The sequence below is a fragment of the Athene cunicularia genome (assembly GCF_003259725.1).
Source record: "Athene cunicularia isolate RWA chromosome 2 unlocalized genomic scaffold, athCun1 chr2_part1, whole genome shotgun sequence".
Taxonomy (NCBI): domain Eukaryota; kingdom Metazoa; phylum Chordata; class Aves; order Strigiformes; family Strigidae; genus Athene; species Athene cunicularia.
In genome coordinates this window covers 3,926,349-3,998,437 of record NW_020799095.1, presented here as the reverse complement: position 1 = coordinate 3,998,437, position 72,089 = coordinate 3,926,349, and the positions used below count along the sequence as shown (strand labels likewise).

Genomic DNA, 72,089 nt, shown 5'->3' with positions numbered 1-72,089 from the left:
AAAAATGACCCAGCTCCAAAGGGTCTTTTATCTGACTAGTACCCAAGGCAGAGTACAAGAACAGGGCAAGTCCATAGAAATAACTTCACTGAACACCCTCCGAGGGAGCAGGGGCTGAAGTGCTATATAAAGGCGACAAGAGATGAAAGATTATCACTTTATAGAAGGTAATAATATCCTACCCTCACCGGAGTCACTGCCTCATCTATCAAGTAAGCTGAAAAATGCCACTGAGCACAGTCTATACGTTAGAGAAGAGCAAATATATTTTGGACACTACCCTGTGACTTCCCACATAATTTATTTCTCCTGTTCTCAAAGCTTTTCCTCACAGATGCAGTTAGTCGAAGTTAGGGAAACTCCTACCCTTAAATTGTGCTACTGCATGGTATATAGTCACCAAAATTCCTCTGTATTATTTCTGTAATCAAAAATATGAATAAGTGAAAACAAGTTGACCTTCTTGATAGGATACTATCAGCTTTGCCTGAACCCTGATTTTGCTATATATGCAAAGGCATGTCAGGGTTCAGACAATCCTAAATATATGGCAAATTCATATAGATATGCATTAAGATTCCACACATATATGAAATAATCAGTCCTTGGTAGCACCGGGCTCTTTTCTGTTTCCCCCTGTAAGACTGCAGTGGAGCAATCTACTGCAGACTATTCTGCAAATGCATAATTCAATTTCTGCTGATAAATGCTGCAATATGCAAATCTAAAGCATATATCTAAGAAAAATATTATTCTACCAGGTATTGACACCATATATTGGTGTTGTTCTATAATAAAGGGAATTATTCAAACTGCTGACCTCACAGGTCAACACACCTCCGAGTTCTTTGACTGTCCTGCCTGGTTCTCTCATTATCTTAGCTCCATTCCCTGCAGAAATATAGATGGGAATGTTTTTAATTTACTGCATTGTACTGACAATTTTGGTATGACTCCTCTCAGTAGCAGGGATAGTAATCATCTTGATTTAGAGGCTATAACACAGCTTTCCAGTGTGTGGACACACCAGGAATGCAGTGCGTAAGAGGAAAATCAAAGCTGATGGCCCCCAGAAACAAAGACTGCTCCAGCAACTAGCTCTTTGCCAACCATCAAGACAAAGGAGAGTGGAGATCTTCAGTAAAATAAAGTATAAGGGAAACTGCAAGTGTTTTAGAGCAAGCCAGGCCCATATTCATCATCTACACAGTAAACAGGCTCAGTAACAGGAATTTCTATGAATTTCAAGTAGGCACAAAGGTTCGGCAGCAAATGACTGGAGTAACGGAGTTCATCCATCAAAGCCTCAATTACTCCAAGTTATCCAGGAGGGGGTATGGTTTAAGTACAGACCACTGCTTGCTTCGCATCAGCTTTATGCCTTTTGTGTCAGAGGGTTTGTTTTCCTGGCAAACTTGATAGCTTCTCTAACCGCAAAAAAGATGGTCTCCAAGGAGCGTGGATGGGGGAACATGCCAGCCATGCTCCACTATGGCCCAGGCTGAGGTCAGCATATCAGAAAACCCCTGGGGAGGCTCCCAGAAAGCTGGAAAGAAGTGCATATCCATAAATGATCAAAAAAGGAAAGCTATTCTTGCTGAAAAATTAAAGAAAAAAAATCAGAAAAGGCATTTTCTTCACTCTGTCTTTCAAAATAGGGGGACGGATGAATTTTTAAACCTCTCTGTCCTGCCTCTTCTCCCTTTGGCACACAGGGAGACATCTCTGCCTGTGGTGCCAAGGAACCCCCGTACCCTGGAGGGGGTTAAGTGCAAAGAAACAGCTTAGTACACAGAGATCCTGGTCAGTTGTGAGATAGGATCAGGCCAAGTCTTGGGTTCTGCTATAATCTCTTCAGTGTGGTTTTTGGCCTTGCCCTTTCTCAGAGAAAGAGAGACCCAAAATCTCCTGGCTCCAGAAGATCCTGGGTCCAGGTGGGCATAGGGAATTGGAAGAAGATAGAGAACTGCACTTAAAGATCTCCAGCTTCTTCCAGACTGGTGGTGTTGTCTTTTTTAAAACAACAATTATCATGACTCATGATTTTCATGGCTGGTGCATCCTAATTATAAATGCCTGTCTACTTTGTGTGTGCATTACACTGAATTACATCTTGGATGGATTGATACCATTTTATTCTCCTAAAAAAAAAAAAAAAAATTAAAAAAGAAATCAATTATGCTCCCACACATTTGCAACTCTTCAACATTCACTTTCTGGAAATTTAAGCAGTCTTTGAAAAACAGCCTAAATCACTAAGAGTGCCAGCAGACATTTCAGCTGGCAGCAGTGTTAGACAAAGGGAAATAATGAATGTGGACTCCTGAATATGAAGCCAGACTTTGGTGGGTACACCAGAAGATCCCCGCCACTACCAAAAGAAACCGGGGACAGGACGTAACATGTTCATTGAGTATGACTGGAAGGACAAATTAATGGAAATACTCAAACTCTTTCTGAAATAATCCTATTAATAAATGCAGTAAGCTAAAAAAAAAAAAAAAAAAAAAAAAAAAAAAAAAAAAAAAGCAACCCCCCTGAAAAGGGTTTCTGCTTCTATTCACTTGTCTAGAAAAAGCAGATTCCTGGACTAGTTTTGCCAACACAGAATAAGAGGGATTATTTAAAGTCATTGCTGACTTTACAAGGCATTTAAAGATTCTCCTGACACAGATTAATGCTCGCTCAGGTCTCAGGCTTGTTCATGCCACGTGAAGGTTTGTCTGACAGAGTTCACCCAGGCTTCAGCACGTTGTGTAACAGATCAGGACCCAACTTTCTCTGAATCACAAGTGCATCAACTCCCAAAATTCCTTAAAACTATGACTAATTAGTCTGCTTGAAGTTAAACTCCAAGTTACAAGCTTTGCCACCTTATGAACCTAATGAACTCCCCCCAATACTGTAAAATATATGGAGAGTGGCATATTTTGATGCTATACTCAACGTCACTGTTACCTGCTCAGTCCAAGGCCATTTTTCTGACCTTAACACTTTGAAGATAGCACATTTCAAATGTACAAAACTGGCTGAGCTTAACAAATTTAAGAAGTTGAAAACAAACTCCTGATATATTCACTAGCAGCATCCTAGAATTGTAGACACCAAATAAATGGTCAAACCAAACTGCATTAAATTTGTAGGGTAAAACTAGGACTGGTATGCACTAGGATATTGAACAACAGCTCGTATCAGGTGTTTGAGTGCCCAGGCCATGCCGTGAGAAAACAACCAGTTGGAAAATGTGTGATGATCTTATTTGCTGCCATTTTCAGTGGTCTCCTTATCTTATCTCCTACGTCTGCACTGGTGCAATGATCAGATTTTGTTTACTGGCACTGGGAGTCCACGCCTTGACATCTGCCTTCCTCAAAATCCATGTGGATAAAATAATACATAAACAAGAAAATCTGTTCTGCCTTGGGGAAAAAAAAAAAAAAAAAAAAATTGCAATCTGGTGGCAAAACCTAAACCCAGTGGTATAAACAAGTTGGTTATGATGGGAAGGAAGAGAAACCAAATTCTCTTCCAAGTATTTTTCTTGTTTATTCTCAGGTTGTTGATATATTTTGTAAACTGCAGAGATTAAAAAGATCCCTGGGGCTTCCAGGTGTGAAAGATCAGCACTACTGAAAGTAGCTGAGGGAGATAATGTTCATGAACTATATCCTGTCATCATTAAGTAATTTTGCTGAATATATCAAATTGCTAAACACAAATATTTACATATAAATCAATGCATGCATCAATTCATGTTGCTACACAAATACACAAAGCATATGTAGAAATTAAATGGATTCCTTTAAGGCTTCCCCTCCCCCCCCAAATAATCAGAAAGGAAATTCATGACGAGGAAAAGCTAGCTCATAACCTCGGATGTAACTGAGCAGTCACATCAGCAGCTTGAGTTTGTAAACAAGCGAACCCAGCAGTTTGGAGTAGCATGAATCACCCCTGTTCATCTCAGTGGGGTGTTAGCTTCCTTCCCAGTAATGAGCCTCTAACACGTTAACACTGTGAATTATTTCGCTGCTGACCAAAGCGTGTAACCAGTGGAAAAAAAAAAAAAAAGAAAAATGCATGACGTACTTGAAGCAATACCTTATTTTAGTGTCACAGTGACTGAGCAATGCCAGCTCCCAAGCAGTCCCCAGGACATGGGGGAGCTGTGCCCATGGTTCCAGGGAAGTGTGCCAAGAAAGACCCTGGCTCACCAGTTCCCAGAGAGATTCTTCCATAGGGAAGGATTCAAAGCTACAGGTAGTTACTATGACCACCTGACTCATACTCAACAGCCCCTATGTTCCTCACATTGTGGCCAGATTACATAGTCTTAACTGACGACAGTGATTTCGACCAGTGGTGGTAGCACTGCTGGTATTTTGGTTACCACTCCTAAGTGCACAGCTTTGCTCCCCTAAAATAAAGGCAAGGGTTACAGGATTAGGCCTTCAGCATGGTAGGATAAAGCCTCCATCTATTTAAATTAAGGTATGGCATTAATATATCATCTTGCAGGGCCCGAGACAGGCAGGGAACAGCACAGACAAACCACAGAGATTTTGTTTTCTTGCAGAATCCATCATATCCCCTCTCACAAAATCTACATGATAAAAAGGCACCAAACTCCAAACACACAGTGAAGGTTTTAGGTAATTATTGATTTCGCTATTCAAGTAGAAAGAGTGGTTCCCATGGCAACGAGCCCATCACTCCCTACCTATGGCATCACTTGCTCTCATAACATGAGCTCTTTATTTAAAGAAATAAATATGTTCACAGGGCTGCCCTTCAGAGAATGTGATTTCCTTTCATTTCACCCTGACGTAAGCAACAACCTGTCCTGTGTCTGACTCCTTAAAAAAACACACTGAAGGCTTTCTCTGCCTCTCACAGTGTCCATGGGGAGAGCGATGGTTGCAGTGCAGGGACACACACCTGCCTGCCCTAAGGGCGGCCACCGCAGTGGTGCTGGGGCTGATGCTGCCCCAAAACGCTTCCAGATGAACTGTATAAGAGAGCACCCCGTTGTGCTGCTGGCTGGGTCCCCAGTGAAACCTCACTCCTTTTGTATCAATGTTACAAAGGCACCCCTCAATTCTTCTTAACTGTGCCATATTAAACCTGGCATCGGTGGGAGCCAAATTCACCTTTGACAATCACAGTATTTCTTCCCAAATCTCTGTAACACTAATTAGGACAAATAACACTCAAGCAACAAAATAAAATAAATAAATAAATAAATTAAAAGGGATATCACATCACTACAGAAAATTATGGCAGCTCTGAGTGGAAAAATTCAATCACTTTTGGTATTTTCATCACTTAACACGCCAGCAGGATGGGCTGGCTCCTTAGGAGGTGTAAATGAGCACAGCTCCCCATTGTTTTAATAGCAGTCAAGTTGCATGGGCTGATGAGCAGGCTCTGTGTCTCGAGAAGAGAAACACCACTCAGAAAAAGGGGAGACAGAGAGTCGTCTTGGGGCAGCTCAGAGAACTCAGGGGCGTGCCACAACCCTTGTTGCAGGCTAGCCCCTGGCTCATGATAGGGCTTTACTGCCACGGAGGGTCCTTCTCCATACCAGGAGAGAAAAGGGCTGTGACAGGCGCTGGCGAGCAACATCGCTATGATGCACCCACCGGCAAAAGTGCTCAGGCTTGGACTAGAAACGTGAGAAGCAGGAGCAACGCTGGTTTGGCTCAAAAGTTAAATCTAGTCCAGATGCAAGACTTTATTTCTAGAAATTAGCCACTGAAAAAGAAAAAGTGGGGGTCAGTGTGGCAGGGCTGAGAAAAGGTGCAGCTCACTTTGCTTCTAGCTACACAGAGGAAAGATGTATGCACATACAGACACAGAAACTCACACTCATGAGCAGGGTCTTTCAGAAGAATTTTGGTCTCCTGGTAACATTTGATGAGGTGTAAGCTATTCCCAAGCCCTTTTCTCATGCAGTTCCAGGCCCTTTGACTGCAGCCTTGTACAGTCTGGCTGGGGCTGCCTGTGCCTGTGTGAGCAGGACGCAGGATCCTGCTGTGTTTCCAGGTGGCAGTACCCAAGGGATTTGTGAACCAGATGCCTTGGTGGCTTTGGAGATTGGAGAGGAGCATGGTGTGCACAAGCCCAAGCGTCCATCTGTGCTATGGGCGGGGGGTGGCACTGCAAGAGGTGCCAGGAGCCTGGGCAGGGGACCTCAAATCGAGCACAGAGGAAGGAGGTGAAGATATGTCTTTTGGAAGATAATAGAGGAAATCATGGAGAGCATTACAGCAATAGAGATCAGACAAGCCTTGGTTTAGGAGAAGTAAAAGTATTAAAGATGAAAAAACAGTAGCTAGGCTGAGTGGAAGAATAAATATTAAAAGCAACAGCAGGAGAAAAACAGATCAATTGTAATATCTGGAAGTGAAAAGATGTGAGGACATCAGAGATGTCACAGTGCAGAGCCTGGAAAGATGCAAAAAAGATTGAGGAGACATTAATGGATTTTTTAAAAATCGCTGAGATATGCTGGATATGGAAAAGGAAGATGTGAGGAGTCAAATCTGGTTATGGGGCTGGGAGGCAAAGGGAGGACAGCCAGGGGGTTGGGAGAGATAAGGCAAAGCATACTGGCACGGAGAGGGAGGGAGCTATGACAGGAGCAGACTGCTTTGCTGGGTCCAAAAGGCTGACAGCACACATGGTAAGGGCTCTCTATCAGCCTTAGCTTGTTCTGTCCCACACTGCAGGGAGAGGAGAATTAGGTGCTGGGGAGCCAGTGAAGCTTGACCTGGAAACTGTATAGTTTTAGGGAACACAGTGCCCCAAAGCAAAGCTGATCCCAACAGTTTGTCTAGAGGTTTCTACACAGGTTTGAATCAGTTATTGTGGAAATGCAGTTTATTCAGGAACTAGTCAGATGGCAAGCCTGTTTGTACGTACAGAGAGGTGAGGCAGAAAACAACATATACAGAAAAATGAGAAGAAAGGCAAATGAAAGCTTCACCCTATTTGCTTAACATGCATCTGCCAAAGCATCATGGATCAGGTGTAAGCTGGAGGGGCCAGTTTTTAACACTTAATGTTTTCTGAGTACATTCAAAATTGAACCTAGATGCTCTCACATAAGACTTTTCTTCAGTTCATATCTTTCTGCCCATTCTTAGCTTTCAGGCTGGAAAATGAGTATTTAGGTATATCTTCCTGTCTCCAGAATTTGCTTGGGTGAAACTAATTTCTGAAAAATCCTTTCTTCAGCTTATTTTTGTTCTTGTATGGGTTTGTCTTGACTGCTTTTAAAAACAAGGGGAAAAAAAATAAAAGGAAGAAAGAAAGGTTGACTTGCAAAAAACTTTAACCTACAGGAGGTTTTGGGCTTTTTTGCTTTCCCGTGCTAGTGCCCAGGTCTGTAAATTCCCACTCAGTATAAGGAAACATCTATTTCGCAGAGACAACTGGTACAAAAGTGTTATCAAGTGTGACCAGGAGGTGACAGAGCGTAGGACCTGTAGCATACCAGTGAGCCCACTAATTTAGCAAATGAAGACAAAACCAGTTTGCCAATGTTAACTTGCATTTCAGTCATACAGAATAAGCAGTGCTTCTAGGACATAACAGAATGATTGAAAATAAGACAGGAAAGGTCACTTGTATCATGCACTGCTTATCTAACACCAATGATTACTAGCAAAAGTGCTTATTTGCCCCCAAGGCATTGAAACTTCAGGTTCTTGCTATTTTGCTTCCTTTCTTCTTTACAATTTTCCATTGATTTTCATGGTATTGAAGGCATTAAAGAGGGATGAGAAAATTATTTTCTAGTTCCTTCTTACAGCAGGATGCTTTTATAGGAATAATCAAATTTTTTCAGTATTCATTTCTGGATCTGCACAGAAGGGCTAATAATTAGGAATCTGAAAGAAGTTCTCTGGGAATAACTGTGGGCATCAAGGTGCTCCATATGGAAAGGCTACCTTATTATCCCCATCACAGCACAGTCATCTGTTGGCTACTGTCATGGAAACAGAGCTGTGCAAGATAGATATCCATTTACAAGAGTGTGGTCATCAGTTTGATGCAGCCAATGTATGAATTGCAGAAACCTTCTCCCTGCAAATACAATTGCTGCACAGAGGAAAAAACTGTGGCATGATTTTTATTTTTTTTTTACTTCATTGCAGAACAAGGCTGAGATGCAATAGAAATTATGTCCTTGGCATCTCATACAAGGCCACATAAACAACAGTCAGCCTCTTCATGATGTCCATTGCCTTATTCATGCCTTTATAGTGCAGAACCAAGAAAGACCCTTTTATATAAAAAAAAAATCTCCAAGTTTTGTGATCACATCCATTAGGATAGAAAGGAGGGGGTGGGGGGGAAGTAGAATTTCATTTTTATGCTATTTAATCTAAGGATAGAAGGTGGGGATGGATGGCTCTTTTCCTGTCGACATTTTATCATTCTATGAATTAGTCATGATGGTCCAATTATCTTCAAATATGTAAAGCACAACCTTTTAAGTAGACTAATTTGCAAGCTTGCTTCATGGCCCTCTGCATCAATTTACCACTTAGTCCTAAATTAAAGGACTGAATGTGCCTTGGTGATGTGGCACTGAGGACGTGACAGCAGAGGGGTGTGAAAACAACGTTTGTCTCTTTCCTCCTGCAAGAGCAGGTTGCTCCTTTCGCATGTCACGAGAAGAGAAAACTTGACATTTTTCCATAGCACAGGCTCAAAAAGAACTTGATTACCTCCTGTATTAAGTCAGAGAATAAGAAAGAAGGATGAAAGAGGATGTAAGGAGGGCAGGGGGGTAAAATATTAAAGTTTCTTCCTCCCCAAAAGCTGTTCTGGGTTGAATCCACTGTTTAACAGCAGAATTTGGCCCAAAGCATCACTGTACTGTGGGGGAGTTACATGATTTATACCGTGGGTAGCAGTACCCACTTAAGCCAGGTTGTCATTAGCAAAACCACAGAGATTAAGTTAAAAAGTCAACACTGGGCTCCATGTGTTGCAAAGACCAGGGAGCTGTGCAGTCATGCAGTGTACTCATGCTGTACCTTCCCCAGGCTGTTTCACTGCCTCAAAAGTACACAGATTGGGCTGACAATGCCATGGGTAACCTTCCTGTTCCCTCACGCTGTGCTTTGTACAGGGGAAGAGAGCCACACTCTTTGCCATCACAGAACACCCAACTTGGAGGGGCCAGCAAAGCTGCGAAGACTGTGGGAATCAATGCACCAGTAAAGACAGCAAAGGTGGGGCTGGGACAAGAACACCCCAAGTCGAAATAAGCTGCAAACTTTTCTATTACAGAGAAGACTGTGAAGAAGACTGTGAAATGGGATGTCTGCCCCTTCTGTCCACATTTCAAAGAATTTTTAATAATTGGCACAAGTTCAGAAAACAATAATTTGTGATCTAGCAAATCTACCTTATAGCTTTAGATGGTTACAGTTCAACCTACAAACTGAATCCAGAACCTAATCTGTTGGGATTCTAGAGGACTTTCTGCGAGAGAATGGCCATGTGAGCAATCCTGCATGAGAACAAGACTGATAAGAGCCTCAGCTTGAGCAAGAACGCCATAAGGATGTGACCCTGAATGAGGGGGGAGAAACGACGAGACAAACAACCCCCGGAAGGGTTTGGGATGGAAGAGGAAGTTACACAAGGCAGGAAGCCTGGCAAGGCTGATGTGGCACTTTTTATCCAACCATAAGAAGGTTTAAAGCACGGGCTAAGTTAACTGTCCAATCCTGAGGACTTGTACTGCATGTTACTCACGTGTGCGGGAGAACAGTATAAAAGGGCTTTCTTAGTTGTAATAAATGGGCATTGCTTGATCACACTGGTCGTGTGCGTGCTCAGCTCTCCCGCACTTATCTAGACCTGATCTGGTAAGAATCATTCTAGGCTTACAAAGGAAAACATATATATATGTACAGGTGAGCCCAGTCTATCAGATAAAAGGATTTTTTTTTAAAAATTCAGTGACAGCAAGATTAATCTAGCCAAATTCAGGCTAAAAGCAAGGAGAAAATTTCTTTCTACATTGATCGATGGAACAAGGCAGCTCACAATGGATCTTAACTGTGCAAACTCCTTAGTTTTTCAGACAGACATACTTGAGTTCAGTCAAAAAAATTAGGCATTAATTAATAAGCAAACCAAAATTACATAGCCTACATGACAGGGAAAGTCAGATTCAAGGATCATAATATTTTGTCCAGCATTTGACTGGACTGATCCCTGCCTCTCTGAGGGTCAGGATTAGAACCTCTGACGGGAGAAGTTCTTCAGGGGTGGGAGGTCCTCAGCCTCTGGCTGCAGTGGGAAACCCTCTGTGAAAGGCTCCGATATGATTTTTGCTTATGTAGCACCTCTGCATTCATAGATATTAATTTACAGCACGCCAGTTGTGAAAACTTGTTGTCCTTTAACGATCTGGGAACTACACAAAATCAGGATTTCTGCTATTCCCACAGATACTATTTCTAAAATTTATCCTATGCTACATTTATACAGGTTTCTACAAAAATATTAGTCTTTTTTCAGGGGTCCATAAGTAAGTCTGAGTTCTGGAGGATGCAACCGGCTGCTTAAGTATTAACTATTTCAAAGAGAAACAATGTGAAACTGAAGCCAGGTGTCTGTACTAGTGAACACACCAAGAAATAAACTTTCAACCACTGATCAGAGAAAAATAATCTTTTGATGATTTCTCTGGAAGCGGAGGTCAGATTACAAGAAGCAACATTCAAAATCCAAGACTGAAGAGGGGTTCCTGACATGAACTACAAAAGGAAGAGGACAAGGGGGACAGACACACCTCTCTGGGCTCCATGGTCCCTACACTATGTGCAACAATATTTGATATCGCTTTTCATAATTAAGAAACAGATTGCCATAAAGGTGCAGCAATACAGCACAAGACAAATTAACAGATGTTCTCTCTGCTTTTTCCAAGTCTCCTGGGGCAGGCAACTTTGAATTTAACTGCTGAAAAAGCAGTTAACCATAATCTGATGCCAGATGTTTAAGAATTGAGTCAGATTCTCAGGAAAGGGTTCCCAAGGAGGAGGATCAGCGTGCAGCTTTGGGGGTGACGTGCCAGAGTCAGCAGGGTAGTAGCCTCCTCCAGGGACACAGAGATTGAAAGTGGTGGGGCAGAAAGGTGGAGGCTCCTGCTAACTGCAGTCAAAAACACTGATTAAAAAAACAAAACAAAACAATACACAAACATCAATAAAACCCACTATAGGTAAAAGCATAGCTTCCTTCATACTATAAAACACAAGGAGGCAGCACAGAGTGCTGGTAAGGGGGACAAAACCAATTCTGTGTAACTGGAAGTTGGGAGACCAGCCAAAAACGTGCTTTGCGATTGCAGAATTTGTTTAAATTCATGAGTCTTCTTGGAATTTAAATCCATGGGGACTCCCCAGGAAGCTAATTAAACTATACAGCATGTTCTGTTAGCTAACAAGAAGTCTATATCCTTTATGGGCCTATGATAAGCCCCATGAAAGTTAGACTACCACAACAAAGTGCTGTACACGCAGTGTTGATGTGGCCAGTACATACTACTGCATAATATCAAACACACCAGTGCTTCTCAAATGTGTTTCTAGGCTTTCATAGACTTTTTTTTTTTTTGCTAATTTTAAGTTTCTACCCATTTCCACCTGCTGCAGATGTTTCTTATTTTCCATTTAGCTGACCAGTTGCAGGCACAACTGATACTGCTTCATACACAGGGACCATGCCATTCCATGAGTATTTATGCAATAACCAAGAGAGTAATTCTGGATCTCGTCTGCTTGAATGCAGGCAAAACTGGGGGAGGTGGGTCTGTAGCCACGTGAGTTTCAGGAGGGAAAAAAATGCAGAGGGAGTGACTTCCATTCTGCTCCATTCCCTCCAGGAAAAGCCCCCAGTCCTGTGCTGGCAGCATCATGCGCACAGCGCCTTGAACTGGGCGAGCCCCCCACAGGCCATCACTCTCTCCAACATCAGGAGATAACACTTAATTCACTCTATTGTTTTCTTTGATGAATTTGTTCCCACACATGATCAACGTTGTGTTTCAAAATATGCACTGCTTGCTTTTGCTGTGCATGACCTTGGACGTTTAATCACAAGCAGTCCATAGCTTAGCCCTGAGTTCAGCATCCGGACAAATCCCACAGTTAGTGCTCGTGGGAAATCTGCATATTGCAGAAGAGCAGCCTGCAATCTTCCTCCTATGCCCCTGAAGATATGGGGCAGATCCTGCCCTAGCGCAGCTCAGTCTCAATCACTGTAGTGAGATACACCTTTTTGTCCTGGCTTCACAGACCAGTTTAGATCAGATATACCGTCTGTATGGCTGGGATAAGAAGGATGAAGTGGGATTTTAAAGAAATCTAGTCTTTCCAAGGAGTAGTAATGGACTAAGACGCATTGTACAGGAAAACAGCTGGTGGCTGAAAGAAGAATTGACTTAGGTTAGTTTGTGTTTCAGGAAATCTTGCCTCTCATTTTGACCAGTTTCTCTATTTTAGATTAGTGGGCCTGACCACTAATCACAATGTTAATTTTTACATGCCTTGGATACTGTGAGATTGTCATCACCTTCCCTGCAGGTCCCAAACCATCTCCTCCTCTTCCAGTGCATCACATATAATAACCCCATTCTGCCTTTTGTGTCAAAAGCAGCCGCCTAGACTGAGCCCACCCTCCCCTCTGCCAGCTGCTCTCCAGCCCTCCCTCCTGCCAGCAGGAACGGCTCCCAGGCAAACCCACAAAAACCCTAGCTGGGTTTTTCAAGCAAGGAGGACACGCTAGAAGAATTTAATAAGTTTGAGGCAAAGACTTTTGGGACAGCACACTTCCAGTTGGCTTGGTTTCTTAGTACTATAACAATAGAAATATACTGATAATACTAGTAGTATTATAAAGTATAAAAAAATCTGTGCATTAAGGTCCATACCTCACCGTGCAATTTTGGCCTTTTCTTTGTTTTTGAAGCATCATGCACAGATATGAACATAGGTACGTATATGCAATGTGTTAGCTTTCTGTGGCCTAATATGGAAGAACCTACAGAAATACAAAATAATTTGTGCATCTTTTCACCTCATAAATCATTTTCAAACATTTGGGGAGGGAAAGAAAGAAAGAAAACCAGCATGTAGCAGAAGTCTTTCCAATAATTTCCTCTTTTCTCTCTCTAATATGCAAGTGCCACGTGGAAACTTCTCCTGAGAAAGAGATACACCTGCATTAAACACACTCAACTATGATCAGCGGTTCAGTTTTTCTCTACTGAGAATAAAGAACCACCTCACAGGGCATGCTAGACAGCATATATTTTGAAATACAGGATACTGTAATTATTTCTATTCCATTTTAAGTGTACAGCGTCAGTAGTCAAGCAGCAAATACTTCCTCCACAGTAAACTGGAGGAAGAGACAGATAGCTTGTTTAAAATTCAACACATCAGCCAGAAAAAGTGCAGCCAGAGAGAAAAGGCTGTGCATGACTGCTAACTGTCTCGAAAGAAGACAGAAGTCAGACACAGGCCACGTCAGAGGTGAGGCAGTGATCCGGAGTGAATCCTGCCCAGTCAGCTCACAGAAACCACATCCCCACTGCTGGGGCCAAGACAGCCTGAGCCTTGCCCTGTACCCAAGTGCCATTAAGACAGCAAACCTGTCTTCTGATTTCCTTCCTTCTGGGGAATAAAGTGACTTCTCTGTTTTGGGTGGTGCTGGGAAGTGAATTTATTAATACTTATAAATGCGCAAGTATTGCAGAGGTATTACAGTGCCTGGGGAGAGAACTGATACCCTCAGCTTTCCAGACCATATACAAAACTTACTCTTTTTTACTCTTTTACTCTTTCTTACCCCCATATTTAAATTCAGGCTGGGAAGTTTGACCATAGTTTTCTGTAATATTAGCAAGAGTCTAGCTGAACTACAGACTTGCATATTATTCGAGTGATTTATTAGTGCTATCTCTTAAAAACACTGATGTTATTCTGCACACAAACCAACATAACTCCAACCTAGATCTGGCCAGCATTTCTAAAGTACAGTTGTCTGGGGAAACACACAACTAACAAAGTGAGGCAGCAAGCATATCTGTGGATACAGTTATGACCAGGTTTCCAGCACTGAATAGAAACGATAAATGGTCTTCTGCTGTTCAGGCCAGCAAGCTCTCTTATACTCTTTGAACCTTTAGGTCCTCACACTTATAATTCACAACATTATTTTCACATGCATAAGACAGAGGTATACACACACACACACACACACGTGTATATATACACACACAGCAAGGAATTTTCAGGAACTCAGAAGAATAACTTTTGTGTTATGCATTTCTGCAAGTCTTGAGAAGAATGTCCAAATATTTCACATCACAGTGAGTTGGTTGTACATGTACCAGAACTTGTGATAAACTGCTTAGAAAGAAATAAATGCAGATAAAAGGACAGTATGTCCCACAGCTATGAAAACCTAAAATGTCAAGAGCTTTCTGGCCAGCTCACAAGACATCCTTACATCTGTACTACTGTACATGTCCCTATTAATGTTCATGCTTTAGATTCTGAATTACCGAGTGCTTCGTGCTCAAAGCACTCCTTGTGATGGTCTAATGTGCCATGGCTGCTTTGTACTGAGTACTTTCACTCTAGCATAATACCTATTTGAGAACAAATTAAAAAAAAAACAAACAAAAAAACCTCATAAAATGCTTATTTCCTTCAAATGATACTGAAAAGCCAATAGGTGCCCCAGTGTACTCTTGCTTGCACTGTAGTACAATGATATGATACATGGTCTTTTGTGGCACACATTACGTTTGAAAACTTGTAATTTAATACTGATGGAGTTGTTTGTGATGGAAAAGTGTCACTGACTCCTTGGGGGGGGTGTGTGTGTGTGTCTTAAACTCATTTTTCTCATGGCTTAGCATATAATTGCCTTGTTTTGCTTCAGTCTTACATATATTGAAACTCTGTTAGTCAATATAAATATATATTTTTATATATATATATATATATATATATATGCCAGTTACCTTTTTATTAAAAGGTGATGGTTTACAAATTTTGAAAGTCAAGCCTTCAGTTTCCTCAAGACAATCTTCTTTTCATCATGCCCTGTACCTTTTACAAATCTCACATTTATAAACAGATTATTTTCAAAATTTCTTTTTACAGATCATCCAGGAGAGTTTTCTGATTTCATACAGGATTATCATTGTGCTTTCAACTTCTGCTACCAGTTTTTACTCTTGCATTTTTTGTTTGTGAAATGATTCTGTTAAAACCATGCACATATAAAAATATCAAAAAGAAGGGTTTTTTTTAAATGTTCTTTGAAATAAATATCTTTGCTTGTGTTCCTCAAAATTGCAAGAAGTAGTCATAAAAATGGATCCAGCTGAGTCAGGCTAGTAAGAAACTCAAGGGAATGAAGAAGAGCAGCCTGAATTCCCTTCTGGTAGCTGATACTGGTGACACACCCAGCAGTAAAGTTTTCTATGTGAAAAAGATGGACTTTACTTGAAGGGACCAGGGAGGGCCCCTCAGACAGACAAACAGAGATGCTTTAAAAAGGTGTAAATCTGTACAAGCAACTTTGGAGGGACCTGAAATTTTGAACACAAGCATCCTCCTTCTAGCTGGTAAATTTTGTCTGAAAAATTACTCTCCTGTTAATATTATCTTGATTTTCCTTTAAAAATGCCTTGGCCATTTCATTTTTATAGATTGATAACTATGCAAATCTATTGCTGTAATCATTTCCTCTCCTCTGCATTTATAGCCTTGCATCCGTTAGGCCTGCACATATATATTCAAATAGGCACTTTAATCTCTAAATTTACTGACAGAACAATTTAATTTTTATATATGTATTTTTTATAGTAGCAACATTTCATTCCCAGTAAATTACCAATTTGTTGTTATCAGAGTGGATAATACAGCCCTACACTATAGTCACTGAGAAGCAGCAAAAATCCTCCTTTTACTTGATGATGTGACAAAACCCACTTGATGTCAAGAAGTCATATATAAATACTTGAGACAGCACCAATTTGCAGCATCTGTACGAGTCAGGGATCAAAAGTGAAAGCCCACTGAGACATCAGTGTCAAATATTAAAGGATCTATGGTAAGTATTTCTCAGATCCATAGATCATAGTCTATATTATGTTCATTATAGCTGAATAATTTGGCTCAAATAAGCACATAGAATTAGTTTTTATTGTGTGATAAGTGTAATAATCTTTGTGTAATAATTATTACATTCCTTAAAACTGTAAGGAGATTTAATACTAAAACCTAGAAGCATGTTTCCCTGCATTACTGCCTAAAATTCTGAAAAAAAGAGCTAAATTTAACTGAAGAAAAATAAGGTGAACATAACCAGTTTAAATTGAACTGAAACAAAATTTTTTGCTATTTTGTCCAGAGACAAAAAAGAGGCAGAAATTTCTCATGAAAAAAAAAAAAGAAAAAAAAAGGTTTTAAAAAATTGAAATAAATGCCTGTGGTTTTGTTGGGGTTTTTTAATGATACCCTTCTTCCTGCATGATTTCTTTCTATCTAAAGCTACTTGCCAAATTCATATGTTGATAAATTCCCAAAGTGACTTTTCACAAAGCTGCTTCGCCTCAGTTAAATGCAGCCCTCCATTTCCCTGAGCATTGAGGTGCTGCCAGATGGGACTGGAGGGACCCAGCTCCAGGGGTGTCCTCTTCCTGGTGGACCACCAAGATCTCTGGGTTTGTGTGGATGGTTTTGTAGTCGAACACTCGACCATGCCCAACAATGTGCAAATTGTGCACTCACCCATAGGCGATGCATGTCAGCTCTAACTGCATCCTTAGGGCCAGGCGCCTCACAGCTGAGAGGTGAAGGGTTTCTGCATCCCAGTGTGACCCAAGCGATGATGCACACCCATAGGTGGTGAGCACAGGTAAAGTTAACCTGGTTGACTCTACTCTTAAGGGCATTCAAAATGTGCACAACATCTGCTGCCACAAAGAGGTGGTCAAGGAGCTGGCCACATCTTGGGTGTTTGCTATGGTATCCAAGAGGGGGAATGAATGATGAAAACAACAGTTTTGGACTCTGCCCTCATGCAGTTAACAGCCATCACATGGTAATAGCTCTCAGAAAGGCAGCAAGGGTTTCTTGCTGAAAGTAAGCAAGGGGCAGCTCCCTCAGCCATCTCTCAGTCATACTTTCTGAATGGCAGCCTGGTCCACTCCATTTGTATCAGGAGACATTCGCTTCTCATGGGCTCTTTCCATACACCAAGAGCCGGTGCCCTTCTCAAATGCTGACACTGCAAGCAGATGCTAATCAATGCAGTTTAATCAGCCCTAGATTCATATTTGATATTATATTTGATAAAGGTTTTGCTATGAGAAGGTAAACATACCTTTAGGATATCTCTTTTTAGTAGTTTTCATGTCATGATTCCATTTGCAGAAAAGTATCACCTGTATAGCTCCTCTTATAGCTTTGCTAGCCTCTCATCCTGAGGAAAACAGAATTAAAAAACCCCAAACAAACAATCAAAACCAAACCTTAAAATGCTCCAGTTAATCTGCTGTGATTGCCATAACAGATCGCCCATTGCTGTAAGATTTCATAATGTTTGCATTTAAGTTCTAACATAGGTTAAATCAAAATTTTCACATCTTGAATTCTCTCAGAAAACCTAATTTCCCTTTTCCATGTAGCTTCCTAAGCAAAATTAGGTCCAAAGGTCTAAAATCAAGAGCTCTGTGTCTCACGACCAACATCCCGAGTTATCTGGTGCATCAGCTGGCCCCACTGTTCTAACACTCTCCAAAAGCCCTCACACTGAATATTATTTTCCTCCATGATTTCACACAGTTTCACATATCTCAGTTGTATTCCTTGTCTTTAAAGGACATACTACAAAAACGCACTCATTTTCATTCTCTTATGCTTTGCAGCTCCAGCTTCCCCTGCAACGTGAACTGGAGCCCAATGGATGGTAAGAGTGTCACCTCTGATCTCCTGGGACCACAGAGTAGCACAAGCACAAAGCAGCTTTGCACAGGCTTGGCAAAATGATGGACCACATCTTTAGGCAGTGTAAATCAGCATGGCTACATTTATTTCAGAGGTATTTTCCCGAGACTAACTACTGGTATATAAGTCAGCATGTATTTCTAAACAAAGAACAAAATAAAAACAACCCACATCACCTTGCTGTCTGCTGAAACATTAGGTGTAGCTATTCTTTAAGCAAGTGAACTTTATACTCAATGGAGAAATTTTCAAGGACACTTTGAATTCGTTGTAGAAACAGAGGCAACAGAGGAGTAAATGATTAATATAACATAGCTAAGTCATTAAATCCCTATGCTCAACTCAGCAGATCCTTGATTTTGCCAGCATCCAGGTCTCCTCCTCATCCTCAAGCCCAGTCTTTGAGACACAGACTTTTAGAACAGATAGGAAATTATTCCAACAAAAAAATCTCATCTCACAGAGGAACTAGAAATTGCAAATAGAACCGGTGTTGTACAAGTTTCTTAGCTCTTGCTGACTGCAGAGGCAGGTGATGCACTCCAGTCACCTGGGCTTATGACTGTCTACATTGGGCAACTTCCCCCACGCAGCTGTAAGGATCTGTGCCTAATTCAATTCACGTTCACTCAGCAGAAGCAGAGCAGTCACAACGGAATACTGAGGGACCAAAACTCTCAGTCAAGAGGTTAGGGCATGTGCCACAGGGAGGTGGAAGTGTCTATAAATTTCAGATCTACACAATTCAGAACAGGTCTTTCAGCCTGGATTTCCCAAAACCCAGACAAGCGTCCCAGACACTGAAATACTGACTACCTTAGAAAGGAAAAAAATCTTCAGAACAAAAATATTTGAAAGTATTTGTTGTCATTGCAATGTATTTAAAAACAAGTTCACAATGTCAACTTTAAAAAAAAAAAAAAAAAAAAAAGGTGGGTTTCTTCTTTACCCGCCCTCTTTGCTCTGGTGGGATCAGCACTGCAAGCATCAGCACAGGCTTTGCATCGGTGAGCCCCCACCTGATGTCTCCTCATCCATGCCCCTGCCTACTTCCACAGCTGCTTGTGGAGGAGCTTCAGACCCTCTGTGTGGTTTTGCTGCTGGCTGGGGCTGTCAGGTGCACACTCAGACCACAGGGGCACAAGAGCTTGCAAAGTCCCTGGGCAGGTCCCATAACAGGAACAGGCTCAGGTCTGTGCTTAAACTGCCAAGTACATCCATCCTCAGGGGTCCCTGTGTAAGAGCCGATGTTGGTTGAGGCAGTAGCTTGCCCTCCTGGATCACAGTTAGAGCTGCAGCGTTCTTCAGATACCTCATGTGCCCAAAGCCAGTGAGGGATCCATTGGCTATTATTCATGTCCCCATGCACTCGATCCACCCAGGGTGCAGCCAATAGCTACAACATGTCTGAGGCACTTGCATTTTTTTTTGTCACTGAAGATGTCAGCCCCCCAAAAAGGCACTGGGACTAGAGGTATGAACAGACAGTGTTGCTCCTGTCCCTGGCATGAGATGATGCTCCCATTTGCTTCTCCAGGTACCTCTCTGGCCGTGGTCAGAGACTGCTGATATTGCTGTTTCCAAAAGAAGTTTTTGTGTTACCCAATTTACATTCTCATCTTGGCTTACTCAGCAGGGAAATGTCTTAATAAAGGTGTTAGGAATCTCTGGTTAAAGAGATTTCAATTTGATAAAAATAGGAATTCAGTCCTGCTTAGAAATCTCTAGCAGGAGGAACGCATTCTCATTCAACCCATGGCATCAAAAGGAATAGATAATGTAACTGGTGAAGTGCTATGCAAAGGCAATGTGTTGCTGATAGTTTCAGGCATGCCACAGCGTGCAAATCTTTACAGAAAGACAGCCTTATGCAACCAAAGGTGGGAGGTAAAAGCTGCAAACAAATACGGGTAAAGCACAAATCTAGGAATGAGAAGACCAAAGTTGAAGACCTTCACTGATGTTCTTGAGCTCATAATTTATTTAACACCCTTCAGGCTCAGGCTCCCTCTAGCAAAACAAGAATAAAGCTACATTTCTCCTGGGGCACAATTTGCTTATATTTCCCTATAGAAATTCAAGATAGGTGAGCAGCAGTGTTACGGTAACTTAAACTACCACACACTGGCAACTATTTTAGCATAACTTAACAAGATAAAATCTTGAGTCTTAGGCAAACCCCAGAGGGACTCTGAGTTTAGCAGGTCAAAAGGAAGGCCTTCCAAATCCCTTTCCTATGCATAAAGGCATGAGGTTTAGAGAAAACTCTCTAAAATTCCATAAAGCCAGAGAAAACAGTCTGGTGCTCAGGGGAGATAGGGGTAAGGTTTGGGTTGGAAATGGCAGGTGCAACCAGCATTTGTCTCTGTAATACAGAGAGAACACTAACATCCTTTTTGCAAAGAAAAGGAGGGATTCGGAACTCCAGCCCCAACTAAAGGCTTAGACCATACAGTCTAGATTAAATAGTCTAAACAGCCCTTCCTTCAGGCCCTGTGGAATAGTACCTGTTAGGCTCACAAGCACATGATATTTTTAGTAATCATAAGATCATTCAGGATGAAGGTACACCTCAGGATATCTCTAGTCCACCCCTCTACTCAAAATAGGGTCCAAGCCGAGTTCATGGTAGGTTGCTTAGGACTTTGTACATTTGGTCTTAATAAATAGCAGCAGATTGTTCTTTCTCTCTCTTCAATGGCTAAAGCAAGTTAATACTGGTTTTGCTGAGAGTCCTGGAGTCATAGCAAGCAACTACAAACTAGAAGGAACGTTATTAAACCAAAAGTGTCACTGTGTAGTGACATGATGAACAAGCACTTGCTAACAAATTGCCCCAAGAATAAGCCAATGCTGTTAGAGGAAAAAGCAACAACAAAAAATAAAATCCATCCTGCATTCCACATAGAAGGTTAATACTTTAATCAACAGCATTTTGTCTTCCTTAACCTATCTTTCTATCTTTTGCATTTGGACCTTCATGACACTGTACTTCACCTGATCTCAAACGCACTCAACAGTGATTTAACAAAGTTCCTGTAATAAAAGTCTCCGATCAAAGAAGCACTCAAAGAACTGGGCCAGTGCCTATGTAGTTGATAAAATTTAAAACATCAGGCTAATTTCACGTTGTTACACTCTCACATGAGTGAAGTTTAACAGCAGGGGCTCAGCAATAAAATTAAGCCTAATCTGTCCAGTGAACATCACAACATTTCTTCAGTATTTTCCAGAGAGTTTTGCCAGCTAACTCCAGCCTACTTCAGCTGCTGGAAGATCATGATTTCTCTCAGGTGGTAACTCAGCACAAGATGATGGAAAAGGTAAAAAAAAAAAAAAAAAAAAAAAAAAAAAAGTATTTTAAAGTTTCATAAAAATGCCAGTTTCATTGTGATACTGAAAAACTTATCCACACCAGTTTCATTTTAGTTTTAACACTGCATTTACTGCTTTCAAAAACTGAATCCTTCCGAAGATGAAGTCAACAGAAATATTTGTAAGCTCAAAAGAATACAAACTTGCTACTGTGCTGGCCATACAGTAGAAGAGGCATGTTTTACGTTATACACTTAATGCTGGACATGAAGTTTCAGAGCACTCAGCCCTACCAGAATTTACCGATTCTGTAATATTTTGAACAAAAGAAGATATATATATCTATGTGTGTATACACACACATATATGGTCATATACAGGTGCATATATGTACACACACATATTAATAATAGTAACAAATGACCCTCTTACATCTCTAAACAAACAGAGCTTTCTCACAAACCATCTAAAGGGAATAAATGGACCAGAAGATATTCAGTGACTTTAAATAAAGACTTTTTTTTCTTTAAATACAGATTATAAATATAAAAGATATAAATAAAATTGTTCTTTAAATAAAGCTCAGGAAAAAGAAATCTTTTCATAAGCCAATTATACCAGCAACACACACTGGACTGGTAAAGGATAGGCCTTTACCATTACATTTTTCTCAGTCACCATTTAATAACACAGAGTGATTTTTGATAATGAGCACAGAAACAACTAACACTTCAAAAGCACATAACTTGTTGGGGATTTTCTTCCTTTGCCACTTATTAGGTATTTAATTTGTCCAGGAGACAAAATGACAAAAGTTTCCACTGAACTAGGGGGGTGTTTTGCTATGAATGAGAATTTAACAAAATTTTCTCAACACAGGCTGGCCTGTTGCCTTGAGATTTGCTAAAAAAAGTGCATTGGTAGTACATTTAAAAAGAAACATCATGAAAACAAAACAATTTAGAGAGATGGCCCAGATTTTTTTCCTCAGACCAACAAAGGCTTCACGTACCTCTGCAGTAGACCTTTCTAGCATCAGTAGAATTACACCAGTAACCAACAAGATATCATTCTTGCTCTGGGTACCATAAAAGACCCATACTCACCAAGTTTCTGAAACTATGTGTAACATAAAGCATTTACATGGCATGGCTGAAGTCAGCTGAATTACTTAGCTGCTTGAAAATAAATCTCTACACACTTGCATAACTTGAGCTCCATACCTAAATACTTTTCTATTATTATATTGAATTACCCACTTTAGATCACAGTCTCAGCCCTCCTGTACAGACTTCCTGATCTGCTGAACTCAGCTGTAATGAATGCCTCATCATACCCTGTTGGGAAATAATGAGTTAATTTCTTTCCAGCCCCTCTCCCAGTACTTTGAGACTTTTCCTAAAGATATTTGTGATAAGTGATTGTAAAATTCCTCAGGCTAATAATCCTAAGAGATTTTTCCACTCTGCTTTTTTTATCAAGCAGGAATTCCAACCCACTCTATTCTTTTAAAGACAGGAAACACAAATTTTTAAAAACTAAAAAGAAAAACACCATACCCTTCAATAGCAAAATGTTTAGTAATAGTCCTTAAAAGAAAGGACAGATTATAGAAAGTCTTCTATTATGGCTTTACACGATATGAAACTAATATTACAAAAGGCCTGGCATGTCAGTATGCATGTAATTTAGGATGTGATGAATGTTTAAACCCACAAAACTCTCTCTTGCTTTCTCCACTTCTGTTCTGTATTTTTGAGGCTGTAGCTTCAATTCTACCTAAGAGAGCAAAGATAAAGATTTCAGGGTTTAATACAGATGAGGCTGGCATGAGAAATCCTTGTGCCATTGGGTGTGCTAGAAAATGTTTAGCATCATTCTTCCCTGCACACCTCTCTCCCATAGAGCAGTCTTAACACCCAGAGAAGCAGGGGAGGGGGGGGCTTTGGGGCGAGGTGCTGCACCATGCAGTATTTTCTAGAGGCTGAAAACCTGAAAGATTTGAATGTAGATGCAGTCACAGAAACCATAAATCTGCTCTGATTAATCCTCTCCTGTGATACTTTTGTAAAACATTTCCACTGCCATCCTCAACCAGAATTTTCTCCAGTTTTCCTAAAAGCACTCCCAGCACTTACAGAAAGTCACTGGGCTTGAAGAGAAGTTACTGACACAGGCATCCTGCAGAGTGTCGTGTGGTTGTGCATGTGAGAATTAGAGCCTTGAAGAGATTCAGGCAGAAGGCAAAATCCTACTTGACTCTTGTAAAAGAAACTCCTGACTGACATGGAGAGCTGTGCAAAGAAGAGAGTATTACCCAACAGGAGGGATGCGACTCCTCTTCATCTTCACTTCTGCCGGTTTGACCCCTTCACTCCTCAACAGGACATAATTTTAATTGAATGATACTTCATATGAAAAACAAAAACCAAACCCCCAAACCTTGGTTTGTGGTTTTGGTGTTCTGTTTGGGGGTTTTATAAAGTTTCAGTAAGAAAATCTTTCGGTTTAAAATGAAGATTGTATTTAACCAAAGTGACATTTTTTCATTTTGTTTTTCGGTTTAGCAGCCACCTTAGAGTCAGTTATCACTCAGCCCAGGTTATAGCTCCAGCCCTGTGAGACCCCTGAAGAGCATGGTGAGCACCTCCTCTTAATAAAATGGGTACGGCACCACTGGAGTCACCGGGCGGGGGGGGTTTACAAATGCAGAAACTGCTCTCTGGAAACACTCATGGAGGTTATAGCAAGCTTGAAAGAGAATTTTGTTTAATATTTTAACTCAGCACCGTGTCTGGTCTGCCACACTGGATTTCTTTCTGAATCAGATGCTCATGAAACCTCTGTTGACTTAGTAATGAGAAAGAAATCGGACACAGTGTGAAGGAAAAAAATAACTGTTTCATACAGGGCAAGCCCCCATTCCTTTACAAAGTGTGCCGCCTCTGCCAGAAGTGATGGTAAATGTGCTGAAATGGAGTGATTTGCTATGCAAAGTGGCTGCCACAAGAGGGAGGTCCCACTGCACTGCAAGTGGGCTCGCTCACCTTAGCTGCATGGAGCATCACCACCCCTTCCACCCCCCTGCCATGAAAGCCTGGTCTCCATCCACTTCTCTTTCCCTCCTCTTTCTCGAGCCCATCTTGCACATGAAGGGTGCCATCCCCCTGAAATGCTCTCCCTTCCCCTACCACCTCACCGTGTCTCCTCCTGACTGTAGAGAAACCATCCATGGGCTAAAAGACATTTTGATTGTACATCACTCCTGACCTGGGCCAGATCTCAGCTAGCTAGGGGTACACTAGGAGCGTATTACACACACACAATGCTGCTTTCTTAGGAGCAGAAGAGGGGTACAACTCTTGTGAGCAGTATCTGTTCGTCACTCAGGGAGTAAATGACACTGAGGCAAAGGAGGAAGCAAGTTACTGTGGCACGATCTAAACGTGCTAAAAGAATCCCTTAAGATGCCAAACCACTGTATTTCTTTTCCCAAAACAAATTGCTGCTCTTCTGTTTGTCTGCTGCTCCTCTTGCTTGCTCTCATGATATATGTGAGTTTTGTGGACTACCATGATGCTGGTTTTATGCTCCCTATTATTCTTTTTAAAAACCTACCTGGAAAGCCTAGATAAAAAATAATTCAAAGCATTTCATTAATCTGGCTTTACATTTCTAACAATGGCACAGGAGCATGTTGGTTTGTTGGTGTTTTGGTTTGGTTTGGTTTGGTTTTTTTTTTCCAATACAATCAACTGTGTGTAGGGCCTTGAGATAATTTTAAACAGAGATCTTAGTTCTGACTTTGAGTCACCTCTTACCTCTTCTCTCTGACACAGACAGGGACCTTCACAGGCATCTTCTGACTCTTCAAGTGCTGTATGGGGAGACCCCTTAAAGTCCTGTGCATCACTGAGCCTCTGATCTAGCAGAAGCTTTAGGGTTATTTGGCACAATCCCATGTCAGAGCCTTGTGGAAGTCACTAAAGCTTACAGAACTTGTAGCAGCAGAGGGTCTGGCTTGTGAAGATGCAGGAAGAGACCCTCTGGGAACTTTGCACATTTTAGTAAGAGGTTAAAAGCATGCAAGATCCTTCTACCATGATTGGACTGTCAGGCATCTTTCCCTCTGTCTTTCTATATTAAAAAATAATTTTCAGACAAAAAGTTTCTAGACAAAAGTGAAAAAAAAATTTCCCACTTAGACCCAGAACAAAAGAGGGGGAAATCCAGCAGCAACATCCCCTCTGTATCTGGAGGGGCTGGACAAGAGGCAAAAGTTGAGACAAAAAAGGCGTAGCTCCAGTGAAGGACGTTCTTCTCCCGATCTTCTCATACTGTGCCCTTCATTGCTGGCCCTTCAGGAACATCCTACAAAGCTGAGGGGATCATGCTGGAATATCTCCTCCAGATCGGGGCCAAGCAGGTATATGTGGTAGGAATGGAGCCCAACAAAAATGTTCCAAATAAAATGTTCCACTCCTCCTCTAGAATTTGAGGGAATAAAACCCTGCCCTCCTCTTGGTTTTCAACATATATTCTCCCCTATTTTCATTAACTCTTCAGATAGGGAGTTATGGGGTGAAAAAAATATTGTGCAGCGTCCATTCCCTACAAAGAGTGTGGGAGATGGGTAGAGGTTCTGTCTCTGGTTAGAAATCAAAATGTTTTTGCCAGTGCCACTTAGTTACTCACACAGTGCCAGGACTACAGGACTGTGACACACACCATTTTTCAGGTGAACAAGAGCCTCCTACCCACAAAGCCTGTCAAGGCCAGCGATGGGGAGGGATGATACAGAAGCAACATATGCCATCTAACCAGCACCACTGCCAAACACCTGTGTGCCATGTTTGGAGAACACTCACAGGCTCGTATGGATGGTTCTAAGCATGTGCTTAGCCTGAGACAGGGAGTTGGTGAAGGCGGCAGTGAGCTGTCAGACACAGGCTTTTGTTTTCCCCTAGGCTGGGGTCTTAATAACTGGTGTTTCCCATAAAACTGCTGTCAAAGGAGTGCTGTGATCTCACACAGCTGGGCAATTTAAACATAATTTTTAAAAAAAATAATAAATAATAATTTATTACCAGCTTCTACATGATAAGAAGTGGTGGAAGATCGAAAGGCTGTGTTCCATGATTGATCTGATGTTCAGAGATATTTGTCCAAGCTGGCACAGCTCTAGGACCTGACAGTGCACATCCTCCCCCCCGTTTTGGTTTAATTCTTCCTGACAGGCCACCTGAATTAGCAGCCCTCTGGCAGTAATTGTTCTTCAGCTAAAACACAGACTAACAGCACATACAGAGCTTGTTGCGCTCTTTCCCAGGAAACTCCCAGCTGTGCCTTGAGGCATGAGGTGAGTGAAAGCCAAAGAGAGAATGCTATGAAATATTAAAACCAAGAAAGATATAGAAAAGCAATGGGTCTGCTGCCGAGGACTTTGTGCTCCCCACCTTGGGTTGGGATTATTCCAGTAAAGGTTATTTGCATGGGCAAAGCACAAGATGGCAAGGCACTGAGTGGAGCATCCTAAACACCACAAGACTAGTCTTGTGTAATTTCTTCCAGTGGGACTTGCATTGTTCTTACAAGTGACGAATGCCCACACTGCACAAACAGCACAGGACATGTATCTGGCACCATTTTACTGCCTCCAGCCATAGTCCAGACCCACCATGCTGTATGGGACCCAGAAGCTTATTTTCAGAGACTGAAAAAAGCTAAGAAAGTTCTATTCCAGATTATGTTAAATTAATGAGACTGTCTTCCCACTTGCTTGTGGTGAACACTGCTGATGAGTCTTAGTTTCTGAGTCCTTACTTTCTGCTGCTCTGTCAGAGGTCACTCCAGACCCTTGTACCAAAGTACAGAGAAACACTACAGCATTGCAGAGATTTCATGAGGATGAGGATGACCTCTGCATACATATATGCTCAGGTTAACATGTAGCCCATGCTGGATTTCCATGATTTAGTCAGAAATTTCTTTTGCAAAGTTAGACCCAGATTTTGGTCAAAAGACAGGCTGGATCACAACTGAGCTGAATTTATTTATGAAGCATGCCTGAGAGACCCTGGAAAACACAACTATGTTGGGTTTTTTAAAAAAATTTAGTTTTCTTTAATAGTCAGTCCAACAGATCCAAGTCAGTGTTGGGAAGTGATCTCTAACTTTTAAATGTCTGTCTCAGATATATCATTAAAGTTGGCTCTGGCAATTTCCAGGTTTTAGGCCCTTACCAAAATATCCACACACAGGTCAGGTATTATTGTTATTACTGAAAAACCTTCTCAAGTAAAGATTACTTATAGATGAGATGAATATTGAATAAATGTAATCCATGGATTAATTAGCTAAAGTCCTATGTTAATAAGAAAGCAAGAAAGGGAGAAACACTAGCTCATTAAGCATTTAGAAGCATGTTGTATGTGCTTCCAGGATTCAGTTACCCTCTCTCCATAATACAACTGCTTTTTATTTAACACTTGGAGGTGTGTGAGATGTTCAACATCCTCGTATGTTAAAACTCAAAACTGTCAAATTATATAGCGTTAGTCACCAGTGTGAGGAGAGACAAATTAAATAGTATAGGACAAAAAAATTAGCACTACAACTCCATAAATTGCTCACACTCTGTGTACAAAGTCTGACATTTACATAAATAATAGTTGGATTTGTGGTTGTGCATTACTTATTCATACTTTGTGTGAAATAACTCGGAGGTAAAAGACTAATCCATTAATCCCCACGATCCATAATCCTAAGAAATCATAAACCCTGCAAGACACTTTATCCTCTCCGCAAAGCAGTCTCATGAGCTGAGGACGGCAGCATTTCCCCACCATACAGCTGTGCAAGCTCAGGTCAGCCCTACACAGAGCCGTTTTGGGATATGTCATCTGTCTGATGTGCACACACAGACATGGAAAGTGCCTCGTCTGAGACCTCTCTCACAGCACATGAGTTGTCTTGTTGCTCTCCCAGGCCTGCCACACTTGGGGCTTGTTGCAATGGTTTTGTTTGTATGTTTCCATCAATGAAGCACCTTCTTCCATCACGGAAAGATGGGTGTCAAAAGGACACGAAATGAAGTACATTTTTCTGATTTCAAATACAGCATTTTGTACAATATGCCACCTTAAGGGGTTTTTTTCCTCATAAATAATTTAGTGTTGCATATAAAAAACTATATATTTTTTTCTTTAAACTTTCTGTTTTGACCAACACTCTTCAGTGTCCATGCACTACAAATGCAGTATCACACAGGCAAAAACAGCACAGAGGTATACCAAGGTCTCCACCAGTCTGATTCCGGGGGGAAATTACACATCTCTAAGCACTTATCAAAAAATAAGAGAATCAAGGCTGGCATGTCTGTGATTTGGCCTAAACATCCTGCGTTTTTTCTTGGTCTCAGTTTGCATGACAACATCTTGTTGGACTGAACCCCACTCCTGGAGGCTCCCCAGGTTCACCTGCCCAGCCTGTCTTCTGCATCGCACCCTCTGGCACTGCCTGGTCCACCTCAAAAGTGACGGTGGCTCTGCCTCTCCCCCCGAGGACATGTGCCACTTGGGACAAAGACCCTGAGGTTTCTAATCATGCCTGTGTGAGTGCACATCAGCCACAGATGGACCATCACTTCCAGAGGAGGAAGACAGCACCAGCTGGGGTGGGCTATTTATTTTTCTTGAGGCTTTATGCATAGGGAGCAGCAGATTGTATGCAAAGGATCTGTTGTACCATAGGCTGAGTTTGAAAGGTAATGTAGGAATTCCTCCTTAAAGTTAAGCACTTGGACAGCCACTTTCATACCTGTCTTCATTAGGAAATAATTGCTAGCCGTTATGCACCTTCCTCCCCTCCATGGAGTCCAGTGAAGTTGGAAGTGTGAAAGATAATGATCCCTACCTATGCAAGGGTAAAATATTGCCATCCAGCCTGTAAGAGCACAGTTTTGTTACAGTCAATCTATGTTTGTCAGTGTATGTACAGGAGAGCAAAGCCACATCCATACAGAGCTTATTGCAAATATCGTCAGCTACTAAACAGCTGGACTGATATGTTGCCTCACGATCACTGTACAAAACAGCTATAATTCCTGCTCTGTCCCATAGACTGGGAACCCTCAGCTATCACCCCCTCCAATGGTGCAGGCTGATCTCATCTGCTGTGTGACAAGGGCTGCCCAGGGCCCCTGTGACTGCCATAAAAACATCACATCTTGCTACCACCACTGTGAACAGATCATAAAATCAAAGGACAGACATTCTGACTAGAAGCAGGAGACAGAGGTAATACCCATCCACACGTTTTGGTAGTAAAAAGAATTTGAAGTCCCCATTGTTTTTCAAAATCATGTACTCTGTACCTATGGGTATGTCAAGTGGCACAAGCAGGTCTGGTTGACCTGAGACTGCCCCAGCTCCAGTGCAGATAATGAGTGAATTGCTGACCATGTGGCAAGGTAGAAGCCAGGACACTCAGCTCTGGAAATGAGATGCCTACATCAGCATACCCTGAGCATGCAAAAAGAATCTGAGTTTGCCTTGGTGGACAAGAAGGGTGCATGAGGCAGAAGGAGTGCCAGCACTGAGCATGGCCCTTTTGCCTCTTACCTCCTGATTCTCCAGAAACGTGTCTTTCATTTAACAAAGAAAATGATGTCCCTAGATCCTCTGTTTAGGAAAGAGATGCTTAGGGCTGAGGCTTGAGACAGCTGAAGTAGCTTGCAGAAAATCCGTTCCAGTAGCCTCCAGCAACTGTGAATTGCTCTGTTTTGCCTGGAGCAGTATTAATGCAATGAACTAATGGTCACAGTTAAAACAACCTTACAACCTACCACATTGACACATAGGGTTATAGGTGAAACTTGTTGACTAGGAAGACCTTCAAAAACTGCTACCACTGTCTTCAGCCCCAGTCAAACCCACTGGTGTTGGGAACACACAGAGAAAATGCCTTGTGTAATGAAATTGTAGGGTTAGAGCTCTTAATAATGTATGGACATATAACATACATTATGTATTTAGCTCAGGCAAGCTAAGGTAAAGTCAAAGGCATGTCAAACAATCCATGGGAATGGACTTAAAATATTTGAAAGGTGCCTTTGGACCAAAATCCAGTGAGCAAAATGCAGCAGAGAGTTTCCTGTTCAGGATGGCACCACCTTGGGTGCTGCACCTGACCCAGATCAGGAGTCATCTGCAAGAGTCGCTGGTGGCAGCAGCCTCAGGCCGGTCTCCACAACATTCCTCTCTTTTGGGAGGGAAAGGGAGAAGTAACATTCTCCCTGCCAAGACCTCGAAAAAAGTCTTTGTGTACTGTCACCACACCGGATCCCCCAAGGAACACCTGCACGAGCCAGGGGTCTGCAGCAGATTTCAGAGAAGACGCGTGAGGGTAAGCTTTCCTCTTGGGAAACCGTTCCTGCGCGCTCAGCGTACCTGCAGGAGAAACCCTGCGCTGGGGACAAACGAGTTCGCTGAGGAAGCTACAGCTGGGGCAAATGCTGCAGGTTCTACACAGGAAATAGCTCAGACAAACCTATTCTTGGCTCATCGAAAGACTGCAAGCTGCAGAGTGCAATACAATACTTTGCGGTACTAAAGGACCTTCCGAATGAGGGTCTCGCATTAATTAATTAAGCCTTAGAGCACCTAGAAGGAAAATCTATCCTATTTTACCAGCAAGTGCAATGAGTATGCAAAGGTCATACAGAATAGAGGAGCAAAGGAAAGAGAGATCCTGGTGTCTTGACTCCTGACTCCTTGCTGCATCTATTAGCTCATGAGTCCCCTACAAAGGACATGCATGGAAGACAAAAGGTGACCCACAGCCATGCCCCAAGGGGCACCGATAGAGAGTTTTAATAAGGTGCAGGAGAATGACTAACAGGGTTACACAGATTGACGCAGGTCAGTAAAGAATATGGCATTAAGAAAATTGATCCTTTCAAAGCCTCCAGCCACATGCTTATGTCAGAACCAGACGTGACTTGTGTCTGTGTTTCATATGATACCACCAAGTATCCACCAAAGGGCTTTCCTTCATGTTTAAATAATGAAATGCAATGTAATGCCGACAGGTGCTTTTTTCACAGGGAGAAGGGAGCAGAAGGGAAAGCATTTGGGTGGGCTGAGGCAGAGCCTAGGTCTTCCTTGCCTCTCCCACCCCTCCCTGCCCTCCCCTGCACACATGGCTCACGAGCAAGAGGTCACCAATGGCTGGACATGCCCACCTGTCTGCAATGCCAAGGAGACAAGCACATGGGCACTGGAAGAGAGAGTAATCCGTATATGAGTGGGGTGTTCTGCGCAGAATAGCAGCTGCAGTGTCTGTGCAAAAGACGGGAGGCTGTCATGGGGAAGAAAAAGAAATGTGCCTTACAGGTCATCATGGAAGATGGTTGGTATCACTATGAGATCATTTCAGTTTGGATGTTGCCAAATACTTGACAAAATGTCTCGGGACTTTCCAGTCACACCATTTTGCATCTCTCAAATATCATGCAATTTCGATGTGCTCCTGTAGGAAACTTTTGCCGATACGCCAAACTAAACTAAATATTACGAGCATCACTGTAGGAAAAGAATATAATGTATAATCAATAAGGGATATTCTGCCAAGTTCAGCTGGTCCTGAAGAGCTAGCTGTGTAAAGCATCATGTGTATAAATCCCAGCAACAAACGCAATTAATCTTTGTTCTTTGTTTTGCAGTCGGAATAGAGATTGATGGACAAGTCGAAAGTGATGCAGAGAGTGAAGGTAATGTAGAGATTAACAAATTTGGTCTTGTTTGAAATACAAGAAGTGATACCTTTTCTTTTTCTCTCCTGCTTGTTGCTTGCTCAACAACACAAACTGTTTCATGAGCTATTTGTAAGCTCGGGCTTGATTTATAATAGTGATATGTAAACCACCGTTCTGAAGCAGTCTGTCCCCTTTCATCCATGCTTCTAGAGTGGGAGGCAGTTGGAGCCCATGTCCTTTGGCAGTTTTCCCTAGTAAACCAGGCATTCAGGTAAAGCACAACTGTCTGCAGGGCTAAGACTGCTTTGCACCACACCACGGTCCTGCTTGCCCTCCCTGCAATGCTTGTTTAGACCATAACACACTGGTATCTTAATTAATCATGGCCATGAGAAGATAAAAATGAAAATGGATTGAAGACAGACTGATGGTTGTAAGGAGAATTGGGAAGAGCCAGTAACAGGATTAAAAACATCTTTAATCTTTTATGTATAATAAATAAAGAGAAATAGTTCAGTGGTAGGATTATAACACTAAATAAAAAAGATAGTTAAGAGGTAAAATCATAACTGCACTGGATAGGTGATACAAATGTAGACACTCCTGCAAAACTCGTTCACAACCGTGTCTGTGCAATCCATAAAATATGAGAAAGTAATTAACAAATGACTAGGATTTTTTTTATTATTATTATTTTTTTTTTTTACATCATAGCCACCTTTTCCATAAAGGCAACCAAGGCAATAAAAGTAACAAATGAATGCTCCACATTTAACCTAATATTTGATAGGTTGAAAAGTAAAACCATGAGAGTTGGATGCCCCAGATGAACATTTTCCCAAAGAGGGTAGGTGGTCCTTTGACCTAGATCACTAACTGAAATTCAGCTGAGATAGACCATTACATAGTAACTGAAACCGATCTAATGGATCCTGCGAAATTAGTTGAAAGCTCCTTCTCATTCCCAGTGACAAATGTCACAACCACCACCTACTAATTTTTAACCACTAGCAAGCAAATACTATTTTCATCAAAAATGCAAATACTCAAATTCTCTTTCCTTCTATTTTCCTCACCTTTTAGACAGCTCATTTTTCACTCTGGATCCTATTCCAGCACAATCTCATTCTTCCATTACAATTTCTCCAACTCTGGGGAAAAAAAAAAAAAAAAAAATCAATGCCAAAATGATAAATCTTTTGTTTGTTGTTTGAACACTTTATTTTCATCAGCCAGAAATTTTGGAATCCTTAAACTGGAAGTATTTCTGACTTCTGGACAAAAAAGGTTTTTAGCTTGCAATGCCAATAAGAATGAAATTTTCATCAGAGACTATCTGGGTTTTTTTCTTCTCTAGATAGAGACCTTCCTATATAAAAGAAAACTCAGAGAAACAAAACTATGTACTGCCTAAGCTGTACCTTTTCTCTCTATAAACAGAAGACCTCCATCTCCAGCCTTAAAAAAGTAAACATCTTTCAAGGACATTGCATCAACAAGGAAACTACATACCTTATAACCAGCTACAATTTCTGTTTCCATTGCTCTGATGTATTTACAGATTGGGAAGATATCTGTCTGTGCTCTCTGATGGATGGATTTTTTCATTTGTAACTAATTCCCTGTTTTCTTATGGTCACATATAAGTCACTGATGTGCTAAAATGAGCCATACTATCTTAAATGGGAGTTGAGTAACCGAAGAGATGAATGTGGCTCTTGGATGGGGCATAATGCAAAACCCACCAAGGTCAATGGGTATCTGCTCATTGACTTGGCTAGGGTTTCCATCAGGCATCCTGGCTGCCCACACTTTTCTGATGAATCTTTATTTTGTCCGCATGGATTTCCCACGGTACTTGTTTTTTATCCCTTGCAGAAGAAGTAAAGGACAAGACACCTAAGAAACATCCCCGCAGGAAAACTGACAGAGCAAGCAGACTTGAAAGGAAAAAGCAAGAGAAAGACAAAGAAGAAGATGAGAGCAAAGAGGAAGACAGTTGTAGCCAACAAAACAGAGCTTCTAGGAAAAAAAACCACCAACAAAAAAACAGTGATGGAAAAAAAGCAGGAGAGGAAGGAAGCCGACAGAGAGAGAGAGGCAAAAAGGCTCCTACCAAAGATCAAAAGGAGTCAGAAAACAAAGAAAAGAAAACAAACAAGAAAGAAAAAGAGGGGGATGACAAACAGAAGACAGACAGGAAAAACAGGTAATTAAACAATCCCTGAGTAAGGTGCGTCGTGTCAAACCAGCAGCGGTATCCACATGCCAGTGGCATAGGGGTCAGAACTGCAAAACTAATAGACTGCAAGCAGGTTACTGCTCTCCCAAAAGAGATACAGCAGTGGAAAACAGTAGTGTAAAACTGCTTCCAAAGTCTTCTACCGTTATCATTGCTCAGCCAGGATCAGATCTATGCATGTAGTGGAGTCCTAGTGCCTACAGTTGGAGGTAGAACAGCACTCTTAAACTAGATACCTAGAGCAACTTAGATCTGGGCACATTTTTTGGTTAGTCTATGGAAACATTCAGGTTAAAATAGATCTCTCATGTTCTCAAGTCTGTTTTAAATCTTGTTTGTCCCAACCCTCTGCTTCTCTCGCTATCTTCCATTTCCTTCTGAAGATGTGAAAAACATTTCTCCAGAGCCAGCTGTAGCCCTCAGCAATGCTTCTGTAGCTGAAGTGTGGTTCAAAGCACAACGTCAGGCGAGTTATGGGGAGGTGCAATTGCCTCTCTGTTATCCTGACTGGAAGCAGCCTTGCCCCGAGTGCGTCACACTGAGCCAGGGAACGCTGAGGCACTGTGCCCACATCAGAGTGGGATCCTGGGGGGCCAGCAGCACTGTGCCCACACCAAGCAGGACCTTCCCTCTAAGTCCTGCAAGTTTTTCTGTTTTGTACGCTTTAATTTGTGTCTCTCCTAGTACTACTTCTTCTTCCAACTCATCTGACGAGGAGTCGTTATCAGAGGAAGAGCTCGCGATGCTGATGGAACAGGTGGAGCAAAAGAAAAAACTGATTGCCACGATGAGAAACAAGCCCTGGAGGATGATGAAGAAGCTCTCAGTGCTCAGGTACCTATCACACCGGGAACCCCCACCCCTGGGATCCTTGCTGACTGTCCAATGCACTTTGCCTTTCTTAGAAATTACATATTTGCTGCTGCTACTGTAACACCCCAGTCTCAGAAAAAGCAACCAGCAGAGCCTGGCCAGCCTGTCTGAGTTTAAATGATCAGAGTTAAAATGTGGAATTTGATTTTCAGCCTCTGTAACCAAAGAACGGACAAGGTGCAAATCTGTTCAACTGATACCCATGGCCAGGTCATTCTACCCTTGTATTTAAAACCAAATGACACACTACTGTCAGACTACTTGTTAAAGCAAACTCAGTGCCATGTCCATTGTCAGACAGAAATCAGAGCAGCGAAGTGCCATGTTACTTCACACTCCTGAGATGGGACTGGTCAGGAAAGATGCTGTATTCTTTGAAGAGGTTTATGAAATGAAGAGAATATTGCCACCCAGCCTACACTGAATGTGGGAACAACTCAGGAAGCTGCAGAGACCCCTTGGTGCAAGAGGCAGTGGGGCAGGGCAAACGAGGGAAACTAAAACCCACAGGTCAACAGGCAGTGGCTCATAACAAACCATTCCTGCATCGAGGCAATGATTCAAATCAAGGCTCTATTGGTTAAAAATCCCCTGAAACCCATTTCTACCAGAAGAGCTTTCAAAATAGTGTTGCAAGGCATGCACAGCCCCATGGGGAATGGTGATGCTCCTGCTCCATGTTTACCAAGAGGCTACTCAGAGCTTCAGTGACCAGGCTGTGAAGGCTGGCAGTCACCATGTGTGTCTGATTCTCTCTTTTACACCCTGAAGGCCAAGACCTGCTCTATCTTCCATTAAAATGAGGAGCCTTCAACAGTGCCAATTATTTCTAAAAATCTGGGTAAAGATCTATACAGGGAAATTGTATTAAAGCAGCTTTTCTATCTCACAGGCATGCTACAAGGCTGAGCTCATTACATATATAATCTTATGACCCTAAAAGTCCAAAGTTCTGCAAGGAAAAAAAAAAAAAGCAAAGCAGTATTATTTCTGACATATTTTCCCTTTGGTGTAGGATCCTGGCTAAAATTCTGCCTAGCATCATGTTTGATAATGTACCTCCATCCTTGCACCTTATCCCTGAACCATGGCAACCATTACCACCTGCTAATGAACCTAAACAGAATTGTTGCATTGCTTGTGCCGGGGTCTCCAGAGTCATACATTCATTAGTTATTCCAGCTGCACAAACTCAACCCTGACACAAGAAGTGATTAGCCCCATTACACAGATGAGGAATGTGAAACACAAAGAGAGCAAAAAAAAAGTGTTCAAGACTTAGAAATCTCACTTTAGGTTTGCAAATAAAGTCGCAGGTGATTATCCCAAGGTGATGTGCTGAACTAGCCAACTATTTCTACCAAGTATAAATCTGTCTTTCCCATAGGTTTAGGATTACAAAGGACGTCCCAACTCCTGAAATTTAACCTCTTCTCATGAGGTATTAGCAACACCAATATATGATACAATTTCATTCACAAACTCAGCATATTCTGAAAGCATCTACCTAGGTTCTGTTCTCTGTATTTCCCTTAGAAATCCTATTCTAAAACTAATTTCAATTTGCAGCTTGATTTTATTCCTAACTAGCATACACTGATTTCTCTGATGCTGAAATTATCCTGTTGGGCCAACTGCACATCTTTGATAGTTTATCCAGGGAGGTGTTCATGGAGGGAAATTCTGTGTCCTCTTGCTTGGAGTTTGTTTCACTGAATGATGTTATTTTCTTCTTGACCAATGCACAAGGAGAGAGAAGTTACAGCAGGCATGCCAGGGTGGTAGCGAGAGGAACAGGTGGGGTTTTGGTCTACACTTAGGGAGAAGTGTTGAACAAGATTTGGGACACATCTCTGCATGAACATGAGTGCTTTGGGGACCTGTCAGCTAGCTGTGGGTGTGTGCGAGCTCTACATGGCACAGCAACACCACCAGCAGACAGCATCCAGAAACCCACAGGCAGTGCATGGTGTGGAGAGAGACCATACCCCCACCTTTGCACGAGTGTGGCTGCTTTCCCACTGTGCAGGCAGAGGTGAAAAGCTAAAGACCCCTTTGCTGTTTCAATAACCTGCTTATTTATTTTCCAATTAGGGAGGCACAAGCTTTTGTAGAAAAGTTTGAAGGAGCTCTGGGAAAAGGGAAGGGCAAAAAGTTGTACGCGTATAAGATGATGATGGCAAAGGTAAGTGCTGCAATGATGTCAGGGAAAAGCTTGGATACCTGGTTTTGCATTCAGCACATTTTTGGTAGAGCTTATTAACTTGTATTTGGCAAAAGAGACACCAGGAAATCAGAATAAAACTTGCTGTGCACATTAAAAGAAATACTAGCCAGCTTCAAATCTATGGCTATTACAGAAAGAACAGGAGAAAATTTCCCCCCACCTGAATCTCATTGCTACCTTCCCTGAAGCAAGGGAGTCTTTGCAGGAGCAGGGAAAACCACAGCTTTCTGGCTGCAATCTCCAAAACCTTGATCTGTGAGACAAGGTACCCTAAAGGGGAGAGAGGCCATGACAAACTCTTGCACTGCCCTGTAGACTCCTGTAAAATTTCATCCTCCCTGGTAGTGAGAAGATAACAGGGAGAATGATGACACTGTTTTAAAACTGAAGTTGGTAGCCAAATTGCGTGTTGTCATGGAGATTATACTGAGAAGTCAAAAACGGAGCCAGACCTGAGATGATGAAACCAACAGAAGTTTAGCCACTGGTCTGATGAGAAAATATTCAAAAGCTCAGTATTCTATCAAATTAAATTTTGTTTTAAATAGTGTTGGTTCTGCATCAATTCTTTCAATCCAGACCTAGGTCTGAATTTGCCACCCCTATGTTATATGGTAAACTCATAGCACAACTTCAGCTTTCCAAAAGAATGTTAACTGAATGTTAACACTTGGCGGTGGGGGGCTTTTGGATTGAAGGTAGTGTCTGAAATAGTCTGAAAGATCAGACTCAGATCAGAGTTTCTGCTTTGGACTTCACACCCACTTCTAGTAATTTTACCAAATCCTGACATCAGAAAGCCCTGCAGACAAACCAGCTTCCCGCTTCTCACCTCTCTGCTCACTGAAATGTTGTCTTGTTTCAGAAATGGGTGAAATTTAAGAGAGACTTTGACAATTTTAAAACCCAGTGCATACCCTGGGAGATGAAGATAAAAGAAGTGGAGAGTAAGTGAAAGTTGCTGTTCGGTGGCAGTGACACATTTTGTAAGACAGCTTTGCCTTCATCCAAACAATCCTCCAGCTCCCTGGTCCCCAGTCTCCTCTCGCCCTGGGCACTGATGCCAAAGGAGGAGCACATGCCCCAGGCAGATCTGGACTTTGCTGTCTCCACCGGTGGTGGGGACTGTCAGGAGGGTCTTGGGCAACGTGCTGGGGAGACATGAGGGTAAAGGGGTCCAGGTCATGCTGAGGACAGTTTAACCCTCCTACACTCCTAACCATGAAGTGTCTTCTGGTTTAAGGTCACTTTGGCTCCTCAGTCGCTTCCTACTTCATATTTCTGCGGTGGATGTACGGAGTAAATCTTGTCCTTTTTGGATTAATATTTGGACTGGTTATAATTCCAGAGGTAAGTGATTAATTCTTCTTTCAGTACTGTCTTGCCCGTTGCTTTACGTGAGTATGAGATTGATAGCACAAGCAAGTGTCTTGCAACAGGAAGTGCTTTAGAAAAATTAAATATATAAGGATGATTATTTACAAAGACCAACTTACGAGGCCGTTACTGGCACAGGATTAAAAGTCAGACTGAAATCAGGAGTCCTAAAATGCTGTTAAAGATCCTGCCTATTCAGCAGCTAAACCAGGAGCTCAAAAACCTAATCTAAGGCTAGTTTTACATTTTGACTAAAGTGAAAAACATGACCGATGACTCCTAGGTACGAGCTCAGGTCTGTCAGAGCCATAAGAAATGGGCTGTGCTCTGAAAGTGATTAAGAACATCCCCCCTTTGGGCCCTCCAAGGGACATGGCTCTGGGTGGCAGGCACAAAATTGCTCTGCAGGAGGAGCCCTCAAGGGAAGGAACAATTTCCCAGCACTCTGCCAACTAACATTTGTTTGGGAAATATCCCTTTTCTGTACTCTTAATTCAGATGATTCACAAGGAAGAGTTTTATTTTTAGTTTTTCTATTTCTCGCTGTTCTTGGGGAAGGAAAAAGATCTCATAGCCAACTATATATGATTGTTTATTGAAGAAATTAATGTAGCCATCACAGCTCCAGCTAAATTAGTCAGTGCAGTCTTTAAAGGCTGTGCAATCTGCAGACAGTGGCATCTGTTCTGTTTAATGCAGATTTTTATGGAGCAAAAATGCAGCACAGAGTCTCTCCTGAGGATGGTGCTTTTGTTCTCCTTAATGTGGTTGCTCACTCTATTGAAAGTAAAAGCTGTTTCCTCCCAAGATGAAGAGACATAACCATTAGCACTGAACACTATAAATGTATTTTGTAAGGAGCTATACGTATGGTAGAAGACTAAACAGCTTTCGTCTTTAAAGTATGCATACTGTTACTCATTGACTACTGAGCTGTTACGATATAGAGAGTAGCTGGGCAATAAACATTTAATCGTAAACTATTTTGAAATTAATTAGATAGCCCTTAAAAATAAGTGATATGCTAGGACCTTTCTAGGCTATTAATGCTAATGAGATATTTTCATATATGCACCAGTCAGAGTCTGGCTGTAAATACATTATTAACTCTCCATAGCCCTTGACATTCTCAGGACTTTTATAGCTACCGGACTTGCTGCAAGACCTGCTTTCCATGGTGCCATGAGGAGAGGCTGTGCCATGAAAACTGTTCTTTACCTGATTTTGTCATATGTTTTTTGCCCAAACCTAACTGCCCTTCACCTCACCTTGAGATCTTTTTTCAATTCAAGACTATATAATTCAAAATACACTGAAAGCTCAGCCCAGTGCTTCTGACGTCTCTCAGAGGAGGAATCCTGCATAAATAGATAAAGCTAATCCCCTTATTGCATTAGACCCATGAAGTTCAAGCAAAGAACTTCTTGCTAAACTAAAGGCATTTAAACTAGAGCTGTGCATTGAGAGATACAATTCCTTGGCAAATTATTTCCTGTACAATGGATGTTACCAGTGAAAGGGATGTTATTTGGGTGAAATTAATTCTAAATATTTTAAACTGCTGCTCTGGTATCAAGAAATAAAATATATATGAAAATCAAAAAAATGGAAAACCAACCAAACTGTTCAGTGTGTTATGCCATACATGCATCACTGTTATTAATGTTCACCAGATCCTGATGGGAATGCCATACGGGAGCATGCCGAGGAAAACTGTACCCCGGGCTGAACAAGCAACAGCTATGGATTTTTCAGTTCTTTGGGATTTTGAGGTAAGCACAGGAGTGTTAATCATAAGAGATCAGTTGAATACCTCCTAAAACCCTTCAGAAGTTAGCAGCACTACAGGGATGAATTTATTCCAAGATAAACCAGCAATGCATCTGTTTCTTCCGGGAGATGAAGACACCTGCTGCCACAAAATCTCTGTGGATCTCCAGAGATTTCTGGCCAGAACAGCATGTGCACGTGCAGGCACCTGCATACGAATATGAACCACTTCCATTTACAAATGTGCTGGCTGGCGTATGTCACACGTGTGTGTGTGTGTGTGTATACACACAAAAACACACAGACATATATTTCTTGGGTTTGCAGGAACAAAGCAGATGCATTTTTATTCTAAAGGGAACATATCACATCCCAACACATTTGGCTGACGCCACACGGAATGTGTCTGTCTGAGGTCAAAATAAGATCCACGAAGGCCAGTGAATTTTTCAGTTCCCCACTGAAAGAAGTTAAAGCAGATTTAGGAATCCCACATCCTTTAATCTACACAGTATTTTTATTCATGAAGCACAAGAAGCCAAAATTAGGGTTTTCAATGAGCATTAGTAGAAGCAGGTGACTACATACACTGCCAGTGATGAGGTTGGCACAGCTCACTTAAACCACATTTATAGAGCTGCCTCGTGAATTCAGGGGAAAAAAAAAATAAAAATAATCATCCTTTTTTGAAGGTACATAAAACAATCCGTAGAAATTTGTATTATCATCTCACATTCACAATGTAGAATTTCATTCTGACAAAACAAAAAAATATGGTGTGCACAAGAGCCATTTTACTTCCAAATAGAAAGGCAACCAGCATGCAGGTGAAATATGAGAGTGGCTCCAAGGCAGCCAGAAGGAGAGAAGCCATGGACCCCCTTTGTGGGCAGGGAGCACCTTGCCATACCACTCAGTTTGCTTGTAGCCTTGGGAAGGGAATAGTTCCTCATGTCCCTGCATCCCTATTCCCCTGAAATATTTATATGAGACTGAAGCTGGGAACAAAGTTTAGGAGTTGCACCCAAAGGGAAAGCCCAAGTTTCCAGCCACCCACAAGCACTTGGCTGAAAGCCCAACTCTCCCACACACACGCACACAGTTACTCTTTGCCTTTGCAGATTCAGGCCAAAGGGATTAAGTCTTTTTAGGGGATAGCCCAAAAGAGGAAAGGTATGTGCAGAGGGTGAAGAGATTCTGCTGTGGCAAATACCTTGGCATCTGACTTTCAAAGCTGCTACTTCTGCAAATATTTTTTAAATGCTTGTTCACGCTGGCCTGTATATTTCAAGCATGGGACCCAGTCCTTCTGTAATAAACCCCATCACAATTTCCTTAGCTAAAAAATCACAACTACTGTCATGTAAACCAGATTATTTAAATTAACTTATTAATATATCCAAATACTGGTGTGTCCAGGAATCTGGGAGGCCCAAACCTTCATTAGGCCACTCACTACAAAAAGGACATTGAATGACTCGAGCGTGTCCAGAGAAGGGCAACGGAGCTGGTGCAGGGTCTGGAGCACAGGTCGTACAGGGAGCGGCTGAGGGAACTGGGGGGGTTTAGTCTGGAGAAGAGGAGGCTGAGGGGAGACCTCATCGCCCTCTACAGCTACCTGAAAGGAGGGTGCAGAGAGCTGGGGATGAGTCTCTTTAACCAAGGAACAAGTGATAGGACAAGAGGTAATGGCCTCAAGTTGCACCAGGGAAGGTTTAGACTAGATGTCAGAAAGTATTTCTTTGCAGAACAGTTTGTTGGGTGTTGGAATGGGCTGCCCAGGGAGGTGGTGGAATCTCCATCCATGAAGGTGTTTAAGAGATGGGTCAACATAGCGCTTAGGGATCTGATGGAGTTGAGAACGGTCAGTGTAAGGTTAATGGTTGGACTGGATGATCTTCAAGGCCCTTTCCAACCTGGATGATTCTGCGATTCATTCACCACTCATTTTCTGCTGAAGATCAGCAGAGACTTTAGCTCATGCTCTCCCAGCACTTTCACCTACTTGCCAGAATCTGAAATTCAGAGGTGAATTAGTGACATTTTGAATAGCATTGCACTGAATGAAAAGCTCATTTGAATAGAACACTGTAAAAATACAGGAAGCTGCATTTAAACTCATTCAACCAGGAAAAAAAACAACATGCCAAACAGAAAAAAGCCCTGCAGGAGTGTTGCTGAGCTGCAACTGCCGATTTTGTCTGGGAGACCATAAACTATACACATATGAGTAAGGAAGTTGCTCTTGGATGAGGCTGTACCGTTGCGTGAAAAGCTGGCTAACATGACCTGCCAGTCTCCTGTCTGTGGCTTGGTACATACCTCTACATTCCCATCAAGCCCTTGATCCTCTGAATCCCTCTGCCATAAAGGTCCCCACCTGGAACCTACTCCCTTGCTACTTAACACCAGAGAGCAATCAAGCAGGCTTGAGAAACAATCTCCAGCTGTGGGGCAACAATGTACACCTATACCCTCTGCAACCAGGTGTCAAATTAAGCCACTCACAGAGGCTTGCCCTTTGAAAATTAATAGGTGCTTGTTTAAAGGAGAGGTGCAATGGGGAAACCTATTTCAGAGCAGGAATAAAATGAAGAGACAATAACGTGATCCTGAAAAATACATTTCAAGAGAGAGGAGCCAGGGAAATGTATGCTTTGGCAGCAAGGAGGTCACATCATGGATTTCTAGAGAAGTAGAAAGGAATAAATCTCACTTGGATACCCGACACCATGTCTCACAAATGGAGTTTAAAGAACGTACTGGATGATGTGAGCAGAGAAACTCCTTTTTCAGTCCCCGTTATTTGATCAATCAAAAAGGTAAAGGTTTGGGATTACAACCTGAGAAAAAAACATCACTAGCACCTTCTGGAACATTATACTTTATGAGGCTTTTTTCATTGCATCTTCCCCAGCACGTGTTATACACAACACACTACAAGCCCCAAGCAGCCATGCTGTGCCAGCTGTAGGCTTGCTGCATTTCCCCAAGTGGCTCAGCAGTACTGGCAGAAACATGTGCAGAGTTGTCCTGTACCTATGACATGGCTCTTAGTGCAGGGCAAACACGCAGCTAGGGATACCAAAGGCACCCAGGGAAACCAAAGCTTTAGATCCGGAATGAAACACCTAGCACTCTGGGGGAGCTTCATCTAATTGATTAAATGAAGGTGGTCAAATACTGGAAGAGACACCCAGAAAGGCTGTGGGATCTCCATCCTTGGAGATTTTCAAAACTCAGCTGGATGTGGCCCTGTGCCACAGCACTTAATTTTGAAATTTGCTCTGCTTTGAGCAGAGGGCTGTAGTAGATGACCTCCAGAGATCCCCTCCCATGTAAATTATTCAATGTCTCTAAACAAGACCCGTTAAATAGCCTCTGATAGGAGCTTCAAATTATGTCTCAATTTTGGTCTTTCTGAAGGCTTGATCAGAGTGAAGCTCAGCTATCATGGCCAGACTGGATAACTTTAACTTATGAGCTAAAAGATAATAGGCAAAAAATGGAGTACAAAATGCAATAAGACATATCAACTTGGATGAGAAATGACAGAAAAATAGGAAGAGATTACTAACGCAGGTTGAGATCTTCACACTCATTGAATGCCCAACAGTTTGTACAGCAAAAAATTGATGTACTTGAGGAAACATGGTTGATATTGTGTCTGAGCTCTGCTTTCCACAGGAAAGTAATGCTTTGATTTTAGTCTTTAGTTATATTTGCTCTGCAGGTGGTAGCCAGTAAAAGGAACTAAATCTGCAGGGTACTGAGAATCATCTGCCTCCTAGCTGCAAAGAAAAGTTTCATATCATGGTGGGAAAACCCTTTTCTACAGCATTTCTGCACAATCTGAGTGCTTGATACTGCCTTAGAAAAGCAGGTGGGCTACAGTCACGAGGAGCAATAAGGAGGTTTTGCTAGGAGGGATGAAACAGCGATGGATAAAAACTACATTTTGGTTTTGAGCCAGTATCCTCTGACATTCTCCCTCTCTTCTTCCCTCTTTTAGGAGGCTAAGCTCTTAGGACAACGGCTCTCAAAGGTGATAGGACAACAAACAGCTGAGACTGAGATGCTAAAAATATTTCCAAGTTGATTTTCTTTGTTTTATATCTTCAGTTTTCACCAGAAACCTCTTTTCTGCAGAAGAAAAGCCACAACTTACACAAATGTTTGCTTTTGCTTTTCCTCCAGGGCTACATCAAATACTCAGCCCTCTTTTACGGCTACTACAACAACCAGCGGACAATTGGCTGGTTAAAATACAGGCTACCAATGGCATATTTCATGGTTGGGATCAGCGTGTTTGGCTACAGCCTGATGGTTGTTATAAGATCGTAAGTACGTCTGGAGTTGCCCTCTCTACAAACACTGTCCAGATGTGTCTCACAGCTGAGTTCCCCTCCATGGGCATGGCTCACAGCTCAGTCCAGCCTTGGCCAGACAGCTGGGAGAGCTTGGGGTGAAGGGGACTGTGTGCCTGCTGTGTCCATGCACTCAGCATCCACCACCCCTGGCTCTGGGTGTACCTGGCCAGTCCCCTGCCTCAGCCATGTGCTCACAAGCATTATTTTGAAATCTCACACCTCCTTCTCCAGTCCTCTTCTTCCTCCCCTCTGGATCACTTCAACCCTTCCTCCAACATTACTACAGGGCCATCAAACAGGTGAATTTTTTACATGAAGGAGGATTTTACTTACAGTAAATTTCAAAGGCTCTTTTTCCCATCCTTTCATAGCAAAAAAAAAAAAAAACCAAACATTCCTGAAAACCAACGTGAGTTACACAGATGGCGTGAGGGGTACAGAAAAGAGACAGAAGCTACCAGACTACCTTTGATGCATATCCAAACCTATCAGTAGAGTTTTAAAGCAGGGCCGCAATCTCCATGACCCTGGTGCACTGTCCCCAAACGCCAGTGAGGCTCCCCGCTCTGAGGACACAGCTGAGGCACTTCTTGCTGCTGAGACAGTCTCTGCAAAGTCAAAAAATGAAAAAATAAACCCCCCTGTCTCTGCCTGGAGGGCACACCATACAAAGGTTTTCCTTCCTTTGCAAGAAAGAATAAGCCCATGGATTTGTATCACTGCTGGAACAGGCCCTATTGCTGTGCAACAGAAAGAGCCTCTTGAGCCTTTGTCTGGAGTGGGACATGGGGATTTGCTGTACATTTGCCATGAAATTGCAGCTTCTGTTGTCTCGCCTTCCTTGAGGGACTGGTACTAGGAACTCTAGTGGGGGTTACAGAAGGATTTCAGGGATCAAATAATAGAGAGAAAACAGCAGAAGCCGTATCTCCTCCTATGCTGATTAACAAGAATAATCCTTTTCCTCTCCCTGCATGACTTGCTGCAAGTTCTTTGGCTCCAGCGTTGTGCAGCTAGTGAAGTCTCACTAAAACTTTGTGTTGCAGTGGTTGTATTGGACAGCACCAGTGGTTTTTGACTAAATTTAACTACCTAAAGGTAGCCATAATCATATACTGTACCCTAGGACCCAGAAGTACTGTAAATAGACTTTCTTCATGCACTAATTGGTGGAAGCAATCCTTAACCTGCTTTAATCACCTGTGCTAGGTTTTTTTTTCTACATTACTGCTTTAAATACAAAACCTGCATAGCCCTGAAGACCCCATTTAACAGCTCAGCCCTCTTTAAACCTGAAGTCCAATGGCATGCGTTACACAGTTGCACCCAAACCCCAAGAACTGTCACGCTGCTCCTTCCTTACCCACTAGCAATCCCAAGCCACCGGCGCTGCTTTATAAAGCTGAAGGAAATGTGGTGGCTCTGTCAAATGCTGCCTGACCTTGTCACTGCACGTGTCCCTACACAGGATGGCACGCAATGCTAATGAAAGTACAGCAGACGGGGACGATGACAACTTCATTTTCAGCTGGAAAATGTTCACCAGCTGGGACTACCTCATTGGCAACCCAGAGACGGCAGACAACAAGTTTGCATCCATCACCACCAGCTTCAAGGTAACCCTAACCAGCATTTCTCTGTCTGCTTCTGGGGGTGGCCCCAGCCACTACCTTGGCAGAGGTTTAAAGGGAATTCTGGGTACTTATACAACATCTCTCTGTACAACCAGGGTATGGCACTGAACCATGGCAGCTCCAGCTCCCATGCCCAGGGTCATCATAATGCCCTTTTTAGGATTTGAAAAAAAAATAAAAAATTGTTTTACTTCCGCACACAATTCCCCCACAGCATTCCTCTGGGACATGTCAGGTTGTTTGCTACTCGATGTCTTTCAGTCAAACTGGGATGCCTGTATGAAAATTAGTTTGAATTTAACACAAACAAGAACATTCTATATAGGCAGAATGGCATGGGATTGCATTTCATAAGGTGGAAAACCATCTGATGTTGCCTTAGGCTGAGTGCTGCAAGATACTTTCTCCCCTTCTGTGAGCACCCCTGTTTTTTCAGGAGTCTATCGTGGACGAGCAAGAAAGCAACAAGGATGAGAACATCCACCTGAGGAGATTCCTGAGGGTTTTGGCCAATGTCCTCATCATATGCTGCTTGTGCGGGAGTGGCTACCTCATTTATTTTGTGGTGAAACGCTCCCAGACGTTTTCCAAAATGCAAAACGTGGGGTGGTATGAAAGAAATGAGGTAAGGGAACTTTGCTTCCGGTTTTCTGCTGTGAAAATTTGCCTTGGACATCAGCATAATCATTGCCACAGCTTGAGAGCAGCACCCAGGGCAGAGGGACTCCCTACTAGGGTCCAGAACTCCCCTTCAGTACCTTTGTACTTCTTTTAGCCATGAAGCACATAAGTCTCACTGAGAGTTTCCAGGGCAAATTAACAACTCCTATAGAGAGGGGAAAATACTCTTACAATAAATCACAATAAAAGTCAATGGGTCTTCAACACTTACAACACTATTTTCTAAAGAATCTGCGTCAAGTTGCATATTAATACTTACAAATTGTGTTGTAATAGAAAGCTCTCAGTGTTAGAAACATAAAGCTAAACACAGATCTTTATCATCCATCTTGAATCAAGATTTTAGAATGGTCATCAAAATTTTTTGGTTTGGTTTTGGAATGAAAAGTTCAAATCTTGAAGCTCGACACACACAGAATCTTTCAACCTATAGAAAAGTTTAATTTCAATGTATACTACATTTATATATCAAAGCCAAATTAAATTCAAAGTCATACATTTTCATAATTCCCTCAGAAAATATTAGCAAGACTGCACTTTCTCACAAAATGCTTTGATTTATTTCAGTGAGGTTTTCCCAAAGAAAAAAATCCTATTTAAAAAAAGTTTAATGTCTGAGACCTTCCTTGTGATAACTTGAGATCTGCATATATACTTTTCTGGGTACTGTCTCCTCTTCTGGAATGAAAAGTACTAAAAGAGAGACCTGTGAATCAGTGCCCACCAGCAGCTGCACAGACACAGTCCTCCGCAGGCCAACGGGCACTGGAGGTCTGTAAAAAAAGACACAGCCTGCAAGTCATGCCAGAACTAACACTGACTGACCAATGACCTCACTGACCACAGTATAATTTAGCATCTTGCACCACACAGAGGAACAAAAATATCACTAGAACACATTTTCTTGAGCTGCAAACCGAGTCCTTAATGTGCTTCCATTCAAATCTGTAATTGCCCATTGCAAAAGCAAAGGTGCTGAACATGGAAAATAAACATTAGCATTGACTAATTATCTTTATGCACACAAGCCAAGTCTTGCACTTCCTCTGAAACTAAAATAAGAACCTCAGAGCCGATGCAAGCAGTAATATGAGGGACTTGGGGAACCTAAATATTCATGAGTTTGGACTGACAGAGAATGAATTCTTCAGAGCTCATTCCTTTGAGATAACAGCAAAAGTGCTCCTGCAAGAGCAAGCCGTGCAACCCAGCCCTGAAGTCTGACACTGTTCTGCCTGCACACCAAGCAAAGCTAGAAGCTAAGCTCACGTTGGTTCCATCCCCTTTATAAATCCTCCAGAAATCTCCAACCAGTTGCTGGCAGCCCCTGCTCTGCTGAAAGTAAGATAGTCGCTGCTGTTACTATTAGTGGTAAATCTCGTTTTCCTCATGTGGCAGGTTGAAATTGTGATGTCCTTGCTGGGCATGTTTTGCCCTCCACTGTTTGAAACCATTGCTGCGCTAGAAAATTACCATCCCCGCATTGGGCTGAAATGGCAGCTGGGGCGCATCTTTGCTCTCTTCCTTGGGAACCTCTACACGTTTTTGTTGGCCCTGATGGATGACGTCAACGAAAAAGTAAGAGCTGAGAAGCCGTGTTTACTAGCATTTTCCAAAGCCAGGAGTGAGCACAGCCCATCCCCATGGCCAGTAGGGATGATCACCCCCTTTGCAGTAGATGCTTCCCCCATCCCCAATCCGCTCGAGCATCCACTGCAGCACCCAGGGGAGGCTCATCAACCAGAGGGGTTTCCAGAGTCTCCAACTTCTCTCTACAGCCCTGAAAAGAGAGTAGTTATTGTCTCCTATAATCATGTCATGTTAAGGCAATTTGATTTTTTTTTCCCCCATCTGACACTGTTTGCAATTTCTATTAACACAGACTTCAAGGATATAGTTTATAATCCTCTTCCCCTGCACTCCCCTCTTTAACATTATCCTGGTAGCGTGTTGCAGGCAGATAACTGCAGGAAAGGATAAACGTCTAACTGATCTGCAGAAAAAATGACTGGTTTAAGCTGAGAATTGGAGGAATTGGGGTAGTTTGCTCTGCCCTGAAAAATTATGAAAAAAGTGAGGAAGGACAAGTGAGGCTCCCTCAGCACACAGGAGGAGGTCTGGCTCTTCTACATGTGGGGAGCCAGCTGCTAGCTCCCCAGAATTCACAGTACCCTTTTCTGCTTTTGATCTGGAAGAGCTGCTGCTCCCCTGCTCCTGGCAAGAGAGAAGGAGTTTTTATGCTATTGCCAGCACTGCAACTCTGTTGTAAGCAAATGCTTATATGAAGGGTGGTAACTGGTAGGGAGGAGGGGGAATGCAATGCCTTGGGTCTCTCCAAACACATCCTCCCATATTTCCTAAAGCTTTTGGCTGGTGGGGGTGGGTCTCTTCACTGCAGCTGGCTGAAGAGGATGTGGTGAAGAACATCACGCACTGGACACTGATTAGTCACCACAACTCATCTGTGGGGAATGGCAGCACCGCCACCCCACCTCCTCTTGACCCCGCAGACGTGCCCAGGGGACCCTGCTGGGAGACAACTGTTGGCATTGTAAGAGATCTGTTATGTAGTAAGTTTCTGGGCTGGTTTGGGGCGGGGTTTTGTCATTGTTGATGCTTTTAACATTTTCGGGCTTGAAGTTTTCCTCGCAAATGACATCTCCTTTCCTGACTAACATAGCAGCACCCAGACAGCAGAAGTCCTTGGCTATGGTTCTCAAGCCATGGTGGTGAAATCCCCACCCGGAACTTGCCCAAAGGCACGTACAGCACTACTGCACTTGCAGTTAAGAGCATGAAAGGTAGTTTGCAACTATGTTTTTGTTCAGATCATGACTGTGCCTGTGAAGCAAACATGTCTACTTACTGCTGCAATTCTGTTCACATTGTAGAGTAGCTTTGGAGTGCTAGTGAACCCCAACCACAGGACATGCCCCAAGGGAAGTTCTGACACATCCCAACTCTAATGCATTGTGAGGTCATGGGACAAGAGCAAAATTAGGCAAAATGACCCCCCTGAAAGGCATGCAGGGTGGCCTTCAAGTCCTCAGAGCTTCACCTTACAAACCCACCTAGCAACCTTTACCTTGCACCAAGAAGTTCTGCAGCCAGACTATGTATGCTTTAAAAAGCAGTTATTTGATGGCTGATATAGAAAGCTAGGATTTACCAAGCTACAAGGCTATGCATTACTGTGTATGCTCAATGGGTCTTCACTAGCCAAGTGGTTTTCAGTTAAGTGGGGAAAGACCAGCCACCGCCACTTCTTGGAAGATGCTGATCCTTAGTGCAGCTGAGCTGTCATCCTCCAGATGCTTGTTTTTTCCCCTCAGACTTTTAAACCTTTTCTTATGGTTTTCTTTCTGAATTCTTGGGACACCAACTATCTCCATCCTACAAGTCTGTCTTCTGCCTGCAATTTTACCCTTCTTGTGTTGCACATCTCCCTTTTCTACACTTACATCTCTTCCTTATAACCGAGCAATTTCCTCAGGAGTCCACGTGAAGGTTATGAAGCTGAGCCATAGCAGAGCTACAAACAGTCAAAATTACCCTCAGTGTAGGTGTGCTTTACACCAGCATTACTGCAGCATTACCATTCTGCTTCTGGTTTATGTGCTGCCAGCACACAATGCAGTCAGTAACACTAGCATCAACTATCAGGGCTAATGTCTGTAACAGAGCTCGTGGTTCCCAAGCACAGAGGTAAAGCTTAGGCACTGCTGAGTGTTTGAAAACAGGCAGGGAGTTTGCTCATGGCATGTTTTTCTGAAGGTTACTGTTACGTAAAGACAAATGGCTTAAACAGTATTGAATGCGCTGCTGAAATTATAGGAGCTAAGTATTTTTTCCTTGTTTTAAATTGCAGGAGATTGTAAGGCTCACTGTGTCCGATATCCTGGTGACCTACATAACCATCCTGGTGGGAGATTTCATCCGAGCTTGCTTCGTCAGATTTATGAATTACTGTTGGTGCTGGGACCTAGAGGCTGGATTTGTAAGTCAGTGTCTTATAGCTGAGAAGACAGAACTAATTTAGGGTCATTTGGTTAAATGTTACAAACAGATTGGTTTTGAATGCTTTCAGTGGTCTTCCAGACTTGTCTGATAATTTAATTGGCATAGGTAGCCTCTGCATTAATTCTCTGGATCAATCAGTTCCATCCCAGAAAGAACCCTACAAAAAAGCAGGTCTCTTCCCCACCCTCAGGACTTTAAAACATGAAGTTGAGATTAAAAAAAAAAAAAAGTTAAATCTGATGTCCATTCAGTTATTAGAAACTCAGACCTTTGGGCCATTCTACACTTCAAAGTCCCAGACCTTTCTGTTCATTGCCCACCCCACATCCAGTAGCATGTTTTACTCACAAAACCATCTTCTGATTGATGCTGGAAGCTGGTGTTACTTCTGCTGCAGCGGAGCAAAGAGCATTTCCTTCCTGTCCCATGTATGTGTAACACGTGGACTCTTTGGTATTCATAAAGGCTACATTACCAAAGCAGCCAGCACTGGAGCTACACAAATACAGAAGAAAATTATGGAGGGAAAAAAAAAAAAAGCCCATTGTCACACATAAGAAGTGACAAAAGCAGATGGATTCAGCAATGGAGCTACCTTGAAAGATTAGAATTATAGCAGTGCACCGGCTGCCTAGCTGTCATAGCAGGAGGTTTTCAGGAAAGGCTGCCGAAGAACAAAGAAGAGGGCTTTGCAGGTGTATATTGGAGCCTGGTCAAGCGTGAACTGTTGGGGCACAACAGGCATTTTGTTGCTTGTGGAGCTCTTTGTATTTCTTCTGGGGAAGACAGAGGATGTTTCCAGAGTCGCTGAGGAATTTTAGAGCTCAGAGAACCCCCTGGCAACCAAGAAGCACAAAATTGTTCCCATTGTGTGGGCTCACAGATCACGGTCTTGTTGAAGCTTCTGGTTTACTCCTCCTGGCCACGTCCTCCTCTCCATTTTGTTAACTGCCTTTGATTTTTTTTTTTTTAGACGTTTTTCTCAAAACAACCTTTAGAAACACTATACAGGGTTTTCTTCATTCTCAAGATTTCCACTGTACAAATAGCTGGAAATATCTTCTGTCTTGCAGGCAGTCCTTGATTTATAAAAAAACCCAAAAATTTCCTGGACATCCATCCTCCAGCTTTCAGTGAAATTAGAAAGAGCTGCTTTAGGCCTTATTCTGCACTTCCCTTTCTCCTTTCCCCTGGTATTCGGCATCAGCCCAGGCAGGCTACAAGGCAATTTTGCACTGAGAAACAAACGCCATTCAGCATCTGTCTGGGGATGACCAGACGGAAATGCTCCAGCAGGTCAGCTTTTGCAAAAGAGCAGTCCAACCCAGGGAGCTCAGAAGAGCAAAGTTAGTTATTAGGACTAAGTAGTGGTGTTTATTTGTAGCCCATAACATGGGCAGCACTAGAGGGTTGGCATTCTCCTATATGTCAAAGGCAAAACTCTCTTTTTTGTGCCAAGTAGCTCCTATGGTAGTTACAAAGCAGAAAGCACTGTGACCTTCCCTCCTCTTTTTCTCCAGCATCTTTGGGAGATTCATGTATTCTTCCTGGTGCTGTGTGTATTACTCCACTGGTGCTCAAGTAGAGGTTGGTTTGTTTTTTGTTTGTTTGTTTGTTTTTTCCCTGGCCCAGGAATGAACAAAAGAGTGAAAAAGGATTTGGTAACAGCCATCTAACCCAACATACCCATGGGCACCGGCACAATTGTATATGTGTTTTTCTAATGTATATAGTGAATAAGTCTCTTGTTTAACCCAGACTTCTCACACAGAAGTACTCAAGGCAGAGGACAGCAGACACTGAAAGCTGTCTATTTTCAGGGGGAAAAAAGAAGCTAATATTAACCTCTAGCTAAAGATTTGAAGTAGAAATGAACCAGAATCAAAAAAACCCAAAGAAAACAACATTTACATCCATCCTTTCCCAAAGCTGTGAGTAGTCAGCTGGGCTCCTATCTAGTTTTCATCACAAAAGACAAATATCTTAAACCTCAACTTTATGAATTGCTGACAGTGTTAAGTACATGCAAACTGCATGAAAAACAGACATACTGCACGTAACATTTCAAACATAAGGGCATCACCCATCACTTCTTAGAACTGTGCTTTCCTCATTTTGATTTAAAAAAACCCCTTTTTTCAAGAAAACTTAAAAGAAAAACTTTAGACACAGTTTAATCTGCCAAAAGTCATTTGAGTTGTGTGCATAAAGGCAGATATATGTAGAAGAAAGAGTAGCTTCATCATAGACAAATCTAGCAGAATAATAATTTATAAAACAACAAATACTGTCAATAGATTAGACCAGCCTGTTCTGAATTTACAACCATTAGCACCCACATCAGACAGGTTGCTCCATATAAAGCTGTATTTTAACTACTGGCTAGCACAGAGCAAAATGCCACCAGATATCCATCAGGTCATATATTCCTTCATATTTCTCTCCCTTTGCTTCTCTTCTTCAGCAGCCTGCTGCTGCCAGACCTGGGGATGTGGATACATCTCTGGTGTAGCATTCGCCCTCCAGCTCATCATTATCACCATTTAGACATGCAATGTTTTACCAGGGTGGAACTGTAAGCCCACAGCCAGATACACCAGCTGGAGTGTAAAAGCTTGTCTCGTGCCATGGCTTCTTTGTTCACAGATGGCTTTATATTAGCAGGGAGAAATAAACACAGAGCGCCTCTAAGCACCTCCATATATCTTTCCAATTTTCAAAAAGCCAAGAGAGAAGCAGCAGCCCACAGTGCAGTAGCTCCAATTTTGCTTTCACCACAATGCTGCTGGTCATTCAAGCAGTACCCATGCAGCAGGAGCCCTCCCAGAAACCCCTTCATGCCAACTTTAAATAAGCATCCTTATACCCAGAAGCAAACAATAGCAGGTACCTCTAGCAACAACACACTCTCCTTCCTTTCCCCATGCAGCCATCCTATGCAGAGTTTGACATTAGCGGCAACGTTTTGGGTTTGATCTTCAACCAGGGAATGATTTGGTAAGATATTTCCTCTTTTTTTTTTTTTTTTTTTTTTTTTTTTTTGGGGGGAGGGGGGTGCATTATATAGAAAACCTGTCAGTGGAGTTAGAAAGCTTCCAAGCCAGCTAGAATAATCTTTGGGCTTTGGTTTATCTGATTGTTTGGCTTTCTGTGCTTGACTATAAAAGTGGAAATTTTAAAATATCAGCTTACTCATTTAAGAGGAGTAGCAGTGGCATAACTGAAACAAAGAACAGTCATGCAAATCCTGCCCCACTCCCACTTTTATAAGGTCATTTTTTCGCAGTGTTAAAAATTTATTCAGATAGTCCATGTGCTGGGGGAAAAGATCAGAAAGGGTTTTGAGGGCACAGTGAGCTTACACATCAATGCAAGGGTGGCATGGAGCCAGCTAGAGGAGGTTGGGCAGGAGGGCCATGTCCCAAAACTGGCCCAAGGGAGGGCAAACAGGAGCTGCTTTGCTCTGCTGTGGCAGCACCAGAGGCAATAGGCAACAGCACAAAGTACCCTCACCTCCTCTGGGAGTAAGGTGGTTTTTGCCACGGATTGGTAATTTCTACCTGTTCCCCTACTGCAGTATCTCTGCAGATTTAAGGGGGTCTCCCCCTGCTGGTTACATTCACCTGACATTTTCCAAGCTATCTCCAAGCAATTTTTGTCACAAACTGAAAAATCTCTCTTTGCAACCACTGCAAGGTCTCAGACCTCTCTGGTCCTCAATGCATGGTTACCGTACCCTAACATGGATGCAGGTGACTTCTCCATGAGCGTGGAGCAGGGGCAGCACAAGCCAGCCTGCTCAGACTTTGTGGGCAACCTTGCCACCACATGAACACTTGTTTCCTTTCTTAAAATAAAAAAAAAAAACTTCCAGCCTGTCAAAATATAGCAGCTGTCCATCTCCTTTCTTTTTCAGGATGGGATCCTTTTATGCACCAGGGCTCGTGGGTATAAACGTGCTGCGCTTATTAACCTCCATGTATTTTCAGTGCTGGGCTGTTATGAGTAGCAATGTCCCTCATGCACGAGTCTTCAAAGCATCCAAGTCTAATAATTTTTACATGGGACTTCTGCTGTTGATCCTATTCCTCAGCCTCCTGCCTGTGGCTTATACCATCATGTCCTTGCCTCCCTCCTTTGACTGCGGACCGTTCAGGTATTAGTAAAACACCAAAAAGGCCATATTTCTGCTCTGATGCAAGGGATTATTCTCATGAAGTTAAATGGCCTGGACTCCAGCAAAGATGGCAAAATGCCTCCATTCTCCATCTGGTTAACTCCTCAGCAACATGAGGCAACAGGCTGTGCCCAGCTGTGAGGTGCAAACTGTCAGCTGGGAGCACTGAACCTGCTTCTCCAGCAGTCTTGGCAAAATTGGCTGCTTTGCCTCCTCTGCTACATGATTCCTGGTGTTTCCCCAACACACACTGATGAAAGCACCAGAGGACAGCAGTGGTGGGACAGCAGGGTCCAACCCCCAGTAAAAAAAGCAATGGGAGCACCCCTAAGGCTCTTCAGAACATTGTAGGAGCAAAACAGGTCTGAAGCCTCCTTCTAAGACCTTTTCCATAAAGCCAAGAACTCCTCCATCACAAGATGTATTTTACATGTTGAATTTTGTTGGAAAATAGCAAGAAATAGATAGGTCTGAGCCTGGAAAGTTGCAGGTTTGGTTTGGTTTTTGTTTTTTTTAAAGCCCTTTTTTAAAATTAGGACAGAATCAGCACTGCACAGAGCATTCAGTGGACTGGATTAACACGCCAATAAAATTTAATTTGATTGAGTAACGCCATTTCCTGGGCCTGCTGAGTCTGACTCAGCAAGGACCCGGTTTGGAACAAATTGTTCCTGTAGATGCACTGGTTTAGGTTATTCACTTGCTAATAGAGAGTGACAACAGAAAGCTAAAAGATGCAGGGAAGAAGGCAAGAGACAAAAATTCCTTCAGTTCTATAACAAGGATAGGTGTCAACAAGCAATGTCAGAAAATCTGACAAGAAACTTGTTGCAGGGACACTATCATTTGGAGAGGAGTAATCTGCGATGTGAAAGAGCTATTTCAGTTCCCAATCAACCCTCCAAAAGCCACTCATCCTGATTCAGACCCTTGGCACACCTCTCAGCTCCACTGAAAGTTCAGCTCTCCTGGGCTTAAGGCAGTTGATGAAGCAGGAATACCACTTAGCCAAGTTTGTCTTTATTGACTCTCATCATCAGGACAGAGTCCAATACCTTCCTGAGCATAATCCTGCAAGATCCCAGGAGGCAATAAACCTAAAGTGGAGAAATAGCACTCATAGGGTTGAATTCACAGACCCAGAGATGCTGGGGAGAGAAGAAGGTCAATTATGTAATCCAGCCTTTTACAGATTTGTTCTTCTTTCATACAGAATACTCTCATCTGCTTTATCAATCCAGTTTGAAATTACTCTTTCACTGAGTTTCCTATTAAGCAATAATCACAGCTTGCTATTTTTGTCATTACTTAGCAGCACTTCAAGTTGGCTCATTATTTTAGAAAGACAGAATTTGCATATGGAAAGTCATCTCTACCATGAAAAGGCCATATTTAACAAGATATTGAACAGAAATGTATGGTTACTTCAATCGGTAGGTTTCTATACATTTCAGAGGGGTAAATAGTCATAACTCGTAAAGGAGACACGTGTGGAAATGAATGCATTAAATCCAGGAGCAAGTTGGTGTAGCAAAGATTGTTCTTATAATCAGTGAGCAGTGGGGAGGAATCGAGGGACCAAAGGGTAATTTAAAATGAATGTATTTCAAAATCCTTGGAGGCCAACAGCAAGCTGATGCTCACTGAAGGAGAGAGGAAATATGCTACTCAGCATCGTTAAATTAGGAGTTATTTTGTCCCTCCAGGAAATACCACCACTCCTTAACCGGCCATTTGTCTTTCCAGTGGAAAGAAAAGGATGTATGAAGTCATTCAAGAAACCATTGAGCTTGATTTCCCTCTTTTTGTTGCCAAGATCTTCAGCTATGTGGCAAATCCAGGACTGATCATACCTGCAATTCTGCTCATGGTGTAAGTTTTCCTTGTAATATTATATGTCTGGCTGGGGGAAGGAAGTTGAAAAAAAATCTGGGATGTTAGTGAGGTCTAAATACAGCTTCTGCTAAGATAACAGACTGGATTAGGGCAGACACATGCTCCCTGCCCCCCTCGCCTTTGCCCAACCCAATTTCCCAAAATTTAATTACCTGACCTAATTAAACACAACTTTGTAGATGAACTGCATTGCTGACAGAGGCCTTCTAGATATCAAAGCTGTCACAACTTCCATATGAAAATTTTTCAGTAGTCAGAAAGAAATAAATGGACAGTCTCAGCCTATTGCCTTCTGGAGAAGCAATTTCTGTCACAGCTGGTGGTATTTCCAGCACTGCCAAGTCAGGGCGTTCAAGATTTTCATGTACCAAAAATATGAAGACCTGGTATGTTTTTTGTTTGGGTTGTTGGGGATTTTTGGTTTTGCTGGGTTTTTTTCCAAATAATATACCTGGAATTTGTTTCAGTGATGTCTGATCATTTCAGTTTTGAAACCACACTTAAATCCCTAGCATCTTCAGCACTAGGACCAGGGCAGTCTTTTTTTCCCTTTTTTAAAAAGATATTTTGGGCCTTATTCTCAAGCTTTCCATTGGTATCAAAATAAGTGGGAGAGCTGTGGATACTTTATAGGTAGCTCTGAACACTGCAGACTAAACAGTGAGAGACAGGGAGAGTGTTGGGGAGCGTATTACATATGCTTGCATCCTCTGACTCTTCCATGGGCATTTATATACATCAGCGAGGGTCCTCTGGGCTGATCCCATACAGCTACTCTTGGGCACTGTGATCCTTCATTCTAAATAATCTACACTGAAACGAATGCCATTAAGTTAAATTAAATACAAGTTCCCACGTTACAAAGTTTCCTATAGAAACAGCTCGAGAAAAAACCCAATTAAACTGAAAATGACCTGTCATCCCTCTACATGCCTTGAGCTACTTACTGATTTTAACCTAAATAAAGATGATCAGATACTATAACTCATGCAAACAGATACTACACTTAGAAGAATCAAACCAGATACACGCAGGAGACAAGAAGTCTCACACTACATCCGTAGTATGGCCAAGCATGTTATTAGCAGCTCTACTCCTGCGGTCTTCACAGTAGCACTAGCAGATGCTACTGCAAACATGAGATGAAGACTTGAAGAGCTAATCCACCCCAAATGGATGACCTTTACAAAAGGGCTACAAGTCAGATTTCTGAGGCTTTGATACAACTCCCCAAAAAGGTGGTGGGAGAGCAGTAGATCTTTGAAAATAATGTTTTGTTCAGTGACAATCTCCTGCACTTTCCTCCACTGACAGCTGGGACAGGGAAGAGCACAAATCCATTTTATCTGCTGAAGAGACACCTTTTATCACACCTTCCCAGCCTGGGCTATTCCCACACCACAGCCTTCCCATTGGTCCATCTCTCCGAGACACCATTTTGTCTTTGCCCTGATCCCCTCCGCAAACTGAGAGATACCCTACGTCCACATTACCTAAAACATCCTTGTTTCCAACCCAGATACACTGCCTGTACAGCCTTTGAGGTTATTAGATATTTGTGATTTGCAATTATTCAGCTATGGAGAGAGTCACGGCCCTTGGCTCCCATGGTGCCTGGGCAAGTCATACCTATAGCCCCTTGACAGTAGCTCTCACATGCTCAGAGAGCATTGCATGTCTCGTGGAAGTACTGCTCGCTATGTGCACACAAACCTCCTGGGATAATCCCTGATGAAAACAGAACCACCATAAAAGGATGTTTTCTAAGGCTTGGGTTCTTTTGTCCTCTCAAACTTTTCAGTCGAGGGAATCACATTTAGTGAATCCCCAGTCTCTCACCTCCCCCCTGAAAGTCTTCAGCTTCCGCTTCTATTTCTGCTGTGGTGCAGACAGGTAGACAGGATCAAGCTGAAGCTAGCCTTTACACTGATCCCCATTCAGCTGGCCAGGAGATAAAAACCAGGGAAATGTAAAAGCTTCATTTGGTCCTGTTGAGCAGAGAGCCAGCAGCTCTCAAAGCAGCAGGCAAGGCAACCTACAATGCAGCCTAAATAAAAAGAATAGCCTCTACAAAGAGTGACAGGTGGATCATAAATGGCTGGTCTGTTGATTTTGATGGCAGACGCTCCAAAAAATGTGTTTTCTGTTTCTATGGACTGAATGGAGTGATTTTCTCTAGCCATAATAACCCCTTCTCTTTTTTCCAGGTGCAATCCAAAAGTCCTATTTATTTCTGTTCTTTGTTTCTGGTCCCATGTTTCTGGTCCCAAACAATGATGGGGGTCCAGCAGATGACATGGGTGTTAAACTTACTGTTTCTAGCTGCCTAAGGACAAGGGGGAAAAAATTAAAAAGCAAGAAGCAGCAGAAAGATTGTGCAAACAGGCACATAACCTAATACCACTTGGGTCTGGAGCAGGGTTTCTAACCATGTCTTGCAGAGCTTCCTGGCAGAAGCTAGGAACACCTTACTGCATCAAGAAGATTGAAAACTACTGTGCAGGCTAGAGAAAAGCAGTGACCCACACTCTCTCCACAGTTCTGGGGGAGCAGAAAATCAGAGAAGAGGGGTGCCAGGGACACTCAGCATCCATGCTAAACAGCTCAAGCATGGGGTGTATCCTCAGGCTCATTTTAGAAGCAAATAAATCTAAAGCACCCCACTGAAAATGGGTAAACTCCATTTGCTAATGCTTACTTGATTTCCCAGCAATGTTTACAGCTTTTCATGCTGCTGTTCACAGTCAGACCAGGACCTGGCTTTGTTCTGCCTTTTCTGGGAGCCAGACCTAGCAGTATAAATCAGGAATTCAACAGCAAATCAAGCACACCTGTAGGACCTGCCCAGGACACTGGCATACACCTTGGAGGATGATGCAGGTTGCTTCAGCATTGCTAACTACCTGCAGATTTAGACTGCAGCAAAGGCACCCCCCACATCCTTTCTGTGGCACTGACCCTTTCCCCTTCCCCTCCCAAGGCCCCTTAAGGGCAGTTCAATTCTGGACAAACTCAACCTCCCTTGAGCAATACATCTGGAACAGAGGAAACTCAGGCATAACCCCCGGACAGAGAGGGCTTATATCTCACAGCGTTTGGTAGAGGGACCTGGTGAATTCATATCCTTCCCATCAATGTCCCACAGTAGACAGCAGGGGAGGAAGGTGTGCTGGCTGGAGATGATGCTGGCAGCTAATGCAGAGGATGAGAAAGGACTGAAAAAGGAATTGAAATAGATTTATTTATTTACTCAATGAAGTTGAGAAGGCAGCTCAGAAACAGAGTGCATGGCATCCCAGATGGCTTTGAATAGGCAGATCTAGTTATCTTTATGAAAACAGTTCTCCAGGAACTTATAATACATCCTGGCTGGTCACAACAAAAACTGCAAAGCAGCCCCAAAACCCTGATTACAAAGTAATATTTCCTAGGCAATGAGTTTGATGACATAGGAGGAATAAAACTATCACATCCTTACAGAAGAACAAAAATAACATTTTCCGAGAGGTTTTTGAAGGACAGAGAGCTCAGATCACCAAGACTGAGTTTTGGGTTAATACTAGGCAAAAAGAAGCAAATGTCTTTCCTCTAGATAGACCCCTGTAAAAAGCCTCAAGAAAGGTTATCCTAAGCACCTCTTCCTGATCTCCCACCTGGAAACCAATACACCAGTACACAGTGCCTTGTTGGCATTAGTCAGGCACTTGCTGACAAAATCCTTGAGGCTGGTCTGAGGCTGTTAAACCTAGGCCAGACTCACACAAGATAGTTATGAACTCTGGAAACTTTTTTTTTTTTTTTAAGTCTGCCTTTTTTTTCTTTTACAAGAGAATTTTTTACTTTATTTTTTTAAAAAAAAACCTGAAACTATAGTGGTGAACTGAAGAGCTGGTGCTTTTCCTGGGAATGACTTGGAGTCACTGAGCAGATGATGTTTATAGTTGAGAAGAATAAAAGCACTCTACAAAAGCAGGAGGAGACATTTTTGACAACCAACATATTACTGGCTGGCAAGTAGCAGCAGTGGCGAGACAGCCCCAGACGCTTGGGAATCTTTTAAAACACAAAGGCTGACTGCCAGCACACCCTCTCCCATCCCACTCACCTTTCAGTTCCCTCCAGCTTGGCTCAGTTTTCCCCTGGTTTTGGTGTGCCCTTTTTGCACAAGAATAGGTTGGGGAAAAAACAAACAAACAACACCATGGCTGTGTTCTGACATGGCTTCTGCTTGTCCTTGGTTCCCATCTCTGATCACTCCTGACAGCCTGGGATGCAAGAGGCAGCCAGTCCTGGCCAAGCAGGAAAGGAGGACCATGCCTTGAGAAACGTGATTTACAGGAGAGGCTTCAGGGCCCAGCTCTGATACCATTTGCCTGGTTTCCTTTTTTTTTTTTTTCCTAAGGTCCCTGTGTAACCTGGTGCCTGTTTTGTCTCCCAGACCAGAATTTTCCTTTAAGCCATGTATTTTATCCAACATGTTGGTTTTCAAGGCTGGTGCCTAGTTTCACCAAACAAAGGAAGCAGAGGGAGCCCATGGCCAGCCAAGGTGGATGCAGGAGGGCAGAATGGTCATTTTTATTCTGTTTGAGCAGAACTGAGCTACTGGACTGGCTCAGCCCAATTTAGCTGACCATACCATAAGGCAGCCTGAATTTTTACTAAGCCTTGAGCCTCTAAAGACAGTTTGGAAACAGCTGGTGGGAAAACAATGTGTTAGAAGGTAGGCAAAAATTAAATGTTCCCTCCTTGTGAAACTTTCTCCTCTGATCCCATCACTACAGCAACACATTTGTTTTTGTAGCCTCGCCATCTATTACCTAAATGCTGTGGCTGAAGCATACCAGCGCGCCAATGCAGAGCTGAAGAAGAAAATGCAAATGGTAAGTATTGATGTGTCAAAGCCATCTTTGAAATAACATGCACTTCAAGTTTGATGTGAAACATACGCTTTTAAATTGCTCTTCACTTCTGAACACATTAGTGACACAAAGGGAAGATGCATTTTATGCTTGTTCAGTTCTCTCTGATGACATTAAATGGCTAACTGCAAATAGTGGTCACATCCCATAATAGGCTGCTATTTCATACATCAAAACTACAGTGAGTTTTCCCATAATCTGCACTTTCCACCTACAAAAATAAGTTACCTCAAGGTTCACGTAATGTTTTGGAGCCTGAGATTTCCCAGGGACAATAACAAGCCTATCAAAACCACAGCCAGATTTTGTACAAGCCGAAGAGCAGTAGAGTGCCATAAATAACAACATGTAACATTTTCTGCCAGTAATTTTCAAAGCACTTTACAAAGGAGACTAGTGTCTGCCTCTGCCATGCAGATGGTAAAAGCAAGATACAGACAGATGCAATGACTCAAATTAGCAGGGTAGGATTTGAACCTCATGATATCCAGAACCAGGAGAGGTTGCAACATGTAGAGGACCATAATGCAGGGCACCTGACCTAATATGAATTACATCTGTCAGCAGAATACCTGCAAAAGCACAGCTCTGCTCAGGTAATGAGTCTCAATGAGAAACAGCAAAGCTGTCCTGCTACCAGAGCCTGTGCTTCCCAGTCTCTCGGTCCTCCCTGGGATGTACTTTCTTTCCCTAAAACCCATGGTCTCTGGACCAAGACTCAGCACCTTGAACTTGGTAAAGAGATTACATGCATACCAACAAGCACTTAGCCAGGCCAACCATAACACCAGGCCACCATTTCACAGATTACGTTTGCAGTTTCAAACTAAACCTGATGTTTTTTATTGATGCAGCAACGTGAAGAAGAAAAAAACAAAAGAAACAACAAAGCAAGCACCAACCCTGTGCTGCAGGATCTGGAGGATTTATTTACACCAACTACAAAGAGTGAAAGTCACCTCAAACAAGCAGAAGGTAAAAACCAAACCTCCTTTTGACCCTCCTGAAAAGGCTCTCTTTGCCACCAAATTGTCTAGAAATGATTGAGAAGCTGGAGCGGTACACATTTGCAAGGGATCAGATGCATATAACTAGAATAGATTTTGTCTGCTTATAGAAGTCCACCTGCCAGTGGACACCCAGGAAAGGCAAGTTTTCAGACTGGATCATGTCTCTCTCAGGTTTATCACAGTGCAGGAACTGTAATCCAAAGTTATAACTCCTATCCCACCTATTAACCATGCCGATCAGAAAACCAGCAACTTATTCTGGGAACAATGCTGAAACACCAGCATTGTTTCTGGGCTGAGAAATGGAGACAGGCACAGACTTTTCTCCAAACTGAGGTTTTCATTAGAAAATTCATTATGAATGAGACAGAAGCTTTTTACAGGACTGCATTGGCCTTAGGTCAAACAAACGCACGCTGTAAGCTCTGCTGAGGGGATCCGTGGCTGGGCAGAAAGATGCAGGGTCCAGGCACTCTCAAGGAAGACATCCTCCAGGCTTGATCTGAACCAGTCATTTCCTGACCACCACAGCCTCGTGCTCTCATTTGTGAGAAACAGCACAATGTGAAAAATTTTGATTTTATCTTCATGCAGATGAGAAAAGCAGACTCATGCCACTAACCCTCCCGCCGCATTAAATGGGCTGTTTCTTGGAGAGGCTGAGACAAGCTGTAAAGTTCAGACCATCACAATACAGGTTCCCCCGGAGCAGACCCAGGGCACTCATTTAAATGGAAACAGTGCTAGCAGTGTTGTGGGTGCACTGAAAATAAGGACTAAGATCAGCAATTACCCATGACCGCCACATGGCTAGAGGTGTACCAGCTAGTAGGACTATCATGACTTATAAACACATCAGTAAGAACCTGCAAAGAGGGCTCAGGCAGCAGAGACCCATACGGGCTGTTGGCCAGGGGCTAATGGTCTTATTTATGGCTTCTTCACTCAGATGCTCAAACACAAATCTCCAGGCACTTGGGTTATTGTATGTAGATGAAACAGCAGCCACTGGGGAGAGGAAGAAAGGCAGTGTTTGCTCTCAAGAAAATAACATTCATAATCTTTGTTCTAGACAAGAAAATAGACTCTCCTAATAGAACCAGCCCAGCTGCGAAGACAAGACCAGACAAAGCAGCAGCCCTAGGTGGCAGCCCCATGACTGGTGGGAGAGGGACAGCATTCACCCCGCCACCACACATGTTTGTGACACGGCCGCCGGCACCGCATGTCTGGGCACCTTACCCTGGCCAGCCCAGGCCAAGGGGGTACCCACTGGGACCAGTCCCTGGAAGGGGGAGAGGGCAGCCACGCTACTCCTATCCTGCTCAATAAGCTCAGCAACGTTTCTCCTGTTTGACATTAAAATAGAGGCACTGCATGAACTAACGTAGTTTTAGTAGGAAGTGGTTACTGTATGTTAGCTATTCAGTCGTGATGATGATCTGTATCTATCCAACACTGACTATCTAAACCAGGTTTGTTTAGAAGCATAGCAGTACTTTGGAATTGTAACCCTCTAAGGCTCCACTGATTTTGATCACAAAGGAACTGGGAGGTGGTCAAGATGAAAATCAGCCATGGCATTGCTGAACTACTACACACAGGACACCGCCCCGTGGCCACTAACAGCAGCATGGCGAGCTTGCTCTGTGACATGAGTGCTTGTCAGTCCCTTCAAAGACTTCTTCAGTTAATAAAAGTAGTGTGAGTTTACCTGTCATTTCAACAAAGGGATGGGTTTTTTGCTGTCCCTCTACCTGATAAAATAAGTATTCTTTAAAAAAAGTGAGTGCCCCTGTCCAGCTGCATGGCAGCCACTCCTAGCGGAGAATTCCTACTAGACCAGCACAGGAGGAGGTTTTGTTAGCTTCATTGTCCTTTGTGACAGTTTTCCTGCAGGCTACCTCCTCCAAACTTTCATCTTTCTGTTTCAGCCCCACTGTGTATCTCACCACTGCTTTCTCTGCTCCTCTTTTCATAGTCTGTTGACAGCAGTTTGCACCATTATTTCAATCTCTAGATACAACTCCTAATTTAGTAACACCACCCAACACAACTGAAAGACTAAAAGTGCTTTGGCCTAGTTTTTGAATATAACCAGTTAGAAATTTATGGTGCAATTTTAGGATCATATCTTCCAAATCCACAGGACTTCCCAGGACTCCAGGGCCAGACTTCTCTCAGTTGACCTGCTCTTTTACACTTTTCTTCCTGTTGTTGACACAAACCCATACCAGCCAGCTTAGATTTGGTGTTCACATATGCGATGTTCTTCATTAAAATATTTGTTAAACTCATGTTCTCCAGTAAAAACAAATCCATAAATATAGCTAGTAACAATTCCGCTATAGTTGGGATATTTGGAATTAAAGGCTTCCACCTTGAATTTTTCCACTAAATGCCACAAATATTGTCCTGTGATGTGTTCAGGACAGGAAACTCTGTAATTTATTTCTCCTCTATGGCTTGACAGAGCACAGAGCATTTGACCTAAGTCTGGGAACATTCACCTTCGAGTTGCTAGGCAAAGGGGTCACTTTAGGACAGACATGAGGCAGATTGAAAAAAGGATGCCGATTTTCAAGTCCAAACCAACAAAAGTATTTAAGCATCTGATTCCTTATAGGAATTAAGATCTTAAATATTGTGCTGTGCTTATTTGTAGATAGAGACCTAGCTCATTTTTTGATGTCTGTGCTTTATAAAAGACACCAGAGCCCTAGAGAAGTACTTCCAGGAGATAGAGATACAAGCAAGAGTCAAAATAAAAGGAGAATTCAGAATTAATTCAAAAATTAAATCATTGCATTTTGCTTTCAAATACAGAAAGTCAATGGGTTATTTGTAGAAATAGCTGTCCCTGGTGTGCAGCTCGAAGTTGGTTTGGCTGTTCCCCAGGCGTGCTGCCATGGTCAAGGCTGCTTATTCTCTTGGGGAGCCTCCATATGGGAAGGTTCTCATCAGATTTTTTTCCTGGTCTTGGAAGGACAGTTCTCTGAACTAGGTCTCTCAGATAAGGTTTTTTTTCTTGCCTATTTGCTATGAGAGTTGCTGGTGCAACCCAGCTGTGGTTGCTTCTTGTGCCACCTCCATCTGCAGATACCCAGTCACTGAACTGGAGGAAGTCAGACAAGAGAAGGTCTTTTCCAGGAGACACAAGCTGCTGTCCCCCATCCTTCTTCACAGGTGTCTGTAGAAAATATTGGATAGAAAGTGGTGTGGGAAGGTGCTGCCAGCCAGCTAATCCAGAAGGATGTTGAAGAAATGACACAGTGCCCTGATTTCAGCCCAGTCAGTCTGTCCTGCAGACCCTGGCATCTTAGTGAATGGTTGCATAACGAGGAGTAGTATTTCCTTCCTCTTAGCTACTCAACTCACATTAAAACACAGTTTGGAAAGGGGAGATATGGCTTCAGATCTCACCTCTGCTAGAAAACAGCAAGGGGCTGGAAACATGCATGTGCGCACATGTGTGCGCACACAGAAAAAAAAGTGGAGAATATTTATGAGGAATATAAAGGTATTAAGCAGCAGCCATAGAGAACTCCAGACAGGTTTTGAAAGCTTGAGAAGCAGAGGCAGGCTTAGACCAGATGAGTGAGTATTCCAGGATTCGAATGCTCTCCGAATCAGGCCCTTGAGACCTCCAATAATACTGACCATTACAAAGCACTTTGTCATCTCTGGAACACACAACTGCCCATTACTTAATTTATCTTTCAATGTTAGCTCATCTCTAAATGTAACACATTAGGTTCACCCATTGATCAATGCCTTTTGCAGCTCAGCGGCTTCAGGATACTGTATCAGCCAGACAATCATTTATGTAGACCAGTGGCAACTCTCTTCCCCAACTCTAGCTCACAACGGCGTCCTCCGTTACAGCACAAGTCGTGAAGGGTGTAAAACTGCCAATCATCAGTCCTCATACTGACTGAAATAATTATTCTGCCCTTTGAGTTTTGAAGCTATTTACCAGTTGCGCATGTGCAACTGGAGGTTAAACTCCACAAACTCATTGGAGTATTCAGTAGTGTTTGATTTCATCCCTATTTTTTTGATTGTTAGAAACAGCAGTAAATACTTCTCTGAGAATTCAGCATTGATTTTTTTTTTTTTCCCCTCCATCCTCCCCTGATATTTCTTGAAAGACTATATCTATCCCAAGCTTCCTCTGGAGCTCAGGCTAACTTCAAGGGGAAAGGAAAAAAAGTAAAAAAGCTCAGTGGTGTGTAGTGGGAGCCTGATAGTAACATCTCACACAGCACACTGTTTGCATTCATGTATCACTAGAAAAAAACCCTGCATTGCAAATTTTTTGCATCTTCCGTTGCCACTAGCTCAAATGCTGAATCCAGAAGGTTTTGGTCTGAAACAAGGAAATATCTACGCTTAATTCTTTTATTATTTTTCTCATCAAAGGCTTGTTTTTAAACAGGCAACTCTCGTGAGCATCAGGTTTTGGTTTGCATGGTCAGACAGAGCATCTGCTCAGCATTACTGATGAACAGGAATCTCAACAAAATAAAAAATAAAAAAGGGCGATTTTGCAAAGCGCATGGTTAAACATGATCTGTGAAAGGGATGCCAACATGCACACTTCTCTCAGTCAAAAATGCCATTCAACCCTATCTTTCACACTGCGCTCAGCCATGGTATGAGGAAAAACTGATTTCTGTACTCACAATGAACAGAAAATAGTAGATGCCACTAAACAGGTCTGCCCATAAAGTGGTTCGAATCTCTCAGGTACATGCAAAGAATACACAGATTTTGCATTCAGTACCATAATACTGGGAGCTTTGTCTTCTCCAAAGCAGAAAAGTCAGCTTTTCACTCCAGAAATAGAGTAAATTCCTTCCAAAAGAGAACTTTCAACCCTCAAGACTGCATTTTCAGGTAGCTTATATGAAGATTTCCGAGGACAAAAAGGGGAACAAACATTGCACACCACCACCATTGGCAGCATTTTTTGCCCCCGCTGGTAGCCTTACTTATTCCAAATAAGCAGACAAGATCATCTTGTTGAGTCCTCTTTCATCCCCTGATCCTGTAGTCAACCCTGCATTAAAATAAAGCCATCTAATCACACATTTTGAACTTTCACAGCCATAGGCTTGTCACCTTGTTTGAAACTGAGCTACAGAGGTCTTGTGTGTGATCCGCTTCCTTCCTTCTTCAGGATCTTCACTGTCTTGTTGCACAGCACTGCTCATGGCAGGGAGAAAAGGGTTTGCTCACACCAGCTAACAAACCAGTTTTGGGGGGTGGGGGATTTCTAGTTTGTTTCAAGGTGCTGAGAAGAGCTGTCATCTGATCATCTAAGTGACTACAAAGAGGGTCCACACTAAATAGCCATCATAGGGACAGGGGCTACAAGCTGCACTAGCTCCAGCACCTGCTGGAACCTACCCTGAGAGACCTTCACCAACAAATTCAGGCAAGCAAGACAACCAACATCCATTTTCCCATGATGAAGACTGGCATTTTTGCCGTTTATCCCACCCCACGAGGCACGCTGCTTAGCGCATCTGGCTGGTCAGGGGCTCTGCCAGCACCAGGAGCACAAAGTGCACAAAGTGCACTAAGACGTGATTTAAGATCCTGCGGGCTCCTGACTTGACCCCAGCAGCCCATGGGTGCAGCAGATCATCCACCTCTCTGCACCGCAGCATACCCAGACCCCTCTCCACAACTGTATATCAGGTGCTTTTGCTGCCACCAAAGCAGGTCAGATGGGGAACCTTTGAAGCCTGACCCCAACTGCATCTCTAAACCATGTCTCTTCAAAAGCAATGATGTCCTGACAAAAAAAAAGAAAATAAAATGAAGTGCTCACCAAAAGGCTTTAAAGAGTGATACCCCCATGCAACAGAGTCATGCTGCATGCAATGTTATCAGCTCTCCAGCCTGAAAGCCACGTGGATTTTTTCTGAGGTGCTTTTCTTGCTGCTTGCCTAAGCCCTGAGGCAGCAGCTTGTCGTTTGCCAAGACTTCAATGACGCTCACAAGTGCTCAGGCACAGTTTTTCCCTAGGGAAAAAGACAACTCTGGAAACCAAGGATTTCTAGGTCCCAGCCCATTTCTCACACAACATAGTCATCGTCGCTGAATCAGAATTCAGCATCAAGTTTTAAATGGACTACACCAACACAATGTTATGCTGCAGCAAGCTAACGTGAGGGAGGCTTGGTTTTGCTGCAATCATTCATTACCAATCACAGGACTCAAATCCCTGGGTCCCCTTCAATTCCACCATCTATAGACAGGAAAAACCAGTGGTGAACAGTCTCAATCTTAAATTGGTGCCACGTGGTGCTACCCAGGAATACCCACCTCCTTCATGCACTCAGCAATCGAGGCCACTAAGATCCCACGTGTTGGGAGACTGTCTGCATATGCATGTATCCACACAGGCACTGAAATAATGATGAGCTTATTTTAAAATGTTTCAGGACTGATATTATTTTCTGCACCACTCCTTCATGATTGATGGCAGAACTGGAAAGCAGTGAGGCAAGGGGATGCTTGTGCAGAATGCAGGCAAAGGGAGGAAAGCACACAGCCGCCCAGGGACAGACAGATGGATGCCATTTCCTAGCAGCCAAAAACTTTGTGTGTATCAAACCCCCATGAAAAGGCCAAATGAGCAAAAGCCACCCAAAGGTGACAGAGAAGCCAAGGGGAGGAGAGGGACAACCACAACCTCCCCGGGGACCAGACCCAGGCAGGAGAGCGTCTGCTGGACACGAGAGCCCTCAGGGTTCCCTGGAGGCTCATGCCCAAGGAAACCAGAGCAGAATTTTGCATCATTTAACCCACCTCACAGAGCTGGGAAATCAGGAGAGTTTGGCCCCAGGCACAGCAAGTGAATGGGTTAGAAATTCAGCAGCCCTGCACCCTCCTCAGGGCCAGCACAGGGGTAAGGACACACTGCACCCACTGCTGCTGCATACAAGCAATGAAAAATTTTTACAAGGGAACATCTGCAGGATATTAAAGCAGGAATGGAGGTGAGGAGAGCTTATCTGGTGGGAACAGAGCGATGCTTGCAGAAGCTGCCAATGCCATCTCTCTCCAGGCAACGTGGGAGGGAGAAAAAAATAACTTCAGCTCAGCTGAAGACAAAATAAAAAGCCATAGTGCATAGCATTGTTACTTGAACTGCTCGACGATGGGCAAACCATCACAGTGATCAAGCATGCAGATCAGGTTAGTAGGTGAAACACTATTAAAAATGAGTTAGCAACCCCGTTTTACTGGTGAACGGCAGCTACAGAAACATCCCAACCAGCTGTGTCCTCCCCCTTTCTCCATTCTCCCTCCCTCAAAGCAAAGCTGTTTAGGGGAAAGGAGGCTTCTTCTGCAAAAGGCTGCAGATCCAAACCTTCCTCTAATTAAGAAAGATTTCACACATATAGGACTCTCTTTTTCATAGCAGTAGCAGTAAATAATTTAGTGCCTAAACAGATGTTTAGGATCTTCAAAATATGAAGGTTATTATCAGATTTATTTAAATCAGGTACTGGGAAAAAAAAAAAAAAAAAAAAAAAAAAAAAAAAAAAAAAAAAAAGAAGCATGATAAAAACATGTCTTCTTCATTAGCCAGAACACTTTGCTATGGCAGCTTGGGCACAGAGGTACAAACACTGCCTGAACACTAAGTGGAGCTTCACTGCCATCACAGCAGCACTGCTGCAGCCTGCGGGTCCCCCAGCTCCATCAGCAGCTACTGCAGTGGGGAAATAGCCCCAAGGTCAGGGCTGCAGGGGTTTTGCAGAGGGCCCCGGCAAACCAAGCTTCTGCTCCCCAGAATGCCAGCACCCGTTGGAGCAGAAGACTGCAGAAGCTTTTTGACACTGCATATGCAAATATAACTCATGAGCCACTGGCAAGCTTTCCCTTAAAAGTGGCTGCAGCTCGGTTCAGCTTGGGAAACTCTGCAGCTCCTGCTCAACTTTCCAAATGTTTGCCATTGTGCCTGCATAGGACAGGGTTACACCACAGCAACAGAGAGTCAGCAGTGGGGAAACCGCCACCTTTGTGTTGCCCTGAGCATTGACCCATGGACAAAGCTGGTCCCCTCACGCAGAAGCAGTGGAAATCTGCTGTAATCTGTCCCCAGTGATAGCTCAATGTCAGGCACATGCCCTCTCAGCCAATTATGACCCCCCCGGCACCAGTAACATGGAGGGTAAGTAGCTTTAAAGACCTTTTGTTGGCTCTGAAGGGCTCATCTAGTTGTCCTGGAACAGGATAAGTCACCACCTGAGTACACAATGCTACCACGCTGCCATTGAAGCCAAAGCCAGGTAGTGTATTTGAACAGGTTATCTACCAAACAGCCAAAACCATCACTTCATCAGGCACGAGCCAGATATACATTGCTTACAACATTCCTCCAACCCAAAGTCCAGGAGAAAAAACAAACATCTGTCTAAAAATATAGAGTGGTTGCCCATAGCTGAAAAAGTTTTTGGGGTTGGACTTGGGCCCGGATAGCACACAAAGCTCACATCTCTTCATTGTCGCTACAATATGAAATGCAGCAAGACGTCCCTCTAACATACCCCACAGCTACCATCCCCTGGAGCGCAGCCTGCCCGGGACAGGCAGCCCTGCTCCTTCTCACCCACTGCCAAACCACACATCTGCCAGCCAAGAGCACATCCCAAGCCAGTGCTGATTCAGCCCCTTTAGTCACGGTTGATTTACAAAGTGCTTTTCAGATTGTTATCCTCTCTAGTGGAAGGGGAGCCG

At 42.8% G+C, this 72,089-nt stretch overlaps 1 protein-coding gene across 1 annotated transcript; it reads left to right on the top strand.

Annotated features, from left to right (window-relative positions):
* The first annotated feature begins 31,495 nt into the window (after positions 1 to 31,495).
* TMC2 (transmembrane channel like 2) lies at positions 31,496 to 65,552 on the top strand. Its single transcript, XM_026843522.1, has 20 exons — positions 31,496 to 31,787; positions 32,101 to 32,148; positions 34,012 to 34,342; positions 35,060 to 35,209; positions 37,343 to 37,433; positions 38,341 to 38,422; positions 38,719 to 38,825; positions 40,526 to 40,624; positions 44,820 to 44,962; positions 46,461 to 46,608; positions 47,063 to 47,251; positions 48,706 to 48,885; positions 49,706 to 49,858; positions 51,176 to 51,304; positions 54,257 to 54,324; positions 55,244 to 55,483; positions 57,251 to 57,376; positions 62,202 to 62,280; positions 63,174 to 63,294; positions 64,402 to 65,552. The coding sequence occupies exons 1-20, from the start codon at positions 31,742 to 31,744 to the stop codon at positions 64,659 to 64,661; spliced, it is 2,790 nt and encodes a 929-aa protein (XP_026699323.1). The 5' UTR covers positions 31,496 to 31,741; the 3' UTR covers positions 64,662 to 65,552.
* Positions 65,553 to 72,089: the final 6,537 nt, after the last annotated feature.

Bases quoted from the DNA above. Each gene is read 5' to 3' on its own strand.
- TMC2 (XM_026843522.1), top strand. From the start codon at position 31,742: ATGGGGAAGAAAAAGAAATGTGCCTTACAGGTCATCATGGAAGATG. The intron at 44,963-46,460 runs GTAAGTACGTCT...GTCCCTACACAG, and splicing joins CTGATGGTTGTTATAAGATC to GATGGCACGCAATGCTAATG. The intron at 48,886-49,705 runs GTAAGAGCTGAG...TCTTCACTGCAG, and splicing joins TGGATGACGTCAACGAAAAA to CTGGCTGAAGAGGATGTGGT.